This window comes from Amblyomma mixtum, chromosome 6 (assembly GCF_055824585.1).
Source record: "Amblyomma mixtum isolate Tamu chromosome 6, ASM5582458v1, whole genome shotgun sequence".
NCBI lineage: Eukaryota > Metazoa > Arthropoda > Arachnida > Ixodida > Ixodidae > Amblyomma > Amblyomma mixtum.
In genome coordinates this window covers 109,485,493-109,547,245 of record NC_143017.1, presented here as the reverse complement: position 1 = coordinate 109,547,245, position 61,753 = coordinate 109,485,493, and the positions used below count along the sequence as shown (strand labels likewise).

Genomic DNA, 61,753 nt, shown 5'->3' with positions numbered 1-61,753 from the left:
GCTGCGAGAAATGAATGCATATGTAGCTACCTCGTGTTCTTCCAGTCTGCACTTTACGTCAGCCGATGCGTTACTAACAACAAAATAAACTCCTCGATAGTAACCACAAGTGGCGACACTGGCTGGAACACGTTGATGCGTGTTTCTGCTGACCCTGTAACTAAACGTCGATTGAAGAAGGCCTCGCAAAACTCATGTATGTCAACTAGTGTTTACGGCACCTCCAGAATAAAACCTCGCCCACAAGACATTTACGGCGGTCTAGCGATTGTGACGTACAAGTGCCAAGTGATTTAAGGTCCCAGAACTGCATGCGGGCTGTGAGAACTGTGCTAAAGGCTATGAATTAATTTAGGCGACCTAGGCAATCCCTTTCTCGTCAAGTGCCCTTTAAAAGCTGACCACATAACATGAGAACCTCACGAGGGGCTTATACTGTCAGCGTCAATTGAAACACGAACAAGCCAATTGAAACGCGAACAGCACAAATCGCAGATATTATACTAAGGAGGCAAAATACATGAGCAGTTGATTTTCCCATCGAAGCCGAAAAGACCGCTGTTCTAAAACGTTAATAGCCCACGCCTGTATTTCACCTCCAGGCTCTAATATGCTTGATTTTTTGTGCTCGCGTTTCAGGTGTTTTGTTCGCATTTCATTTGACGCTAATAGTACATTAAAGGATTCAATTAGCCTTTAGGTGCTCGCACACAAAGGATCAATTAGAAAGCAATATCAGTGCCGTCTGCAGCGTAGAGAAGGCGGCTGTGCCTGTCCAAGCTGGGCACCGGCAGTCAAAGTTATCCGTGGTGTTATCTGCCTCGACCGTTTGGCGCTCCCCTTGTGCAACCCAAGCTTGGAGACGAAGGCGTGTACAGGAAACTCGCTGGCCATTTGCGCTGTAGGCCCACTCCTTCCCGCATATGTGGTCGTCATTAGGCAGGTTGACATTCGTGCCGCAGTTAATGTCATTGAAAAATTTTTCACGTCATGAAACGGGTACTTGACGCTTGGAACCATTATTAAAAGGGGTCTCAAGAATTGTTTGGGTAAGAGGGGTAGAACGGGAAGACTAGGCATCGCGATCCCGAGCGCTACTTTCAATTGCTTCATTTGAAAAAACTGGGTTCTGACAATACGGGACAACACCAGCATTAAACAGTCTGCGCTGAATTTATCGTGAAAAAGTAAAATGTGGGCGCACAAGAGGTGCTGTAAGCTTTGTAGACGCTCGACCATTGCCTCCAGAAGCTGAGCGTGACTTGAGCGCCGTCGTAGCATCGCCATGGCATCGCAAGGCAAGTGTTGATTTATTCTGATTTTTGTTCTGACATTGCACTGAGCTCCTTCATTTGCGGACCTTGGGAACCGCATCACTCTCTTCGTGCACAATGGACGAGGGGATGTTCCCGGCCTCAGCCAAAATTGGCACTGCATGGCCAGTGTCTGTTCGCAGGGAGTATCAGTTAAGAAGCAACTGTCTCACGTGCTACAAAATGACATTACACTCCATTTTTCACTTTGATAAAAAGTGGAGGGAGATTGCGGCACGCTGTACACTGCAAACAAAAATATACCCAAAAGGGAGTATAAATGGTGGCGGCCACCCTTTTTACTCCATTTGTGAAAACATTTACTCGATGAGTAGGGAGTAAAAAGGTGTACTGTCCTCCATTTTACTCCCGTGAGGAAATAATGGAGTAAAAATGAGGATTTACCTGCTTTTACTCCAGTCTAGAAAGGAGTTAATTGTGTCAAATACTCCACCAGTGCCGAAATGGAGTAAAAAACACCATTTCGTGCAATCCGCCCGCAACCTATACGTCTCGTCTGCTTCTGGTCAGTTGTCTGATAATGGCGGTGAGTAAATACCGTCGTCGCTGGATCTCTGCTCACTTCTGCTCCTTCACGGGCGCCTGCCGCGGTACAAGATATTGGCTTCTCGCCGTTTTCCGCTACAGTACGCTACATAATTTAATTGCTCCTATGAATCCTCCAGTGCTCTAACCATACCTGACTTTCCTTTGTTTGTGTCGCCACCCCGTTACAGCCCCCGATTAGGCCTAATTCTCACAGGCTTTTTTCAGTGTAGTTCTCGCAATGTGTTGCAGCAGATTATGTGTTGCATGAACATGGAACTGTGACAGAACGTAGTGTGAACGCTGAGCTCTTGACTGAGCTGATGAGGCTACATTTTTCCTCAGTCATATGCAAAAGCAAAGCTCTAATGAAGTTAATAAACACGGCCACTCCAAACTACCATCAGGGGTGTTTTCAACTTTTCTGCTGTGGTTTTTAGTCAAATATAGCGTGGTGCATGACCGTGAAAACTACATAGCGACTCCTCAGTTTTGAACTGCTGATTATAATGTTACATCCCTTTATCTACAAACATGGCCAACCAAACGAGCTCGTACAGCTAAAGGAGACGACAAGCAGACGACTCTCGCCGCCTACGCCGCCGCTGGGCTTGCAGACGGCGAATAGAATGCGCGACGCGGAGTTACGTGAGGGCAGCGCAGTTTCCCAAGTTGGGTTGCCGCCGGCCCGCAGAGCTACTGCCCGCTTCCGCCGCTGTCACTGCTGTAAGAATGAGCCTGAATGAGGATAAACATGACGCCATTTTTGGGCTCCATTTCTGCGGGTAGTAAAAAATTTACTCCTTTGTACTCCAAAATAACTCCCTTATATAAGGGAGTAAATAAAAAACACCATACATATGGAGTAAAAAAACTCCTTTTTGGTGTGCGTTAGAGGACAAGCCATTTACTCCCTTTTGGGTAAAACGGAGAGTTGAGCTAGTTGGTACATATTTCTTGGAAAAAACAGCGCTAAGACGAAGGACAACGAAATAGAGTACAACAGGACCGGCGCTGGGTGTTTTCTTGCTAACAGTGTAGGACGCACCCGTATGAAAGTGACAGCTGCGCGTCGCCATGAACCTAAGCTATACGCACTACGATACAGAGGAGGCCTTACCTAGTAGGACTGCGTCGTGTACGTCAACGAAGTTCAACCGCCGATCTGCCACACACGAGATGTCATCGAAAGTGCAAACTATCTTTCCTTTGTAGATGCGCTTATTGTCTTCATAGACCGACCTTGTAGACACGAAGTGTCCCGGCAATGTGCGGTGTCTCGCCGACTCTGCACCAGCGCATGTGGCCGTTCATAGCGGGGTCGTTGCTGCCGTCGTTTGACTAGACCTGAGGGCATCGTGTCCAGCTTGACGGGAACGTTGAATGCTGCACCATATCAGCCGGCGCAACACATGGACAGTTGGCATTGGCGTATTTCCCGGGCCAAACGCTGCGTGGCCACAAAATCGAGTGCCGTGTACTGAGACGCAGCGCTCCCGCTAGCGGGTGTCCATGTGGTTCCCTCTCTAAGCCGTCACTTAGCCCACGGACTTCAAAGAGCAGCGTGCAACCAATGGCGTCACGTGATTGCGACGAAGTTTTCTGACCTCTCCAGATGCCTCAATCGTTGACGGATCATCTATTGCACCTAAAGGCCTCATGGGCACCTCATAAGAGCGGTGAAACACAGGAGATAGCTCACGAACATCACCCAACGTCACATAGTTTCATCGGGCATATATAATAAATGTGGTAAGGAACAGAAAATTGGCGGAGAGACTTCAGACTGCTTACGTGTCGGAATACGGAATCCTTACTTTCCCAGGGTGCATAGTTCCTCTGCTCGCTGACTGTTCATTGCTCGAGCACACGCACAACCAGCCGCAATGAAATCTTGCCACGAAATGGTGCGCCGCAGGCAATGCGGTCGACTGTCTGCGCCGTTTCCGGTGACGCGTTGTATGACGCCACCCGGGACGCTGTACGAAGAACGGTTGCAACAAAATTTTGATACAAATGTCTAGGAAGGCACACAATTGAAGGTGCATATGTCGTTGGTTCGAATCGCTGTCGCAAGCTAGCCTCCAACTTGACTGGTTCGAGTAAGTTATATGTAACGTGGAATCGTACGACACCACCCGGAACGCTGTACGACAAATCGTTGCGTCACTATTTCGGTACGAATGTCGGCAAAACTTGGACCACATGATGTTCGGCCAGTGGCGAGTATATATTGATGAACGACATGTATACGACTGTCTGAAGTGCTGGGGCTCGGCTTGCTGTATGCATCATATAGGGTTGCTTGATGACGCCACCCTATTTTTCTTGTCATCGCTTGGATTTTCTGTACCACCTGCGAGTATACACACGCGCGCACGCCTCCGGCTTTTCTCCTGATGGGACTGGTAATATTTTCGCATTAGCAACTAAAATGGTTCAAGAAGGTCGTTGTCCGTGGGCAGTACAGCCCTCACGACAGAACGGATAAATCACAAATCTTGTGTTTAGAAACACTTCAATGGGCTAGGGACGCGGAGCCAACATTTTTAGGATTAGCTATGGTAATAACTGTGTCGGGGAGTTCGTTCTGCAATCGGATAGCTGCAAGAAAGGGTGAGGAAGTAAACGAAGGTGCACGAGCGAGTGAAAGAAAAGCTTTGCAACAGTTATAGGTTCTTGCAAGAAAATGTTTGGATTGGACAAAAAAAAACGCGCTTTTGTTCAGGCACACTGCAAAATATTTTGTGAAAATAAATAACACTTTAAAGCGACTCGAACAAGTTTTAGAATAAGGATACTAAATTAAAGAGGCATATTGCAATTTAGACCTAACTATGGTTTTGTAGGCAATGAATTTAGTGTTGGCACCGACGGAGAAAACCCAAGGTACGGCAAGCCGACGTTCATCGATATGGAAGTCCCAAGATAGGGTGGAAGTTGGGTGCACCCCCAAACACTTATACTGAGACCCTGTTTTCAGCATTCGCCAGCAGCGAGAGCATAGTTGAATACAACATGTACTTTGCGAATCGAAAATATCATGTGCTAACTTTCAGAAGCATTAATATCCATCAATCATTGCCAACAAAATAAAGATAACATCTTGAGACATTTCTTTAATACCCCCGCAATCTGTGCAGGCTTCACATTCTTATATAAGACACAATCGTCCACAAAAAAGACAGTTAAGAACAGTTCCGAACGGAAGTCACTATGTTTCACTTCGGCCCTCTTTGGGGTGTGCTCCCGATTACTTCTAACACGCCTGACTACCTAGCTTGCTTACTAGCTTTGTGGCTGTCTATGTGGACCAGCCGACATGCTGCATCGTCAACGAGATCCTTCTCGGCGCCTTCGATACTAGCAAGCATGTGGCACATTCTGGCACATCTCTCACGCCACATCTCGCCGCGAACAGTGTAGGTGAGCGTCTTCTATCACCACTGCGTGCCGAAGCGTTTGGGGTGTCCGTTACGCGGCGCTACGAGTTCCGCTGCAGCATCAGCAAGACTTCAAGGCATTTCACCATAACCACTGTACTATCGTGCTGGCGGGGGCCTTACTCAATTTCTCTGAGCCAAATCATAGCAGAATCCCAAAGACATGGCTGCTTTCACATTGGCTGAGAACCAGACCGTTGTAGAATCTTGAAGGTGTCGGTGCTTTCACATTAGCTGATGTTAAAGTATTCGTAAATCCTGCACGCGTCGGCGTTTTACATCGGCTGAGCGCCAAACCATTGTAAATCAAGCAGGCTTTGAAGCTTTCGCATTATCTGAGAGTTAAACCATTGTAGAATCCTACAAGCATGGGAACTTATTTGGCTGAGGACAACACCATTGCAGAATACTGAAGGCATGGTTACAATGACACTGGCTGAAAGCCAGAGCTTTGAATAAAGTTTGTAGGCATGAGGGCTTTGTCCTTGGCTTTGAGCGAAGCCATTTTAGAATATTGCAGTTTTCGGTAATTTATCATCGGGTGAGAGCCAGACATTTTACAATCCTGCAGGCGTCGGTTCTTTCAATTGACTGAGAGTCAAACCATAATAGAATTCCACAGACATGGATGCTTTCACTCTGCATAGAGCCAAACCACCCTAAAATGCCGCAGGCATTGGGGCTTTCACATTGCCTGTTCGCATGAATGAGCGTATTTTGAGCATGGGTTAAAGCTCAGGAATTGTTATAGAGATTCAAGAGTAACGTCTCTTTTGGTTTGTGAGGCTTCACGCACGAGTTTAGTGTGCATGCGGGAATCTCTCAACGTGCAGATCTTACATAACAAAAAAATGCCATATAACATCCACCTGACCGCAGCCATCAGGTTACTAAGAAAAGCTAAAACGCTTTCTAACATTCTCTTAGCTTAGAAAAAAATTCTCACTGCTCCGGGGCTGAACGCGGAACCACAGCTACATTAAGGCACAGTGAAACGCGACACCAGCGCGAAGAGCCAATGGACGAGGGAAGAGTAAACGCCAATGATGTTCGACTTCAATTAAATTTTATTCCAAGATCAAAATTCTTAAACACTCTAGGTGGCTTCAGAGAGAGAAAACTTTACTGATTCTTTGTTCTTATCGCAGCTTGAGGTCCTGCGGCTTAAGGCACACCCCGCACAGGAAGCTAACCAAGCCTTCTGGGTACGTTTAGTATGCAAAAAGGTTTTGATCGTAGAATAAAACTTAGTTGAGCTCCAGCGCCCGCGTGTTTACTCTTCCTTCGTCCCATGGGTATTCGCCCTAGTGCGATTTTTCACTATATCCAAAGTGACCAACTAGTCAGCTGAGTTCTCTGTTTATATTTAAAAAATCTCCTCAAATGACTAGCATTTGGCAGGGAGTATAATTTTCTGTTTTTATGTGGACTGAAATTGCCGTTGACCTCGGTACTACGGTCTTCATTCAGGTGCTCATTGGATGCTTGAAGTCGTCAAGTTTTCAGTCATTGATATTTTTTCTGTATTTTCAGCACATTGTTATTTTGTGTATTATTATATCGCTTGGAGGTCTGCCTTCTGCGCGCTGATCCTATCGAGTAGATCAAGCATTCACGCGGCACTGACACTCGAGGCGCAGCGGCTGTTTTTCTCCGGAAGCGGATGTGCCACGTGACCTGGCAAATCGATCAATGGCGGCGGAGAGGCGCGCTTGCCGTGGTTCGCCGCGGCTCAGGAATTCAGGTAAGTGCGAAAATCGAAGGTACACCGAGACTCATCCTTCACACGGAAATGCAATCGAAAAACATGTGCTGACCGCCGCCTGGCGGTCGTTTCGTGTAAGCTGACACAGTAGGGTATTTCTGCTAACTTTACAGGATGTCGTAGGCGGCAGCGATGTTCGATTTTCATACGAAGCGGGCAGCTGCTTGAATGCGAAACTGTGTGCAAGCCAGTGGCATTTCTCTTACAACGAAAGGTTAGCTCTCCCATCTTTGGGTCCACAAGGAGTGTCGATTCCGGCTCAGCGTGACGTCAAGCGCGTTCATTTCCGGGTCAGATGCGTCGTCTGCTTAGTTTTTCGTTGGATCCGAAACAGTCCCTGTCAGCGCTCTGATATATAGTCGTGCCGCAGAAGTGAGAACGTGTATGTGAATATGACGTGTAGTTTAGACAATCCGGAAGCTGTGCGCAAGCATGAAGGCACCTTGTACACCATTATTTTCTCACATGAAGACTTTTTACCACCTGAATAAAGTGAATCTGTCTCAAAAACCTCCACGACGATGACAGATCTCTTAGCTTAGACATTCGGTTTGGACTGAAAGAAAGCAGCCGTCATTACCTTTAGTTTTTTTTTTCTTTCCTACGCTTAACTACCTCCGTGCCAAAGAAAACCGTCGTTTACAGAGGCACAGCTTGTTGATATTGCAGTTTTGCAGACAACGGAACAAATGTGAGGAACGAGAATAACACAGGCACCGAGTTCTAACGGCTGCTAATTATAAAAATGGAAGATAATGTAAGAAGAATTCCAAGCAAAAATTGCAGCGTTCACTAAAGAAAAGAACACTTCATTAGCAACTTGCCAGCATGTCCGTGGCTAGCTTCCAGAAGGAGATAAAGCATGTGTGCACAGATGCGGTCTTGTCTGCAGAAATGACCCTGCATTTCAAGTAACAGTTCCGGTTTCAAAAAGTTGTTCGTTCCGCTTGTCGGCCAAATCATTTCGAACAGGCGATGCTCTGAACACCCTGTTTGGGCCTGCCGCAGCATCTCTTGAAAGCGCCTTGGCTCATCCGGTTGGTTCACATTCTAAGAGTTGCGCCCATTGTATAAGCTAAGCATCATGAACCTTAAAGTCAGTAAGGTGCTCATTAAACCCATAATGGTGCGGTTAAGTAAACCATGGTCAATGCTTTCAAACGTAACTAGCACGATAGTAATTTATTTTAGTTTTACCTAAACATACCTGCAAACCCGAGTCCGAAACATGTAAACACGTCTCAATCATGTCAGTCATAAAGCCATCTCGTATCAGATTCTGTTTGTTGTTGTTTTTTATCGCACTTTGCGCTCAATTCGGACTGCGCCTTGCAGTTGATCGAATCGTTGCTCCCAGCCCGGAAGTCCCCATTCCCGTCATGCACTCGGTCTCAGCCGACGTTGTCCGAGCCGAGTACGGTGGTGTTCCTCCCTTCGCTCCCACCTCGGCGCCCCCTCTCCCCCGGGCTCGGCGCGCACCCGGCCGGGCGGCCATCGCAGTGCTGCGGCCATCGACGAGATGGGTGCGCGCGGAGGTTGCGCGCGGCTCTCCCTGGCCTTCGCCCTGCTTGGGTGGCAAGGTGAGCGGCCCGCCGAAATGTGTGTGTGCATCGGATTAATCAGGCCTGATAGTTTGAATCCGGACGTGCCCGGTATCTTCATTGCGGGCGGGTCACTGACGGAGCCAGTCGGTCTCCGTTATAGATTTTTTTTTGTTATTTTTGGCGTTCATTCGGACGCGCGCATTATGCTTGGCCCTTTTGCTTTTCCGAACGTAGTCCTATATCTGATAGTCAGCCGCGGATGGAGTCGCACTTGTCGCCAGTATTTGTTAACACTCTTTAGACTTCGTATTCTTCCTGCAGCTAAGCTTTCCTAGAATCCCCTCGTATATATACCCGCTGGAATGCCTTAATGAGTGTGGGAGCCAGATGATGCCCTGATTGCGCACTGCGCATTGGGAGCGATTGGCGGCTCGTTAGTAGAGAGAAGCGCTTGGAATGAATCTTTGGTCTCTGTGAGCGGCGACTCCGATTTAAGGCTCACGCACCGTAGCTGTCACATCACCGTCACAATATGAACCAGTTACCTGTTTAGGTTTTTCGCAGAGTATGACAAGACACTGCCGTGTTTTCTCCAACGTTGTCTCTCCTGGGCTGTCTCTGTCAAAGCAGACTGCTTAACCATTTATTTTCTATGAGCACTTTTCATCTTCACTAAGATCGCAACAGCAGCTGGGTAGCTTGACGTTGGCACATGATAAATTTTCCGGCTGTGAATTTCGCAAATGTATCAAAAGTTTTCAGCACGTTCACGGCTGAAAATAAAGCGCCTATACTTCCCAAATTACTCTTGCTCTTGCGCACGGAAGGCACACAAAAAACACCTGCGCAAATAATTGTATCAGTTAAGCTCTCCTGTTTTAAAAATCATTGAACAAAAGAGCAGAGAGCAACAAAAGGATAATTCTGGGCATCTGATTATTGCATCTCAAGGATGGCCTTCAGTGATCATTCATCTGGGCCACACCATGCGATCGGAATCAGCCAGCAGATCTGTCCATTCCTCCTGAATGCATATCTAGATGTTGCCTCATGTCTTCCTGTTGCAAGGAATTATGTTTGATTATCTCTGCTCACTGCGGCTTCGAGGTTTAGTTTAGTATGGACTGCAATCTCGTGAAACGACTGGTTTTGACAGATGAATGAATATACGGATGTGAATGAGTAGCATGAGAAGGTTTTCATAATTACTACAACTTTTAATTCACCAATTTGTTCAGTTACGACTCGTCACAATTTTTTCGCTGTTTGGAAGAAAAAGAAATCTCACCCCTTATGCAATGTCCCCTTACGGGGTGAGCTTCGGGGTAACAAATTCTATGTCGCTGTTTATGTCTGCTTTATGGGTGGTGAGACCTCTCAAGCCACTACATCGTGGCTTTTTCCTCGCCTTTCTTACTGCAGTTTGTTGCAGAGCGTTTTCTCACTTGTTTCTCGCACTCACTGAAGTTGCATGATTGTACAGGTGTGCTATTAATAAATCAAACTTGAATTAAATTGAAATACTTGTCACTACCACTTGCCGAAGACTTTATGTGGTACGTAAACGTGCGCATTAAAGGAGAGCATCACCACAGCTTTTCGTGTCCAGTATTCTACTGTGAGATTTGAAGGCATTGCGCATCACGCAAACAATTTACGCGAATCGTTTAAAACCGTTAGCATACCGCGCTTAAGAAACGCTGTAAGCAATAAATTAATGCTTTCAACTGGGAGACTGGACGTGGCCCGTTTTTCGTCAGGTGTTGTCAGTTATCAATGCCAATTTCATCCAAATATCCCTGTCCCGTGCCCGTTTTATTGGCGAAAGCAGAGACTGAGTTATGTGCGTGGCTCTCTTTCTCGATGACAAGTACGAATTGTACTGACCGGCGACTCTTCCACAAAAAAGAAGTAAGACAAAAAGATTGTATTTAATTCTTTTAACTCTGATTTAGGATTTAAAAAACAGGTGCGGGTTTTTAGCTTTGAGTGACTGACAGTGACTCTTCTGTGTTTCTTAGACTCATTCGTATTGGCTTGGATAGTTTCACATATACCTTATGGCAGTTGTGCGGCATGCGTTAGCACAGCGTTAGAAGTGGATATGTGAATTCATGCCCTCTGCATGTCTGACGCGGGGTGTCCCGAAAGTCCACTTTGTCCGACGCTGTATGCAGTCGTGTCCCAGAGTATGCGGTCTCGTAAGCTTTGAGGGTTGGATATGAAACTCGGCAACTACCTCTTTACTATAGGGGCATAAGTTTGTCAGTGGTGACTTTAGCTGAAGATCACCAGATCCACATCGCTCTATTTTTTTATTGAAGAGGTCACCGGGTGTTATTGTACCAGTAGGTTCTGTATTAATATTTCCCTACTTGTGAACGCAGAAGCGGCCCTGGCAGGTCTTCTCAAAGACGTCCTATATACTAAGGATGTCTTGAATATCAATAATGTTTCGACGCCGACTCCCTATCCCCCATTTGGGCAAGCCTGCGCGTGTAGTGAAAAGTAGGTCAGCTAAGCTCCTGCCTAACAAGAACAATTTAGCGAAAATCATCGACCGCATGTTCGACTCGGCGAGCACTGTGTTCATCCGTTAGGAAGCGTTCAATAAGCGGCGGCTCCGTCGATTGTCAAGGCACAGCTAAGGGAGCAGCGAGTCCGAGTGCTTCCTCCTTACGCTAGTGACAGTACCGAACTCTAGGCGCTCTATATCTTTAGCAAAAAATGTCCGGCATTTGCTTTGGCATTGGCATGCGAAACCTCGATTGGCAGGAGGCAAAGTGGAAACCGGAAGAGAGCGCGATCGGCGACCGATGGGGAGGTGGGCACCTTAGTCGTCATTCAGGGTCCGGGGGTAGGGAGACTGGAGATGGGGTACGGCATGTTACACACTAATTGGTGGACTGGATGATCCAACCCGCTCGCGCGGTCTGAACCCATCAGTACCAGCGGCTGGTCCATCCAGGGACGCATACTTTGTGACATGAATCGCATTTATCGTCTGTGATTTTTTCCCCTGATTGTTCAGTAAACGCACAAGCCATTGCAAAGTGAAAACGTAAGTTTTACTGCTTAGCACATCGTAATGCTTTATGATCGCATAAACGCATACTGAGGATCCCTGTACAGCATGCCCCAGCACTTCAAATTCAAATACGAGGTCGATACAGGTTGCACGATTAGTCGTCCGCAGCAGTGGCCTAATGATCTGAGCATCCGCCTCGTATGCGAGTGGTGCGGGTTTCGATCCCCAGGACCGCCAGATACTCACCGGTGATGCAATGGGTACAAGCTTTTCCCTAGCCTGGTGCTCAATGTCACTGGGATGAAATGCATCTACGATAGGTTTCTGGCCACTCTTGCTAAGACAAAAATACCGTGTGCAATGCCGCTCTTTGGCCAAAGTGCCCCTTGGGCCATTAAAATTTATCATCATCATCACGATTAGTCGTCACAGTTGTGCTCCAATCAGTTTTAAGATTCAGTCCAAGTCGCTGCATAGACGCTATACCAACAGTTATTATGAAGTGCCATCATACCACGCCGATGATCTCGCGTCTACCATTGCTCCGAGGTCGTGTGAACTCCTTATCGCAGCTCCTTATCCGTGGGGGCGCGCTAGGCGAGTTCTTCGTTCACGGTCCGTCTTTGGCGGCTCTCGGGTGCGGGCGCGTGCTGAGCCCAGCGTGTTGGTTCACTGCAGCGATCTCGGTGGCGTGGGCGGGCGGCCAGCAGTACTTCCGCGTGCGGCCCCGCGACGCCCAGGCGGTCGAGGGACAGACGGCCGAGCTGCAGTGCCACGTCGGCAACCTGGCCGGACCTGTACAGTGGAGCAAGGACGGATTCCTGCTCGGTGAGACACGCACTACTGCCATCTGCTGTAGGCCACGTGCTTCCGCTGACGAGTCAATAAAGTGCATGTCGCAGTAACTTTCAGGTGAACGCTAAGTGGCCGCCGACATTCGACTGTGGTACAATCATCCTCTTGTCTGGCAGAATCAAGAGTTGGACGAAATTCCATCTGGCGTACTGACCAAGTCAAAGAAGATGGAATTGAGGCTTCGGAGCCCAGGAGGGATTTATGGTGGATGGGTCGCTCTTGGAGGGGGCGGGGTGTGGGAGTGGTCGCATTTTGAACGATGTATATTTTGGACTTAATGAAGTTGATTACGATTTTCCTATTTAAAATTTCTTAATTGGGATTGGGGGGGGGGAGACAGACCCCCCTCCTTGTTCACAATTTCATCTTCTTTGACTTGGTCACTGCACTGAATTTATTCTTTTCCGCAATGTTTGGCAGGTAAGCCCGTGCAGTATTCGAGCGACCCTTTCTTGGTGCTCAGTGGTTCAGCTCTCAGAATAAAAAGAAAATAACTGGAAGTATAAGCAGTCATGTGCTTCTATTACTTTATTGAGGCATATCGAATATTTTCCAGCTTGATGGCCAGTTTTCCGAGCTTCTAATTCCAAATCTGCGCTCGGCAAACCTTGCAGCTCTGGCAGGGCCCAGTATCTAGCAATCGCACTCCTCATAGATCCCGAAAGGAGACGAGTGGTGTACGGTCTAGAGAACGGCACAGCTGTGCGCAGACCACCGCTGAAGGCCTTCTTTTTTTTTTTTGCTGAAGGCCACTGCTGGCGATGGCCTTTTCTGTTCCTCGCAGAATATCACGCCCTATTGCATGCCTAATACATGAGTTGCGTTTAAACGTCACCTTCATGCTCAAGTACTTGCATTTAATTGGACAAGCGTACCCCCCGGACTGTTCCACATGTGGTGTGCTAGAGATTGTAGAGCATGTTTTAGTGGCGTTCCCAGCATATGCACGAGAAAGACTCATGCTGGCATCTATTTTGCAGTCTTTAGACACCAGGCTCCTCTCGGAGGACTTGATCCTCGGCGTTTGTCCAGATGGTTCGAAGGCTCAACGGGCAGCGCGGGTGCTTTCACGCTTTTTAAGCGATACGGGCCTTGACACGCATTTGTAATGTTGGCAAGTGTGCCTTGTCTTTTTTTCATCTGCCTCCTCCCATCATCATCATCTCCCATCGTGACCCTCTTTCTTCTCCTCTTCCCGTTCCCTAGTGCCGAGGAGCTGGCCAGATGTTCATTTTTCAGGTCAACCTCTCTGGCTTTCCTGTCAGTAAACCCCCTCTATCTCTCTCTTGCAGCTCTGCTTGCAAACCATGCGTATGCTTTATTTAAAAGTCAGACTTGGTCAGCTCTTAGCGAACGCTCTCCAGTACAAACAGCTCATCACTCTAATACCTGGAAGAAGTATTTACAAGTAATCCATAACACACAGCAAAAGAACGTACGTTCTTTTGCTGTCTGTTATGGATTACTTCTCGTAAGAAGAAAGGTGAGTGGCGTCAAGATACCTTGAGGCAACGTAAAGAGATTTAAAACTGTGAGGTGTCATGGAATAGCAGACAGTATGTGTTGTTGCTGGGATTCGTTTTCTCTTTCTCTACAATGCATCAGTGTTAATCTGTGATGGTGAAGCCTGTGTTCTTGCCAACCGCACTTTCAGACTGGATGTCTGCAACATTTATGCCGTGTTTATTTCTTGTATTAGTAGCCTCGCTAAGGTGCTGGTTTTTGGTGCCCTGCTCAGTTCTGACGGTAGCTTTGTTCGACTCTCTTGTTGCAGGTTTCGACCCGTCCATACCCGGTTTTCCGCGGTACACCATGATCGTAGACAATCAACGCGGCGTCTATAACCTGCGCATCACCAACGTTCAGATGGAAGACGAGGCGGAATACCAGTGCCAGGTGACAGCGCGATGCTTTTACCTCTCTCACAGCGATTCGGAACTGTGTCGAAAGATACTCTTCCACTCCTCCCAATGCCACAACACAGGCCGCTCGACGCAGGCAGACACAGTGTGGCCACCAGCTTCCCTTGACGTTTATAACATGATGTGACTGTATTTTATGATAGCATATACCACTTAGCATGGTGCTTCTGACTCCTTTGCGTACAAAGCTTTTTGTCAGCTCTGGGTAGTGCTCTTTCTGAGGGACAGAAATTATAGAGGACCGTGTACTGTGCGATGTCGGTGCACGTTAAACAACCCCAGGTGGTCGAAATTTCCGGAGCCCTTCACTACGGCGTCCCTCATAGCCTGAGTCGCTTTGGGACGTTAAACACCATAAACTAAAGCAACCAAACCAGAAATGCAACCACACGCTTTCCTTCGGTGTCACGTTTGTAACAAATGTAAATACTTGTGTACGAATAATCTTTTCTGTCGCTTTCCGCATTAACCTTTGGTGCTTAGGTTTTCTTATTGCTTTCCTTCGAACTTACTCTCTTTTTTTTGCTACATTAAGCGCATACTAAATTGGAACAATATGGCAAGGAGGAAGTGAGCGACGCTGTTGAACTCTCGGTCATAAACTACACGAGGAATTTTTTCTCAGCAAAAAGAAAAAAAAAGAGTTAGAGAAAAACGCCTGGTTGCTGGAAAAGTCGCAAATTAGGTCCTAGATTTCCTGACCGTTTACACTCCTGCATAAAGCGGGCATTGTGACGCCATTTCTGTAACGCAAAATACGTACACTGGGTTCTCGGTGAATCAGAGAGATGACACCCCTTCGCCCTCCGGTCAGAGGCCCACTATAATTGAATTACATAATACAGATGGCGCAACGGTACCGTACATCTGCCTCCGTGCAGTGCGGAAATCAACGTTAGCGCCGTCCTCTGCAGATATGGCAACCCCACCGTTTGGAAAGAAAAGGAATGACCTTGTGGATATATGAGTGGGGTCGCGACAGTGTGTGGCCTAGGCTTGAGCCTGTGGAGTTGCTGAGCACGGCGGTTTCATGCCACTCGAGTGGGTGGCATGAGAAGCGAGGGAAACTTCGCATTCTCATATGTCGACAGCACTAGATCGCCCTGCTGATTTCTCCCTATCGACGATGCATGCCCGTCGGTAAGCTGTTGCACGTAATGGCGTTGAACCAGTCGTGGTCACAAAAAATGCACGTGGCCAGGCACATTTCAGGCAATTGGCCTGGAGCGTCGGCACACGTCTCGCTATTACGTAATTTTTCGCCTTAAGGCAAGCTGTGTTCTCGGCAAAAATGGCGATTTTTTTTTGTCATGGGAGGCTAATCTCTCAATCTCGCAAGACTTGGTATTGCGCTTTAACTTCATTTTTAAGGCTCTTTTTTCTTTGTCGCTCAAGAGACTGCTTAAGAGCACCGAACAGCACAACGGAAATTCCCCGATCTTCTATCAGGCACTCACCCATACTACAGTTTTGCCATGTTTGCGTGTTTTGTTGTCATGTAAGAACTATTTTTTGAAGCACGAGAACCTAAAAAGGGTTTTCGATATGAGGAAAACTTGGTCTCTGTAGCCAAGAGCCATTTTCTTAAAACTAGAACACCACCGTTCTTTGCGTTTCTCCAGCACGTCTCACTTGATTGTTTGTAATTAGCGGCTGTCATGCACGGTGGTTTCTGAATACATGTAGACAGTGGGCTGAGCACAACTGCTTTCAAATTAGGCTAGAGGCAGTTATGTCCGTGCAGTTGCTTCTAAAGCATAATATACCGCTTTTAATCTTGTTAGATTATTCTTCATGCTTGCTTTGTCATGTACGCTTGTAAATCAGTGTAGCAATAGCATGTTGGGCGGGCTGTGCACAACCTTTGTCGAAGATTTAGAAAGTTTAGCTTCTAAGCCGCGTAGAGGGGCTCAGGTGACATCAGTGGAAGGAAGTCCTAACCTTCGGAGGGTGAGGACCACACTTCCTCATATCTCCGCGACTTGGAATGCTGGGGATGGATAACGGGTCACACGGCGTGGCCCACAATCAAACCCCACTGGACTCTGAACTTTTGACAAAGAATGTATTCCTCGTTGTGTCCACTGTCAGCATTTTACTTCCTTATCACGATCTAGAATCTGCACCAACCAGCCCGACTTTCTTTTACTGAACTGCTAGGAGCGGCAGGGAAAAAACTGCTTTATTTTTTCTTTTATTCTTTTTAAATATATACTGTGGGCTCTCTCTTCCCTCAGGTGGGACCAGCCCCAAAGAATCACGCCATATGGACTGCAGCCCGCCTGACAGTGCTTGGTGAGTCGGCCTACATATGCCGACGTATTCTCTTTTTCAAACCGAAACGCAAACTGCCCAGTCGGCTCTGCATTGCTCTACTGCGAGGAGTGTCAGAACCACACGGGATGCAGTCGAAGGAAATGGCAAGCGCAGGGCGCCCTTTGTCTGTCTATCTTTTGTCTTTGTCCACTGCGTCGTCTGATCCTGATACCCTTCTGTCAATAACTACGAGGGACAATTTAAACTCAAAGATGTCTATTCACACGTGTACGGTCGCCATCAACGGTGTTTTGGCGTGCAGAAGATCTCGAGAGCCATAAAAGCAAGTCGGAAGGATTTGATAATCGACTTGTGCAGGCCTATTTGCAGTACCTTGTCTCAGCGACGAATGTGGCACAGGGCGTTAAATTCACTCCTTATGTTACGTAAAGATGTTCTCTCAGTTTAGTGATTTGCGCCCGACGCTAGAGTGAAAAATCACTGGAAACACACACACAGAATGAAAATTTTATTTATTAATTACTAGAAGGAATGTGCAGGGAGAAGTTAGTGCACAGCCGAGCCCATACTCTTGATGTGGTTCAGTGGTGGAATCAATGAATGATAGAGTAGCACCTGATGCACGGCAGCTGCACTGAAGAACCCGCCATCGCAACACTTCGTTCTGTTCTCTGATACGTTGAGGTGTACACGCTCACTTCTGAGCTTCTCTTGCCCTTTCCACTCTAAGCTTCCTCTTAATCTCATAGATGCTCATAAAACTAGCAACGCGAAAGCGAGTTCTCTTGTATTGGCTACACCGGGAAGTGTTATCAACTCGATGGCAGCTCTACGGTCGGATCATATATCTTTCCAGCAGTGAAGTTCCGCCCACATACATGACTTACACACACTTCGCTTCCACGACAAGTAAATAGTCCATCGTTAAAGGTTCTCTTGTCGCCTCAAAAAAGTACTAATCACAAGATAAAATCGACGTCAATGTCATTGTGCAATGGAGTGAAAGACTGAAACATTGATTTCGTTTGCAGCTGCGATTAGTTAGCGGAGTAGTACAGTGCGCAGCTGTCTAAGATTTATCGTTGGCGAAATCAATGCCTTTGTGCAATGGAGTGAAAGTTTGAAACATTTGTTTTGTTTACGGCTGAGATTATTTAGCGGAGTAACAAAGTGCGCAACGGTCTAAAATTTATCTTGGCCGAAATCGATGCCTTCGTGTAATGGAGTGAAAGACTGAAGCATTGGTTTCTTTTACAGCTTTGATTAGTTAGCGGAGTAATACAGCGCGCAGCGTTCTAAGATTTATCGTTGCCGTTGGCTGTTTTTTTTTTTTTAACTTCTATCCTACTATAGTTTTAATAAGACAGTGTTAGGCCTTCGTTCATCCTTGGCCGCTTGCATATCGTGTAGCTTGGGCGTGCTTAGCAGGCAGGCTAGTAATTAATTTACTGCATAGTAATTTAATTATTTTTCGCTTTAATTTGTAATGTAATGAATCACTTCACGGCAGTAATCTCCCAGGAGAAGTAATTACTTTCGAGATTATTTTTCGTAAAGCAAGTCACAACTCTTAGTGTCGGTTAGGCTTTGGTCTCTCGTATTTCCGGTACGGCACCTCAGAATCAGGAATGGTGCGTGGCAAGCCTGCGCCAGTTAGGAGAAGACCACGCGTCCGAGACCGCCGGTGTCTTATGTCGTCGGGGCGCTTCTGTGTGTATATGAGAGATAGGCTGGATATAGAGGGCGGAGAGCATCCCACAGGCAACAAGATTTAAGGATGGGCTTGTGGCGCTTTAGGCGCAGATGCGGCACGTCAGAGTTCAAAACGAGCTCGGATAGGCGGTAATGCGCATGCCCGGAAAATTCCCGATCGTTGGTTGCCGCAGTCTATTCGTGGGACCGCAAAAGCAATAAATAACGAAACTGGCTTCGACCGATGGCGACAGTTTCGGGCAGCAAGGCGGAGGGTTCGCTGCTCGTTTCTGTCTGAAGCACAGTGAAAATGACGAGCGCTTTGCCATGATTCTTTTCGTTTTGTTTGTATTGTCTTATGATTGCAATGACCCGTGCTTTAGGAAGGAAATAAGAGGAATAGAAAAATAGGTGGATGAGACGAAATTTGGCTGAAAGACCAAAGAATGTGTGCGTATCGTTTAGTGAGATACGTTTTCTTTCGTTTTGTTTATTTTGTTCTTTTTCGCATAAAAAGGACAGAGTAATCTAAAAGTAATTGCATTACTTTTGGAAAGTAACTGTAATGTAATGTCTGTTCTTTTGGTGAACAGCGATCAGTTATGTAATTTATTTACATTCGTGTGGTTTTCAGAAGAGCAATTCGTAATGCAATTCAATTAGTTTTCAAAACTAATTTTGCCATGAATGGTGCTTAGGCACTAATATGTGGCCGGTGATTACTATCTCTTTATCCTAACACTATAGTGATCATCGGAAACAGCAAGAACTTGTACACAGCCTGAAAGCTATGCGTGGCCACGTGCACATTACATCTATTTCGAGTGCACTTCATCGATATTTGAGGTCCGCTTAGGCAGCTCACGCGTTCGATATATTTTGCTGTCAATGCGCAGTGCCAACGAAAGAAATCGAGCTCCGACACCGCGGAAACGGCAGCGTGGTGGAAGTTCGGGAAGCCGAGAGCCTGGTCATCGCCTGCTGGGTGCGGAACACCAAGCCAGCGGCAGACATCAGGTGGCTGCGGAACGACCTCCCGCTTGCTCAAGGTGAGCCATTCCTGCCAGGGAAGAGCAGCGCACCCTTATAAGAATGGTCTATAGACAGTCTATAGACTTCTTATAGACTCTATTGCCTTCCTATAAATATTTCTTTTTGTCTATTCATAGTCTATTGACATTCTATAGACAAGTCTACTAAAAGTGTATGGCCATAAATCTATAGATTGTCTACGACACTCTATGGCATTTGTATTGCCTATTGACTATTCTCTAGGATTTGTCTATAGAGAGTCTATAGACTTTGTAGACAGAAGTATATGGACACTCTATAGACTGTCTAAGGAAATCTTTGTAGGGGCGCATGTTGCAAAACTTTAAGGCTTGAACGCCACGAGGCTGGTTTCCCGAGCAATATTTAACTTTTGGTCACTTTATGCGACTATTGAACACAACAGTTTGGTTATGCTGCGTTTGGCTAGTTTACTTGCGTGCAGTGTTTGACAAGTGCCGAAGAAACACCGGTGTTGTCGCGAGTCTATCCAGCTGCCTATTTATCTCAGGTTTTTCTTGTTTTGTTTTTATGCTAGAAACTAAGTGCCTTCTAATTTTATCATCCTGAGAGATCACTGGGTAATTCCGTGCTTCCAGACTTCATGGTGCCATTGCCTCGCCTTGCTGTCACGCTTGGCAGAGTCGGCTCTACTCAAATCGCAATTAATGTTGAAATGTGCCGGGATTTGTCTCCTGCAGAGAAAGCTCTGACCAAGAAGAATGCCTCCGGGGAGAAGCTGTTCTCGGTGTACAGCTCTGTCACGCTGTACCCGAAGCTGGACGACAATCGCGCCGTCTACACCTGCGAGGCTACGCACCCGGCCCTCGAGAGCCCGCTGCAAGCGTCGGTCACCGTTAGCGTACTGTGTAAGTCGCGTAGAAAGCAATTATTTTTTCATTTCTAGTCTCCATCTCAAAACTGGCTTCTTAATTTTTCGCATTCCTTCCCGCGAAAAGTTTTCATTTAATGTGGAATTCCTGAAATTTATCAGAGCAACGTCCTATTGGCAAAGGCAGAACGTCAGTACGTAGCCCGGAGCATTTCAATATAAATGCACAATTTATCAAACAACAATAATGAGATTTAAACTCTAGAGAACGGTGCGATATTCCAACGGCAATTGATTTTGGCCCCTACGTAAGTTTTCTTTGTGTGCTGTCCCGCCGCGGTGGCTCAGTGGTTACGGCGCTCGGCTGCTGACCCGAAAGACGCGGGTTCGATCCCGGCCACGGCGGCCGAATTTCGATGAAGGCTAAATTCTAGAGGCCCGTGTACTTTGCGATGTCAGTGCACGTTAAAGAACCCCAGGTGGTCGATATTTCCGTAGCCCTTCACTACGGCGTTCCTCATAGCCTGAGTTGCTTTGGGACGTTCAACTCGAATAAATCAATCTTTGTGTGATAGATACACATCTCTAACTCTACACGTACTCAAGTGAGAGTTTTTGTCCTGTAATGGAAAAATCTTTATTAAAACGTGAGTACTCCTTGACCTGTACAAAGCATAGCCGTTGTCTTCTTATACTTGCCAGTATTTCACCACAGGAGCAAAATCATGCAGCCGTACTGCAGATGGTTGGCATACCATAAAACTTCTGCTGCTTTCAAAACATATTCGATTTCGGCGGTGAACGGAAAAAAGAATCCCATTCGCTCTTAATAGTTTCCATCATCTGTGGCAGGCTCGGCTTCAATGCTTTTCCTTCAGGCAAAAGATTATTTATGACAGAGATGCCGTGACACCTTAGAAGAAGTTTCTTTGCTTTGAAACGGACGCGTAAAGGCATGGTATCTGTACTAGCTTTTCGAGATTCGGGCGCTCTGTTTTCGTAGTGGCTGCCATCAAGGAACCATCACATTGGTCCTTTATTGGACGCAAGCGATGTTTTTAACGCGATAGCGTTGACACTCCTGTTCGGCAGAAAATCCGGCAACGACGGGAGCGGAAACTCTTGAGAAGCAACCTAAGTGGGCCACCTACGTCACGTGATGTGACGTCATCACAACCCGCCCATCGAATTGTGGGCAACCTGCCCAGCCTGGCAGCTGCCAGTTAAATTAAAGATTGCTGGAGAGAGATTGCTCGGGAAGATCAACCTCGTTCTTACAAGCCCCACCAGAGGCTGTGTTTGAAACAGGCACCTGCCGGAGGAGTGGTGCATCACTTAACTGCTGCATCATAGCGACAGGATAGGTACGAGGACTCCCAGTGACCTACCGATGTAGAAAATGCCCATTTCCGCACTTATGGGCATTAACTCATCAACGCTACCGCATCATACCCTTAAGGTGGAGCTTAAGTACCCCGTCCAGTTTTTAAGCATGAAATGCTTTTAGCTCCCGTTGTCGGCATTGTGGTGACGTCACGCCGAGACCGAGAGCCATCATCCGGGCAATGAATTCCACTCATCCGGGCTCTGAAACGAGAACATCCGGGCACCGTACGAGACTTAACGAGATTCAACGAGACTCTCTAAGCCCTCCTACGGGACCGGCATACAAGCGCCGGTTGCTCTCCAAACGAGTCACAAAAAATAACTGCTGCCAGTGTCTTCTCAATGTTTATCAAGATATAAGTCGAGCTGTGCGTTTGATAATGCACGGAATTATAATTTCCGATTTCTAATAACGCGTGGAAAAAGCACATACATGCCACAATACACTTCGTTGCCATACGTGATCTGTTAGGAGCTTTGAGAGAAGGCCGCTTAGAGAAAGAGGGCGAGAAGGGCTTTCGGCGGAAAACTTTCGCTCCCTCCCCAAGGATGGCGCTGCGGTCCCACACTCACGCATGTAAAAGACCGGCCGCTTGGCCTTCAAGCCCTTTCCCCCTCTGGCAGGCAGATGTATACACGCTCGCGGAGTATTCGAACGAGCTGCATATACATTCTTGTCAGGCCTGCGTCTCGTCGTGTCCGCGCACGCTTCTGCATCGTCCTGGATTTCAATGCCGCCACCGTCACAGCTGCTTAAGCCGAGCAATGGAGCCTGTGTTAGGCCCGTAAACATTTCATGCTTACTCTACTCTCGGTTACGGGAGAGGCGCAATTTTTTAGTGCGGAAGCACTACTTCACGAGAGTCTAACCAGCTCACCAATTTTGTGTGAAGCTTGACCTTGATGGTGACCTTGGCCCGTGCAGAAATAATATATATATATATATATATATATATATATATATATATATATATATATATAAAGGAAACATATTTATTCAACTCGACGTTTCGATCGGAAGACCGATCTCGGTCTTCCCATCGAAACGTCGAGAAGATCGGTCTTCCGATCGAAACGTCGAGTTGAATAAATATATTTCCTTTAACGAAGCGTATACTTCGCTATATATTCTTATAAGCAGTCTAGTACTTCACGCTTTCGCAACCTATATATATATATATATATATATATATTGCCGCGACTGGGCGTCGAACCTGAAGCGACGCAAACAGATGAGCTTCGCTGGGCCACTGCACGAGAGCACTACGTTATCACCGTAGCCGATCACGCCTCGTGTTTTAACAGCAGCGCCCTCTCGCGCTGTGCACTGCACATCATCGTTTTTATCAATTTCCATCTGCGGCGCGAACAGATCGGATGAGCTTTAACCTCGATCGGAGCTTAACCTACGTCTAATACTGTCTCCAGACGTGCCCACGACCCAGCAAAGCAAAACAATGAGTCAACCAGGCTAAGCAGACGCTTTTGCAAGTCTACTTGGTTTGACTACGTTAAAACCTTACCACTTTTTTATCGCACACTGAGAGTCGAAGTGCTATATACAAACACGCCGTGTAACGCAAACTCTTGATGCGCACGGTGCTTACGTCATTACGTCTGATACGTGGTGTTTATTTTTCCTTGCGCGCTTTGCAAAATGAGTATTATGACGCTGTTAAGTAAACTTCTTCACGGGCTGGTTGGCAAGCTATTCTTTAAACGGCACGGATAAAGGCAACTACAGAGAAACCTGGGGCTAAAAAGTTAACTGAAACGAATGCAAGGTTCCAAAGGTGTTTTTTTTTTAACTTAGTTACTAGGTTCTTGACTTTATTCGCGCCATTTACTTTTCAAGACCATTTTTACCTTATCCTCTTGAACATAGAGGTGATGAAGAAATTGCTTCCTTGAGACTGTACGTTTTCCCTCATTTTGCATTGAATGCTTCCACTCCGACCTTACTTTTAGAAGGGCTGTTTTTAGTAAGAGGAAATGAGTACTGCTAGTTCCGCAGATCTACTCGAGGGCAAATCGGAACGTCCCTGCTCGGCTTGCCGCAGCTCGGTTGTCGCAGTAAGCGTTCGTTAACAGTTGTGTTCAGGCGTTCATGCGACATCCACTTTGCGCAGACCCTCCGGGCGCGCCCGAGATCGAGGGCTACCATGAGGGCGACATCGTGCAAGTGGGCGACACCCTGACGCTGGCGTGCATCTCTCGCGGCGGCAATCCGCCCGCTGCGCTCACCTGGAGCCGCGACGGCCGGCCGCTCAGGGCGCGCTACAAGTCGGCCACGCGCGAGGCCACCAGCGCCTACACGTTCACGGTGACGGCGGCCGACAACAACGCCGCGTACCGATGCGAGGCCAGCAACCTGGTCACCCTGCAGCCCTCGCAGGCGTCGGTAACGCTCAGCGTGCTCTGTGAGTCCTCGGCCTGTGCTTTTTTTGTGCCATGCTGCTAGCTATACAGCGACAGCTGTTAATGCCACGTTTCTCCTTAATGAGATGTAGGCGTTGTTGGCGTAACACGCCAACTGCAACACGTCACGATGATGACCCTGAATGAAGTGATGTCACACGTGACGTTATGAATACGCGCCACACAGATTGCCCAGAATAATCACCGGTTAGTCCTAACACACTGGCACCTCTTGTGACGTCACAAGACATCCACTAGAGCTTACGAGGCACTTATGGAAGTATAACGGCATAAAAGTGACACAAATGTGTTACAACCGTACCGAGAGGAGGAGGAGAGAGACTTTAATGAACCGTACCGAGAGTTACTAAACACTCCCAATTGGCATCGGCATTTCGCACTACGTCCCTTGAGAATTGGAAATGCCGCAAAGGAACACGTCCGGTCAATTTTTTCGCGAACAGGGCAAGAAAAGCTAACCCTTTGACATTTATAGTAGCGATGTATCCTGCGTGCCCAGTTGTAGATTTCTTCCTCCAAGGGCTGTGAATAAAAACAGTCGGTCCGTATTCGCAGTGTCCTCGGTTGCTCGAGGTCTTCAGAGTTCACAAGGGTAAATTGAAAAGGAAATTGGCGTTCCTTTGATAAGATGGTAGAACTTTGCTTTTAAAAAATCGGCAGGTTAAGCTTAGCTGTTTGACGCAGTGTTCAGTGAGAGCTGCTAAACCGTTCGCTATGCTGCCCATGTCACCCTCGGTTGCATGGTTCTTTCGTCACGAACGCTTGGTTCATTTGACTCACATTGGTACTTTCTCCTCTCTCACTTCGAACAGTGAGAAGCCTGAAGCATGTTACTGACTTCAGTGAGGCACCAGCATGTAGAGGCTCACATAAACAGTTCTCGCTGTAATAGGCCATAAAGAGACTGAAATGCACAAAAGGAGAACAGATTTGCAATTGGTCTTTAACGGCAGTTGCGACTGGCCACAACTGACAAAACTTCGCAGCTGGACGCATGAAATGCAAGCCACCAGGAAGCATTCGATGAGATCTTTGCGGTGGTACGCGCCGATTTCTCATAAAGTTTGTAGTTTCCGTTTAGGTTATGGTGGCAGGTTTTCCTGAGCAGAAGGAAGATGTTAAATGCGCCCTGCGTGAAAACGCAGTCCCGCCCTCGCGCGTCTTCATGACGGCGCCCAAGGAGGCCAAGGCCGGGGACCTGGTGACCGTCTCATGCACCACGGCGCCCAGCAACCCGGCAGCCGAGGTGTCCTGGAGGCTCGACGGCCGGACCGTGCAGCCGGCCTCCGATCAGTCCACGGTGCAGAACAAAAATGGCTGGATCACGTCTTCAAACCTGACCATCACGTTGACAAGGCAGGTATGCCTGCAGCTCTGTCGGGCCATGCTTGGGGCCTGCTTACTCCCCTCTGGGGCGAAGTTTCTCTCGATGTCTTTCATTCGATAATGATTACTTGTGAATCAGTACTGAAGCCTATGAGTTCCAACCTCTGTTTCTTGTTTGCACCTGAGTGGACATGCGACGCAAAAGCCTTCAAATCTAATCAATCCTCATTCAAATAACTTGTTTTTTGGAGGCGAGCACAGTCATTTAATTATCTGAATCGACGTTGTTCGAGATATCGAGCAGAAGCACTTGCTATTGGGCTAGTTGGTTCATAATAAATTTTAATGGCGCAAGGGAACGAACACGGGAATACAGGAAGATAGAAATAGGCGCTCTTTGTATCTTTCTGTCCTCCTGTGTTCGTTCTCTTGCGCCATTCAAATTAATTATGAAAATATCGAGCGTCAGAAATGCGATTTTATAAGCTCCTTGAGTTGGCTATCCCGCATTTTAAATTTAGAAAATGGCGCCGTGTGCATTTTTAATGCACCAAATAGAAGCGCAGTTTGTGCGCTTTATGATGCAGAAGAGGGAGACATGATTGCACTGACAACACCCCGCACAATGACGCCGTTTTGTAAATGTGCAATGCAGGAAAGGCAAGTCAAAGAGCTTACAAAAGCGTGTTTTTTTTTTCTTCACGCTCGATACTTCGAAATTAAAAATTTCAGCTTGCCTTCGACGTTGACAGCCTTAAGCTGGGCCCTAAATCCAGAAATTTTAAAGTTGATTACTTAACTTTTGTTGATTAATCGTCTTTTAGTTTACCTCTATCACGTACATTATGTCTGCCTTGTTCTATAATCCAACTAACAGACCGCACCGGCGTATCCCTCGTTTTTTTTTTTCAGAACAAAAATCTGTAATTGTTAAAAAATAGCCCAGTATGGTATGGTATGGTATGGTATGGTATGGTATGGTATGGTATGGTATGGTATGGTATGGTATGGTATGGTATGGTATGGTATGGTATGGTATGGTATGGTATGGTATGGTATGGTATGGTATGGTATGGTATGGTATGGTATGGTATGGTAAGGCAGATCCTTCTTAGTCTTCGGGCCCTGTGGGCTGAATTTCGTGGCGGATGACGTTCTGCATCAGCGCAAATGCTTTTTCAAAATTTCCCGTTTGGTGGCCCTAATCGTGAAGATTTCTACGTGAAGATTCTACGGGATTTCTACGTTGTGTGTATTGTCTTCGTCTTTTAGCGTCAGTACGTTTTTTGCTTAAACATGTCATGCTACAACCAACTAGCTCAAATCAAAGTATTGCTACGGGCAACGTTGCGTGTGTGACGTACCTCTCCTAGCTACCGTCTGTTGACATTCGCCCTTGTTTGCTAAAAGAAAATTTTTGCAACTTGGCTTTACTCATTTCGAAGAAACGTGTTGCAGTTGTCACTTACAGTCGTTTCTTTAGCCACTCAACGCGCAACGAGTGGTTTCATAACAGTATCTTTAACTTTATTGTATGCTACCGTGACGTCATGTTTTGAAAACATAGTTTTTTGCTTTTTGATTATTTTTTAATTGTGTTGGTAATTATTTTCAATTTTTTTTTTAATCGCAAGTAAGAGAAGAAGGCTCAAGTAATACAATGGGATATTAAAGGCCAAATGTTCAAAACTCCTCCGGAGCACCTCGGCTATGACAGTGTAGTGGAGGGCTGTGGATTAGTCTAGACAACCTGGGATTCCTTAACGTTCGCGGTCATTCCACAGCACGTCGGCAGCTTTGCACATTTGTCTGTTCTTACTTCGTCCCGTCCCTGCGCTGTAACGTGCCTACTTTTTTTGCCATGCACTAACCAGCCCAAATTTTCCCTTCAGCAATCCTTAGCTGTCTCTGTGCTCACCAGTTCACGGCGAAGAACATGGCGGCGCTCTTCGAAACCAGAGATCGCAATGAATCCGCTTTTTCTCTCTCGCTGGGCATTGTAAAACAAATACGAATAGTGCCTCTTGCTCTCGCTCTCTCCTATTTCTTTCACAGTAGCCATGTTTTCGCGGTGGATTGATTTCTTTTAAGAAATGCATGCAGGTTTATTCTCTGCACGACTCCCAATCCTTTGAAGCCATAGTATTAGCTCTAACCAGTACACAAACACAGGGAGGTAAACAAGTAATGCTGAAAAGGAGAAGTAAGAAATTATTCGTTTTTGTATTGTACGCTGTTCTTACCGCGCACGTACCCTTATTGCACTGCCTCTCCTTCGCAGGACCCCGACGTCAAGTCTTTCACCTGCATTGCAGAGAACCAGAAGCTGCAAGCAACAGTCGTCCAAACGGTGACAGTCAAAGTCATATGTAAGACACCGTTCCACCTCAAGTAAACTCCACACCTATCCGCACCTACCTCGAGAGCCGCTAAGGCCCATAGATTGCTCGCTCCGACCTGAATTTCGATACTTCCTCAAGCTGATGATTTTCACTATTACCTTCACCTCATCTTCGCTGATGGTTGCATCCTGATGCTGCGTACGTGCACACGTGGGCGGGAATAAAACGCTCATGGTAAAAAAGTTGCATTTCATTTTAGTTCAGGCTGTACTTTCTCTCGATCTTTTCTGTTTTTAATTCGAGGGACTTGACTTCAGTTAATGCCCACGCCTGCCCACGCCTGCCCACGCCGCCTTATGTAATGCCCACGGGCCCTTAAGGCTTCAATAAATGAAATAAATAAAAATGTGTTTCCAACGAACGAGGAAGGACAAAGTTTCATCTCCTTTAACCAGAGCTAGCGCCCGACTTCTGAGTCAACCACGCAGGGCAGCTCTCAGACGCCACGTAATGGTGACATCTGCAAGTTTTTTCTACGGGTTAGCTGGCCAGTACTTCTTCGTGATGTTGCTCCGTGCGTAGAAGCTGATCCTTTCGAATGAGAAGAACCTGCACACTGACGCATGTACCAGTTATGACTTTCTTTGGACTCGTCAGAGCTAGCTCAACGTATCCAACACCGAGATTCTTTGCGCCGGGGTTTTTTTAGGGCTCTGGCTTTGCTGCGAAAGAATTACCCGTGCGTATCGCTAAATTTGGGATCAGTTACTTCGGTGCAATGCATACCAACGAGCAGGATGATTAGAGGCACTTCTGTTATGCTAACAAACGCCAAGTGGGTATTTTGCTGTGCCTGCTATTGTCCTTACGAAAGGTTTTTAAAGCATTATGTTCCTTGCGCTCGTCCTAAACAACGAGTGTCAGTGAATACGTGTCACTCAGTCACCAAATGCCATGTCTGCTGCAGTGTGTTCAAAGCCCCTAAATGAACTTGCGACCTAGCACTAAACAGAACTCGCAATAGAAGCAGCAAATATTCTTCCACATTTAATAGAGACGTCGGCAAACAGGCCGCCCCACCTGGCGGGCATTTACAATGAATGTGCAAAAATATTTAAAGAAGATTACGATTCTCCCTAATTAAAAATTTAAGTGCAGCTCTGTCGTGGTGTCAGGCTCTGTAGGTTCATTGTTTTGCTTTGCTGGGTCGTCGGCACGTCTGGTGACGATATTTGTTCGATAGTAGCATCAGTTGAAGAAGACGGCGTTGTGCAATGCACAGCGCACGAGAATGTACATATTAGTTCGATGACAATATTAGTAGAAGAAGACGTCGATATGCAATGCGCAGCGCGATAGTGTGTTGTAATTTAACACGGCAATAGCCTAGTGCTCTCGTGCAGTGGCCAGCGAAGCTGATCTGTTCGCAGCACCGTGGGTTCGAATCCCAGTCACGGCAATGTTTATCTTTATTCATTTATGGTTTGGCTCCGTTACACTGAGCCGTTACACGGCTCAATTCACGAACGGGCACTTAAGAGCGGTGCTGTGAAAAATTTCGGCCTGCAGTTGATTTACTCTGCGTCAAAATTGCCAACCGCGCAAATGCGGTCTAGGTAAGGGCTGTTCAGGGCTGTTAAGGGCTGCATAAGGAAGTTCCGCACACAAGGCGAATTATCTGGGTGCGAGCACAAATGGTGAAACCAGTCGTCTGACTAATAGGAAAAAAAAAAACTAAATGTCACTCATTAGGTCGTGCGTTTTGTTCCATCATTCCATAGACGCCTACATTATGCACTAATTACTGTTTTGTTGCCTGCTCTTCGTTTGTTTGTCCTGCGGCTTGAAAGTGTACACTCTTGGCCTTGTTTCTTCGTGATTACTTTTCCACTTCTGAAGAAGTGAAGCGCAGTCCAGCCTCAGACATGTGCCCGTTGTGTTGCAGATCCGCCCCGCGCGCCTGTGATAATCGGCTACGACGAAGGCACCCCTATTGTGGCCAACTCGATACAGCGCATCAAGTGCGTCTCAATCGGGGGAAACCCGCTGCCATCGGTCAAGTGGTACAAGGGCACCAAGGAGGTAACAACGCCGCCACTCCCCCGCGAACGCGTCTGGAAAAGTGTTCGCCACTCGGCCATCAGATTAGAGCGAAGTTCCGACCTCTCGAGCTTGCTGCTCTGAAGCCTGCTTTCGCGGTTAGGCTTGAGCATAAGCCACTATATATGGCGAACCAGATGACGGTCCACTTTGATTTATGAGTGGGCGCTGGAAGCGTCTTCCTTGCTATCCTCCATGTTCACCTTCGACCCTGTTTGAAGCAGACACTGTTTTGACCAGGTTTTTTTTTTTTTTGCCTTTCTGCGATGAATATTACTCTTTCTTGAGCCCGCCCTGATGATTTCGCAATGCAGCGTGTTAGCAAGCGCCCAGAAACCAACTCATTGCCTTTCAGTTTGAAAGTTCGAAAAAAAAAAGAAAGCAAATGCAAAGCTAGTAGGGGCGCATTGCTCAGCACGATTCAAAGAGCCTGCGTAGATCTTTTATCGTCTCCCGGGCCCAAGCTGTGGTTTACTGTCCCGCCGTTCTTTTCTTCTTTCAGTACTCATCGCTGTCTACGGTCACAGGAAGTGGAGTGTCAAGCGTGTTGGAAATCATGGCCCAGCCCGACGACAACCAGGCAACGTTTCATTGCAAGGCCTCCAATTCGGCCACCACGGAGCCCCTCACAACGTCCGTGAAGACAACAGTATTGTGTAAGGAACTCTTCGACATGTTTAAAAATGCACGTGGGACCTGGAAAGTAGCCATGGCAGAGGCGGTCGCCAGAGAAAAGCAAAACAGAAACGGAACGTCAACTAGATCGCGGAAAAAAGTAAGGTGTGGTGGTTTGCAATATCTGAACACAAGGGCGAACCAGCTGCTTCCAAGATGTGATGTCCAATGGGACCACCAGGACCGTTGCTGAACACCGGAGATACTTTCTGTTAGCAATCCCGGGTAACATTTAGTGGATATTGCGATTGAGTGCTGTCGCTTCGTCGTCGTAGAGACAGTTAGATATTCTGCGATTTTTTTTTTCTTTTCTGCATTCTGCTAGCCCCAAGAGCTAGCCCATATGCGGTGCTAGAGTGTGAGTAATAATAGCGCATTGCATTTCTTTTTTTTTTTTTCAGTTCCTCCTAAAGTTGTCTCGATCACGGTGGTTCCTCAAACTCCAAAAGAAGGCGACACGGTAAGAAACACCCGTTTGTTTTATTTTGCAGATATGTTCATTGTGTATCTGCAGATGTCACGGAAATGAGCTATAGGCAACTCCGTCCTAAGTCGCCAGGTGATCATAAGCAAAAGAGCTGCTAAAAAGAGCAAAGAAGAAAAAAAGAAAGTTGTATACTTAGTCTACCGTGGTAGCGTTCAACATTAAAGTAATGTTGTAAAGCTGTTATTCAAGTTGGAGTAACTTTACACGTGACACTCAAATAATATTTTAATGCTGAAAATCGACATTATGCATTTTATCAGAAGCATTTGTTTTGCATTCAGAGTACGCGTAGTGCTTGTGCTCTGTTCGAAGTGTGTTGTTATAGTGTTAAAAATTAACAAATAGTCTTATATTCTGCATAGCCAACATTTCCTTGATGTTAGAACTAAGCATTTTTCTCATTTTTTCGGCTTTAAAGTTTAAATCTTAACTATAATACATCACGGCAAACAAATTTCAAGCATTGTATCCGCGAACTTATCTCAGTGTTCTCAAAGTAAAGATCTTCTTCAACTACCATTATTTTGCAACAAATCTGTTTAGGTTGTGCCTGCCACAGATTGAATGCACAGAGTCATTATTTTCTTCCAAAACTCGGTCTATTACGCTTTAAATGGCGAATCGCCGCATGTGTCCACTGACAACTCCCCAGTGGCACGTGGTATGCAACGAGAGTGTTGTCCAAGTGGTCCGGAGGGTGGGCGGTTTCGAAAAGTGCACCCCGCATTCTGCCGTCTGCTTTGTCGTCTGAATGTTGTCAGATCGCGTCACTCGGTCTCTGTGAATTACATTTCATGCTGCCCTTCTTTTAAAAAAATGATCAACAAAAAACATCTCGGGCTTTGTACTTCGGAAAGGCGACTTAGTAATACAGCGAGTGCGCGAACAGGTCACCTGACCGGGCAGCGCGTTGTTCGCGCAGGTGGTCCTGACGTGCGAGTCCGGCAGCTCGAACCCGGAGAGCAGCATCCGCTGGGAGCGCGACGGTCGCTCCCTCTCCGGCCAGCACCAGAGCCGCGTGGCGGCGCAGCACGGCGGCAAGGCGACGCGCAGCCGGCTGCGCCTCAACGTGACGGCGGCAGACGACGGCGCCACGTTCACCTGCCTCGCCTCCAACCAGGTGCAGCCGGCCGCCAGCGGGAGCCTGGCGCTGCGCGTGCGACGTAAGGGCCCTTCGCCGCAACAATAAAAGGGTGCCGGCCAGCCTGCTTCTCTCTGCTGCCGCCGGACAGATCGCGGCTGCAGTGGGTGCCCAGGCTGGGACACGAGGAGACCGCTTGCCGACGAACACAGCACCGTGCTCCCTCGCGTCCATGCGTGGCGACGCTGCAGTCGCGTTATTCCGGCCTGCGTGCAACACCAGTGCGGAAAACCCTAGCGCCGCCCTCGATCCGAGCTTCATTACGACAAATTAACCCTCTAGGCTCAAGAGCACTTTCTTGTGTCCTACACCTGGCTGAAGCTCGCGTACCTTGTGAAGGGCCTGTTGTACTGACTAGCACGAGCCGGGAACTTTTTCCTTAGTTTTCTGGCTTAGTCCCAGAATAGTTTTTGCACCATTTGAGCAAACATCGGCTTCCAGAAGTCTCCTCTGAAAAACATCATTCTCTAGCGCTCTCAGTGGCGGTTATCTGCAAAAAGAAAAAAAGATTTCATTAGTGTACACCGTTTTACCTCCTCGTTTCAATGCTGATATCCAGAGAGAGCTTCGGCTGCGATTTTAGTGTCTTAATTCCTAGGAATTGAAGAAGAGGGGCATTGACGCCGGTTATAGTGGCATGACAACGGGCTTTTATTACTGCGGTGTCCTTTGCTCGGCACTGATAGAAAATAGGCTGCTTTTCCTGCGTGTGTAGAGATTCAGGCACAATGTGTAGGCATGCCTCCAGTATGTATGCCACCTTCAGCTGCAAGAAGGCAACACGTGAATTGGTCTACGAGCATGACACCATTTGCAAGAAACTGTATCGGCAGTAACAGCTTCAGACGAGAACAGGAGCTAACGAACTCGGCGTGCTTCGTGTTGTAGTAGTCTTCTTTCCTACAATAGTTGGCAGTGGATTGTTTACTTGCGTTGCAGGTTTAAGGAACTCGCATTTACTGCGGCGTACAGGATGACATTTGAAACCGCGTCGGGACTCGTGTAAACAAAAGCTATTCCCAGTGTTTGATCCTCGCTTCTAGGAAAATTCTATAGCATACATACTGAAACAAGGTGTTTTTGACGGAAATGTTGCAGCTTTGAAGTGAAGTGTATGGGAGAAACTTGTAAGTTAAGCGACACACTAGACACGAGGCCTTGGAGACGGCCTTTCATTTTGTTAACATCTATCTACATAGCGAAGGAATGCCACCATTAAAACCAGTACGAACAAACAAGCGGAACAAAGACACTTTTAGAACAGGGCTTCCAGAAGGAGATGAAAACTTTAGTCGAAATAAAATGACAATGAAGTGTAATCAACACATATGTCCATATTCATCAACAGAGCCTCATGATATTAAAACGCAGTATTCTGACTGCGCTGGCAAATCATTCCTGTCGATCAAGTCTGAACACCAAATAAACCTTAAATACTTTGGCAAGTTGCGACAGAGCACTACCACTGCGATAGTTCTGCACTTAACACTGTTGAATGTTTAGCATCTTGGACGATACACGACGGTGTCGGGCTGTTTTAATGGTGGCCGGGTGCCGAAGCAGTTGGCATGTGTGGGCGCCGATCTCGACAATGCACTTTGCCTGCCCATCTTTCGCTTCACTCGTGCTCAAATTGGCGATACCCGATGGCGTTTGCAGGCGAGGTCTAAGAGCTGGCCTGTGCTTTTGGTTTTCCCAGACAAGCCACTGTTCCTGCACCCGCCCGCCCCAAAACACGAGGTCAAGCAAGGCGACAGCGTCGTGCTGAACTTGTCCGCGAAGGCTTACCCTTCGAAGATAAGCTACTCGTGGACCAAGGAGGGCGCTCCGCTGCCAGAGGAATCGTGGCGGGAGACGCGTAGGGTTTTCCACCGCGCCTCGGCACTCGTCATCGGGCGCGCGCTGAAGGAGGACAGCGGACGCTACGAGTGCGAGGCCAGGAACAGCGTGGGAGCCGTCAGAGCGGTGCTTCTTCTCAAAGTGCGCTGTGAGTACTTCACGAGTGTAGAACATCTTACGTGTTGCTGGTGCGGCAAACCGCACTTAAAATCTCGCCGCAGAACAGAGGTGGACTGAAAGTTAAGACGCACAGAACGCTAACTTCCAATAACGCTTGTTGGTGTTTAAAACTGCGGTCGAAACCCTTGCTGAAAGTTGTCAGAAAGGTTGGTAGAAGTTACCATCGTGTGAGCGTGCTCTTGAACCTTCCGTTCGCGTCTGTTTTGCGGGTCGATTATAAGTTCTGTATACTACAAAGTAGACTCTCTGTCTTTTCTAGTCGGGCTGAACAGTTTTCAGCACGCTGCAAAAAAAAAAAGCAGCAAATTAGTCAGGGATTGACGGTTAACAAGTAACATGCACATCGTTTCCACGTAGAAACGAAGTCTCCGTGACCCTAGTTTCGGAGAAGTGTTACCACAAAAACCTAGTGGCTGCGATTGCGCTTCCATTTATTTGCAAATCAGTGCGACGCTCGTGCGCTCTGCACAAGTGTGACGCCGACTGTACGCTTGCGCTGATGCCCGATGATTGCCGGCGGGAGTTGATGAATACCTTTCGACGAGAGGCGACTGAGCGAGTGGGCTTACCTTCATCTCATAAATGATGCGAGAAAATTGGTAGTGGAAGTGAATAAACACAGTAGAGGCGCTGCTTGTCTTGGAAAGCCATTCACCAACCCCGCCGTCAAATCTCCTTAGCTGTCTGCACGAGCTGTCTTTGTCGAAGCCAAGGGCACCATAACAGCTGTTGGCTGCGCGATTCTCGGCAGATTTCTCCTGGTAGGCGGGCTCCACCCACCAAGGGTGGACAACAGGAGAAGCATACACTCAGGGTCGCCTGATGCGCATCGATTCTGCTCTCGTATGTGTGGTATGCGCACTTTGTTGAAAATGTTAATTGGTAAGGATTCCATTGAATGAATCTGTTACGGCAGCCCTGTTTACGAGCCCTCGGGGAACGCGCAGTTTGTCTCCTTCACTGGTTGATCACAATGTCGGAGCAGAGCTCGTGTTGGATTCCGCGTGTGCTGCCTTGTCTTTCACGTGCTATCGCTTGTGCAATGATAAGTACGAGCACTCCCGGCAGGAAGTTTCTCTATCCACTCAAATCTTAACCTACTTTCGGAGGCGTTGCCGGAGCTCCGAGTCCCCTATAGCGCCACCCCCGAAAGACACGGGTTCGATCCCGGCCGCGGCGGTTGAATTTCTTTGGAGGAGAAATTCTAGAGGCCCGTGTGCTGTGCGATGTCAGTGCACGTTAACGAACCCTAGGTGGTCGAAATTTCCGAAGCCCTCCACTACGGCGTCTCTCATAGCCTTAGTCGCTTTGGGACGTTAAACCACATAAACCAAACCAAACCTATAGCACCGCCATTGGGAATATCGTTATAAACTTGTTTCACGTCTCAGCAGTCATATCACATTACCCTTTCCCAAACAGCAACAAGAGCCCCAATATACCCTGCATTTTTTGTGACGGTACCTACAGTTTCAAGCATGCCAGAGAGCTACACCCTGCAAGTATCTGTAACGTGCACCGCTATCATCAAGAGCGAAGTAATGTTAGCAAAGGTGGTGGATGTTTGGTTTGTACTCTTATTCATCTCTTTTGCCAGTTGCCTTATATAACTAGCGAGTGCACTTCTCGTTATTTTTATGTTTATAAAATTCGGCGCAATTTTCTCGATGTTTATTTGAGAAGGCAGTTTTCGTTTTTTTTTTTGGTAAATGGTTTGGTTTAATTAGGGTTTAACGTCCCGAAGCAACTCAGGCTATGAGGGACACCGTTGTGAAGGGCTCCGAAAATTTCGACCACCTGGGGTTCTTTAACGTGCACTGACATCGCACAGCACACGGGCCTCTAGAATTTCGCCTTCATCGAAATTCGGCCACCGCGGCCGGGACCGAACTCGCGTCTTTCGGGTCAGCAGCCGAGCGCCGTAACCACTGAGCCACCGCGGCGAGGCTATTTTGGTAAATGTTATTTCCTGCGGGCGAATTTTAAAAATAAGGTATTTCTGTTCGGCCAAAAGTTACTGAGGTTGAACTTGCCGTTTTTGACAGCCTGAGAAATCAATTTGCAAGCAATTAGCAGAAAAATGTTCGTTAATCACTGATAAAGCACTTAATTTGAGCTTGCAGACAGAGATACTATCGACAGTAAAGAAAGCAATGCAAATTCAATGAGGGAACTGTTAGATAAAAACTGAAACGGCAGTTGATTTCTGAAAGGTTGATTGCCAAACTTACCGCTGATAGTTGTGCTAGGTTGTGCGAGATGCCGGGGCATCACTTAGTCATCGTGTTGACTACAGCTATGGAACTGCAGCTTAACTATCGTGATAGCTATAATTTTTTCGTTACGCTTACGCACGCTGTCCAGTGTCTTTACATGCAGCGAAGAAAACCTTATTCACCAACTAACTTCCCTAGGCGGGTGATGACAGTGAACAGCGCTGCGCCAGCAGATGATGATGGCGAACAGTGTAAGCCTCCCAGTCTGCAGAGGCGTCTAAGGAAGAGGAGCATTAATTCAAAACACACAATTGATCTAGTTATTCCAAAGGCACGAAGTCTCACCACTCCCCTGGCGTCCGCTGCCTCGGATTAGGGACGTTGGCAATAAAAGTTTTTCATCACCACCTGGCTTCCACACTTCGTTTCCTTCTCTGACCGAGTGTAACTTCTAGTATTTAGCTACCTAGTTGCGGTGTGTGCATCAAGGGCTCAGACCTTTTTTGGTTAAAACCGATTTTTCAGAATTTATTTCGGCGTACATTTATCGTCTTTTTTTTTCGGTTTAAGCCGAAAAGTGCAGTCCCTATATATGCTGTAGGGGCTCTGACACAAAAATAGAAACAAAAATAGCGAACCCCCCGCCCCCCTCCCCTTCTGAATCATGAATAAAAAGATTACGGTCAAACATATATAACGGACAAAGAAAGTGCTTCCACAGCTCTTAACGGGGCCATTCCCGCTGTATAAATAAGTACTACTTGCGCAATCATGCAATTTCTTCGCTTAATCGCTTGCTCAAACACGAGTCAGCAAACCTACCGACCTTTCATGGTAAGTATGGCTCTTCGCTTTTGGTTTCACTCTAGGAATTCAGAGGTTATAACATCCGACCGTGCGCAAAACTTGGAGCTCATGTTTGAAGACCTGCTTCAGGCAATATCGAGCAGGGTTCCCGAAAATTATTTAATTATTTTTAAGTTATTGGGTTCAACGAGGGATATTTGAGATCTCTATTCTACCTTTGTAATGTGTTATTAATATGAATAAGAAAACTTACATCGTTATACACGTGAATGACCTGAGTTTGCATTTTTTCCTTCACAATTTTGAACCTCACAGAGCGCTTTAAGGCAGTTTTTATGACATTGTGACTTGCCTTTTCGTAAAAAGTACAACGTACGTCGGAGAATCGTGTGCGCAGGAAGGAGTATTTCAAATATTAACGGCAAAAAAAAAAAATGCAGAACCGTACGCTGAAGTTAACTAGGCTTGGATGGACTTAAGGCCTGTCTTTAACTGCTAACAGTCCGCCGCTGTCCCGTCGACATCTCCGTCTAGTCCTACGCCCCCTTCCCTGGCGTTCGCTTTCGAAACACCTAATTAGCGCAGGCACCGCACTAGACGTGAAGATGAAATCGCTTACACGAGTGCTAAGTTGAATTTTATTTTTACTGCGTGTTACACGTATGCACTAACAATCAGGATGAATGACACACCTTCGTCCTTCCATCCCCACACTCAAGAAGATCAACTTCTGTCCTAGTGAAAGATGTATAGATTTGAATAGGTAAGCAAACAGGATTATGGCACGTTTGGCTTTGTAGGATTAACGTCCCAAAAGGACTCCGGCTATGATGGACGCCGTTGTGGAGGGCTCTGTGCAAATTTGACCCCCTGGGCCTGTTTAATATGCACTGAGATCGCACAGTAAACGAAAGTCTCGGGTTCAGTACCGCCAACGGCGATTGCATTTTGATGGAGACAAAATACTAGAGGCCCGTGTGCTGTGAGATTTCAGTGAATGTTAAGAACCCCAGGCAGTCGAAATTACCCGGGGCCCTCCACTACGGCGTCCCTCATAACTTGAGTCGCTTTGGAACATTAATCCTATAAAGCCAAACCAAATGTGCCTTAACCTTATTTGCTGACTTAATCAAGCCTATACACATTTTTCAACGGGGATATCACAAAACTCCCTCGTGTACACGGGTTTCTGTGAGGATCCAAGATGCTGCACTTTCGCATTGTCGCGCTCCAAGCGAGCTTGTCTGAAGCCGAGTGGACGCTTGTTGCAGACCCCGCCAGCATCACCAAGATCACCGAGCAGGTGCTTGCCGGCGCCGGCGAGAACGCGTCGTTCGCGTGCGCCGCCGACGCGGACCCGCTGACCGACGACGTGGTCGGCTGGCGGCGGCCGGGCTTCGACCTGCGGCGGCGCACGCGGCTGCTCCTGGAGCGCGGCCGAGCGTTCCTCACGGTGCTCAACGTGACGCGGGGCGACGAGGGCCTCTTCGAGTGCGTCGCCCACAACGGACTCGGCAGCCAGGTCTCCCGCGCCGCGCGGCTCGTCGTCAAGTGTGAGCGCACGTGGTTTTCTTTTTTTTTTTGTCTTTTTCTTCATATTCTATGCAGACAGGGACAGCGGACTTCTAAATGCTTATCTCTCTTACTTCGGATGTACCCTGATACAGGTGTGGTGTGGCCTCGATTCAGTGTTATGTTATCACAATGGACGTCGAAAAAAAGAGATAGTCAAGGAGTGGCTGAGGCTCAGGAACTATTGAGGCAATCGATAGGAGGTACAACCAAGCGAAGAGGTGCAATAAAGACAACCAGTTTTTTGTCAATCGCCTAATAGGATAATTTCGCTCAGATTTGCTCAGCCTCAGACTCTCTTGTGCTAGCTCCAGCTTGGCAACGCCGGTGTTTTTTTTTTTTTCTACATTTTGAGTTGATAATCGCATCCCATTCATTAGCGTCCCCTCCTTCCGGTATAAAAGACCATTCTTCAAAATACTGAGTAGAAGTGTTTCAAAGCCGGAGAAACCAAGATACCGCAACTGGCTTTTGGACAAACTGTGACGTCACGGATACTGTCTTAAAATTTATCGTGAGTGCGTTGACTGGCTAAACAAACAGGTTTAGGTTGTTAGCTACTGGTGATTAACTTTGCAACCCTGCTGCCGGTAATTGCTCCACCGAAGCGGCACCTAGATATTAATTAAAATGGGATATTTTCGGCATAGACCTGTGGCATGGCAGATCTACACCGGAATGCGCCCAATCCCCTCAAATGTCGACTCCTATTGTGACCCTCTAGAGGTTACATTCTCTAAAAAATTTTAGACGAAGGTGGGAAACCTGATGTCTGTATAAGTAATGTCCGTGCGGATAAACGAGGTCTTGCAGCGCGTGCAGCGACTGCCCTCTTGAGGGAAGCGATTAAAACACGCCTTTCCGCATTGAAATCTGGGCAGCACATGAAGTACTGTTTTACATCACCGCACACGCCACATAATAAACAAGACGATGCCAGGTCCGTCTTCTGCATCCAAGCTGGGGCGTGAGCCGGACATTGTTTGAACGCATCGCATCACCTACAACATGTATACCTTGCTCAGAGCTTATCGCCACGGCGTGAAAATACATGCAACAAGTTATGTAGAAGATTCATGATAGTTCAACAGCCCAAACAAACAGGACAGAGTAGTCTGTGCTGTTTGTTTGCGCTGTTGAACTATCATCAATTGTTACGAACTCGCCAAAACTACCGTTCTTCTTCAGTTGATGTAGAAAATTAAATGACATTTCGAGTCCATCTTGGAAATCTCAAGCAATAGGAAAAATCACGCCTATGGGAAGGAATTGTAAACAGGCGTGAGATACATGGTCACTCTGCGAGTTTTTGTCCAAGCAAGTCTCGATGTGCCCCAAATCATAATTGTAAGGCACGTCATTGCGTTAAAAGGACACTGAAGACAAGTCGTGTCAATTTTCGTTCTTAGTATAAATAAATTCAGGGCCCTTTCTAGTTATGTTGATGTGTTGATGATGTTGAGAAATACGTATCTCTTGCTGATAAAATAGGATTTAAATAATTTCCCACCGCTTTATTCGAACTTGTAAAGTCGAGACCGAAAAGAACTCCGTGATCCCTTTTGGAAGGTAATGGCGGTGTAGCCTAGTCTCAGTGATCGAATAAAAAGCTGTATTGGCGCACTACAATTTGTGTGTGGGAACGGCCAGTGTTGAAGACACCTGTATTTTTTTTTTAATTTCGAAGCCTCTAAAAGGTCGCTTTTCACTGAAATCAGCCTCTGCTTTTACAGAGCGAATAATACAAGCTCACTTCAAACAGTCCTCGGAGTACCATTAAAGGCTCGCTTCGGGAAAATTGGTTGTCAGAAAGGAACAGCAGCTTCGACAAACATTCAGCTATCACATCCAGTGATTGTTCAAGGAGCCATGTTGCTGTTCCTCTGACAAAAATTTCTGTAAACAGTATATGACTGTCCATAAACTTCTGTCAATAAAGTCTATAGACTTTCTACAGACAAGTCCTATCGACTAGTCTCTAGATAAGACAAATCATATAGGCAGTCTATTGACAACCTATAGGTTTATGGCCGTACACTTCAGTAGAATTTTTCCGCCACGGTGGCTCAGTGGTTAAAGCGCTCCGCTGCTGGCCCGAAAGACGTGGGTTCAATCCCGGCCACGGCGGCTTAATTTCGATGGAGGCGGAATTCTAGAGGCCCGTGTACTGTGCGATGTCAGTGCACGTTAAAGAACCCCAGGTGGTCGAATTTTCCGGAGACTTCCACTACGGCGTCCGTCATAGCCTAATACCCGTGCCACACGCGCACAAGAAATGGCAGTAAATGCTTAAGGCCTTAAGTTTGTTAATGACATTATTTTTGGAGTTGGTGCTACACGTCCACATTTAATGCCATTATCGAAAGTGGCGATGACGATAACGCTTGCAAGGTGGTCAAAAGTTTCATCTGAATATAAACATTCCTAATGAGTATAATATATCGGGAATGTTGTTCAAATGTAATGTGAAAACGACTTTCCAGAAAATACGGCTGTTCCTGCTTTACAAGTCGAAAAAGTAGCCATAAACTCACATGTCAGCACATAAGTCGAGAGTACCTGTCAATAAGGCTGGTTAAAATGGCTCTCTTTGCAACGAAAATGCGATATAGATGCCTCATCTGACTGAAAGTTAAGAATCAACCATTTCCTACTGGCTAGGAAGTTGTTACTAACAAAGCTGCACGCTTTTCTGCGTGTGGAATGGGAACGAGAGTACACATTGCACGGGCGAATGAGTTGTGGCGAACTCAGTAGGTCGCGAATGGCAGTAAGGCTAATGCCATTAAATTTATGCGTGTGGCACCACACGAATGCCATTAAACTTAAGGCAGTAAGCACTTAATGGCATTAAATCTGTCCGTGTGGCACGGGTATAAGTCGCTTTGGGACGTTAAACCCCAATAAATCAACATTTAGCAGAATTTTGTCTGCAGACGGTCTATACACTACGAATAGAAAGAATTAAATATCTACAGGAGGCAATCGAGCCTATAAGAAGTCCATAGCAAGTCTAGAGACCATTTTTGTATGGGTCGTGGTCAGTCTGCCTGATTGCGGTATACGCTTCCTCCCATGGGCGCAGTCAAGGCGGCCATGCTGCAGGCCCGCGAGACCACGCTGGCCGCAGAGCTGGGTCGGCCGCTGGCGCTGTCGTGCTCCGCGCACGGGGCGCCGGGGCCCGCGTTCCTCTGGACGTTCGGCAAGGCCCCGCTGGACGGCAGCGACATGCGACGCCTGGTGCGCAGCGAGCAGGAGGACGTCGTACGCTGGAGGTCCACGCTGGTCGTCGATCGGGTGGACTCCGGCGACTACGGCCGCTACACGTGCACGGCGCGCAACGAGCTCGGCTCCGACTGGTCCCGGTTCACGGTGCGCCCGAGAGGTATGTGCTCCTCTTCGTCCGCGCGCGCCATCACTTGTCAAAATCACCACTCCTCCGGGTTGGCTGCTAACCCGTGCAGCCTTTGCCACTCGGTAACTCCGAAGAGTTGAAGCGAAAGTTGTGCCATCTTTGCAGAGACTTGAAGCGGTAGAGGTCAAAGCCAGGCGGCGTACGTGGGTACATTCGAAGGTGTTAGAAGTGTTCCTAAAGTTGTTTCTTTTTCACACTGATAAAAACTATTGGCTGGTTGGCCTGGAACCATAGGTAGCGCAGTATTGTCATTATCATTAATGATGCTAAGACTGCTACAGATGCGAACCGCGCTTCATTTTTCTACTCATGAATGAGTCTGTTCATTGAAAGAGACGCAAGGTTGTTCCGTTGCCCTTGAATATTTCGGCAAAAACGCGTCACGTTCACTTTCAGTTTTTGTTTCTCCTTCCGGATTCTCACACAGAGCAGGCATACACGCGCAATTTTCTCGCATGATGCCAACAATAAAAGCTGCTGAGTTCCTTCCTACCCAACTAATTATCCTGCAAGACAACAAACTGGCATTGAAATCACGCGCCGCCATGGTGGCTCAACGGTTATGGCTCTCGGCTGCTGACCCGAAAGACGCGGGTTCGATCCCGGCCGCGGCGGTCGAATATCGATGGAGGCGAGACTCTAGATGCCCGTGTACTGTGCGATGTCAGTGAACGTTGAAGAACCCCAGATGGTCGAAATTTCCGGAGCCCTTCACTACGGCGTTCCTCATAGCCTGAGTCACTTCGGGAAGTTAAACCGCAATAAACTATAAGCTAAACTAAACTGAAATAGCGTATACCTCTGTATTTCGTCCTTCCCCTATGCAGTAACAGGCTAGCTAGACACGTATTACTATGGTCAACCACGCCTCGCATGGAAAATTTCTTTCTACACCGGCGGCTGCTGAGGTCACATGACCATCCTCACTGGGACCATCCTCGCTACGCAGGCAAGCCCGACCCCCCGACCTCCGTGCGTGCACTGAACGTGAGCCACTCCAGCGTGCTGCTCGTCTGGTCACCGGGCTTCGACGGGGGCCTCGAGCAGCAGTTCCGCGTCCGGTCGCGGCGCCTGGGTGGCGGCCCCGGCAGCGTCCGCTACGAGCACGCCGCCTCGGCGCCGGGCGTCTCCGAGATGCTCGTGCTGGGGCTCGAGCCCGGCGCCGAGTACGCGTTCAGCGTGCAGGCGCGTAACGCGCTCGGCGAGAGCGTCTACAGCCACGAGTCGCCGGTCGTCGCCACGAGGGGTGAGCCGACGAGCATTACACTTGCGTGGCCACTCCCCATTTTTCACAGTGTTTGCTAGATCGCTGTGAAAAACAAGTTCTAGCTCTAGAAATATAAAAATATTTGATTTTGAACGATATGTTGCTAATATTATTTTTTCGAGTGGATTGAGCAAAAAAATTGGCCGGTGATTTAGCAGTGCTAAGCACAAAGTATTGTGCGGAAGCGGTCTTTCGCAGGTGGACACCAGCGCCAGCGTTTCTTTTTTTGTGTGTGCTGTAGTTTTTTTTTTTTTTCTTAAATACCGCACGCAAGCATGCAAATCGAACAAAGTATTGTTTGTGCACTCCGTGTTTTGCTCATTCTTGTAATACCAACAATAATTTACAACGCGTACCGTTGAGAAGTAAATACATTTCTGTTTCTAAGGAGCTGAAACTTGTTCTTCTGTCATAAGCGGCAGGACCATAGCGATCGCCAAACATTGTGATAAATGAACAGTGATAGAGAAAGCGTGGGACCTCAGCCTTAACATGCATATATATTTAACATTAACGTTCATAGAACATTAACCATCATCTGGTAGCCTCTAATGCTATACATCCAGATATCAAAATGGAAGTGGTGAGGCTGTCAAAAGCTTTGGATTTTAAGGGTAGGCAAGGAAGAATTAGCATAACAGAAGTAAGTGGCGAACGAAAAAAGATTGGCACAATGACGTCTACGGAGTGACGAAAATCGCACTGTGCGGCAGGCGCAGCGCCCTACTTCGCGAACACCCCTTGGCACTTTTGTTATCGGCATGCTCGTAAACGCAGCGCCAAGCGTTGCTATCTGGCGCTCCGGTGTCGCGTCACTGTGCTAATCTTTTTTCGTTGCGACTTTACAGACAAGCAGCAAAGAACCGAATGCTAGGAGTTAAAATTTAAGCAGGGACTTCAGTCTACTAAGCAAGGCTAGGCTTCAATCTGCGCCCAGATTCAAATGTAACGCCAATAAGATCTATCTATCCGTCACCGATGCGCAGGCGTTGTCCGTAAGGTAGCAAGCATAACGTGGTCGCAAGCGTTTTCAACGCAGTGAAGAGGTGTTGCAGGGCGAGCTGCAGGTAACTTGGCACGCTGGGAGAACAGAAAGCATTTACCATGCATCACGTCGACTTGCATCGGCGTGGCGCAGTAATCGCCGCCGGCCTCAGCAGGAACGTGTTATGCATTTCAGTTTTTTGCGCCGACCATGGTGTACGATGCAGTGGCGATAACGCAGAGCGCGTGCGCAGCATCCGGCTGGCCCGACAGCGGTGCCGTGATGGACGCGCTGGGAGGCCGGCAAGCGACGGTGGCGCAGTTTCTGTTGGTCACCGTGGCAGCCGGGGCCACGCTGCTGCTTAACGGACTGCTGGCTGCCTGCCTGGTGCGCCGGCGACGGAGGAGAAGACGGCGGCTCGCCGGTACGTGCATCGACAACGCGGCGCTTTTACAGCGATAGGCCCGTTTCCAGTGGATGCGGCGTGGTTGGCGTAAGACGAAGGATAGTGAGGAGGAAATGGGAGGGGGAAAGCTAAGCACGTGCACCACGCCACGCTGATTGGTTGACATGCAGGGACACCACGAAAGATAGGATAATAGAGTGAATGGAAAAAATAGGATAGTGACGCAACACCGCTCTACCAGAGAAGGTGGAAAATGAAAGTTAAACGTATTATAGTCAGTATCTGAAACGCTCAAACATCTGTCGCTGAATCTCGGTTAACAAATCGGCAACCGTCCTGTCCGTTTTTTTCATCAACACCAAGATTGAAGAGAAGGTAAGCAATAAGCTGACCAGGCGTTTGTTCCGTTGAGCTCCATGCATATGTTTTTACTGTGCATGGGTCTTACAACCAAGGCCGCAATATCAATAAATGAATAAATAGCAGGGACGGACGATATGAAGAGCATGACGCACGTAGAGCAAACCACCGAGTACAGCCGGATATTCTATCACATTTTCCTCAATTATCGTAAAAATACTCTTGTGACTTTCTAGGGCTGGTAACCATGAATTTGTGGCTCCAAACTGCCGTAAAAAGGCCAAGTGTGCATTTAGCACAATGCTGCTTAGTTAAAATGTTCAGTTGCCACACACAGACCGCTCTGGTACCTCTCTGCGGTCAGCACTTGCGGTTAGAAATCATTGCGCACTTTGATGTGCTACTCCGGACTGTAGGCGTCACAGCAACTTTGCATCGCAGTGGGATACTCTGGGTAATCGCAAATAAAGGTCAGGGTTGCACGTTGGACGAATTGTGAACCCATGATGCAAGAAATATTTCAGCTTAAGGGGCTCAATTAAGGCTTGTCTAAGCCCACGGCAGGAGGGAAACTTTCATAGACCCGCCATATGTAATGCATGATATTCGCTTACGCATATGATGTACCGGGCACTGTTTGATTTCTGACAATCGAAAGGGCCATAGAGCAACGATGTACTGTCAAGACCTTTTTTTCGTTAAGTAGAGCAACTACCGTACGGATGTCCGTTATTTTCTCTCCGCAGCATCCGAGAAGAGTTCTGTCGGTCCTTCAGCGGACATGCAGTTCTGCAATTCGGCCAGCCATGAGTCCACATTCGACGGACACTCGATGGCGACAAGCGATGTCTATCTTGGTCACACCGTCACTGTAAGTGAAGATGTCATGAACGGATTTGAATCGAATTGCTCGAGTGAAAACATTAACATGTTGTTTCTAATAAAAAAAGTCGTCACTAACAAGAAACCCGGTTTTAGAAGAGCGAATGGCCTTCTCCTATAAATGTTACAATAACAACGAACACGTCTATTAACTAACTGCATAGCAGTGAGATGACCTTTGCTATGGCCCCCCTTCAACATTTCTTATTCACCTGGTGACTTGGGTGCTTGCAGAGAGTGGTCTTCCTGCCGATGCCTCATGGTTTCACAAAAAAAAAAATCGCTAAGCGGCACCTGCGGCTTATGCCTACGCCTCTTATCATTAGTAAAAGAACTGTCATAGCTGCTTTCACTGAATGTCGAATTCGAGCTGTCCTCCACCCTCAGTAACAGCAGGTGTAAGCGGTGCGACCCGCTCTAAGTTCTCTTGCGAGCAGTAGCACTAGTTACTACTCATAATGGCTAAGAAGATTCTCTTTAAATTTTGTTAGAGCATCACTTGCGTTATACAGCCGTCAAAATGGCAGATTCCCGTGCTGCTCTTAAATAATGCACCACTGGTAACAGTGCACGGTATAAAAGTGTCAAAAAATAACTTTTTCTGAACCTGTGAGGCAACTTGAAAGATTTTTCTTTTAGTCTCAAGAATCAAGCTGTTAAAACGAGAGATGCGTAAAGACGCGCGGATCAGTAAGGAGGCAAGCTCCCATCCATACACTTTGCAGTAAATATGCGCAGATTATATATGGAAACTAAAAGTTTGTTTGCAGAAAATATTTCTCTCCATTACAGCTCCTCAGTAACTCAAGCAATCTTCGTTTCAAACAATGTTTTTTTTTAGCTTTCAGTGCGTCTTTACTTAACTGCGCTCCGGTTTACGACTATCAGGACTGCACAGTACCATGCTTTCCAAAACTCAACCCTTCTCGAAGCGAATGCCTCTGTAAGACGCTAGAATAAATGGAAAATGGATCTGGTTCCTGCAGGTTGGCTTTGTACGAGGCCTCTCAGTGGGAGAGGAACTCGGCCAAGGTTCGACCCTGGTAGCTGGCGATGCTTTCAGTATTCGCGCATGCGATAGGCACCGATTTCACACCACTCAGTGCGACGCCATCTTGCTTAAGCCTATTAGAATGTAACGTATTCGTTGAACATCGTCCGTCAATGTCACCACCTTCCGGTGTGACATCTAAATCAGCAATGCCGCATCCTTCGTGCTTTATACGGATGATATGAGTCTTGGCTTCCAGCAAGCATATGAGCGAAGTTCGAACGGACTCTCAATCTGAACTGATCGAAATTTGAGATTGGTCTAATCTTGCTGGACTCAAGATTAATATAGCTAAACCTAAAGCCGTACAATACAAGTCCAGATACAAACGGGCAGACATAAACCAGCTTCTTTTGCTTGGTACTGGGATGATAGAAATAGTTGATAAACATAATCGCTATCAAAATACTTACCAGCAGCAGCAAGTGCAATATCATGATTGCGGCAGTGCCCACCAGTAAAAGCCTAACTGCAATTTACCACGCTCTTTTTGCGCCTCATCTTTTATGTCGCCGTACAGTTTTCGTGACTTATGTGCATGAAGAACATTTTGCTGGAATAGGCAGATAATACATATTAGACAAATATTGATTTATTTCCAGTCTTGTTAGCCCTTCCCTGCGGTTACAGGGAATATACTTTGTGATAGCACTTTGCCTTACAGAGTTTGCCTATTCGTGCTCCTGCAGGAAATACGACCAGCCGAAGAAGAGCCTGCAGGTGACGACTCCCAACAGTGCTGCACCGGCGCCATCTGTGCTCCGGGAGCAGTACCGCACTCTGATGAGGCGTTCGACACCAGCGACTCGCCGCTCCCACGCAAGTCCAACCACGTGCAGTGCGCGCAGGACTCCATAGTGTGCGCCACAGCCAGCCATCAACAGGCGTCCGTCAGCTGCGTTCTGGGAAAGCTGGGAAGCCACATGGTGTGACCATAAGCGTGCCGAAAACTGACTGAGATGCACGCATAATGCCGCGAGTCGGTCCTTTGGCCGCTCCGAAAGCACTCTGCAAGGCTGTGACTGCAAACCACGAGTGAATTGACTCTTTCCTTCACGCATCACTTCCCGGAGTGAATGGTTGTGGTCCTATTTTGTACACTGGATCAGCAACCTGCCACCCTGTGCTGAATTATACGGTTGCAGAGACTTCTATTCTGTGCCCCTGTATTACGCCATATGTCCATAATTCAAACAACCTTGCGAGAGACTCGGGTGTGCGTTTTGCCAAGGGTGAATATGCCACGCGGTTACTGGGTGATCATAATCGTGGGAAACGTGAAGTTATTCCTCGTCACCAGCTGGCGTGGTGTGAGCTCTATCCGATCGCTTCGGATTAGAGTCGGATGAATGCAACAGGAGTCTAGGTGGTAAGTGCTGCTTCAACGTTCGTTAGTAGCAGATCGCATGCTTAGGGATGCGCGCGGCAGTGGAGAGAGGAAAAAAGTGATAGGGCTGTTACAATTATATAACGGGTGATTCAGCGGCAGCTGTTTGTGGCGATGAATATACTACCGCTCATTCGTTATTTTTTTTTACTTTTCTGGCATAGTGCACGCATAGCATTATTATGTCGTCACTCGTGACACCGCTGTTCGAACCACTGAGCTTGATGCGGCCGTGGCGCGTTACAGCGAGGTCATGAGTGACTTCATTGCGTGCGGACGAATCAGTGCGGCAACTTGCGGGAGATGTCATGCGTGACGCCATTACATGCTGACCAATCAGTGCGGCCCATTGTTACGCGCCACTGTCGTTGAAAAAAAAATTACATCCGCCTACCCTTAGGATACGACAAGTTATCAGCGCCAGGTTGTTCACAAAATGGTTGAAACAAGTATGTCATCACGCCATGCCGCACACCACCATAGCCGCAGTAGGATATGTGAATTATTGGACGGACTCGGGGCTGAGAACAAGGGCACTCTGCATCGCAGACTGGTTCAGGGGCTTCCGGTTCGAATTTGGTTGCCCAAGTTAGCCTTCGCCGGAGTATGGAGACCAAGCATAGGGTGGCCCTGCCCCCGAACCGGCAGTATTGTACATATGTATATAGTTGTGGAAACGACGGCGACTAGACTTGGGGCAATCTTATTGTTTTGTTTTGTTGTTTTTTTTTGCACTGTCTTCTTATTCTGGTTCATTCTAATGCTGGGGGAATGGGGTGCAGAAAGGACGACAACTCCAATACGTAGCTTGGAGAACTAGGGGAATGTACGGCTCTAATAGGCCGGTACCTGCCATAAGGGTGGGGCAGAAGAGGTGATACTGGGGTGGCAAGTGCTGGCCAAGGGTACCAGCCCTCGATTAAGTACAGCACGAAGAAAATGCGAGACGACGCGGAACGACTTACACGATGCGCCGAGCGTCACTCCCCTTCGCCTGATGTCCTCTATACGCTGTACTTTGTCATTTCAGACATGTTTTACTAGCTATACTCGTACACAAATCTACAACTCATCTCTGTTAAGCTGTTAACGAGAGCCCCGCCCATGCCTCTGGATATGAGTTTAGGACGAACGGTAAGCTTTATAGTAGTTATGAGACAAAGCCCACCGATAATAGCGATAAAAAAGTAAAGCACAGAACTGACTGTTGCCATGGGGCGGGCTATTCGCTGCAGCAGCGATGGAGTGTCTCGGTTTTCTGTCCCGTTTGTACGACCCCCGGACATAGTTGAGCGGCGCGTTTCTCGCTTGAAGAATCCATTGGCGAATGGAAGCTTCGAAATGACCAGCACGCTAAAAGTCATCCGCTTTTGTTCAGGCAAACGGACGGTCTACAGTAAAGACATTCCTGCGAGATTAGTACCACTGTACAACCTCCTCGTCAGGATCTTCTCTCGAAAAAACATTATTCACAAAGTTTGGTGCGTACATTTCGGGTAGCTAATTTTCATACGAACCACTTTTCCAGAACACTCAGGAAACTGCTTACTGCGGGGCTATTATGACAGGCCTCTAGCTGACTGTCATATAACTGGTGTTAATACCATGAGAGAGGAGACTGGTAATATTTTTCCTCTAGTGATCACAAAGAGGTCATCCGGTTTTGCTGTCCACACGCTGTATATAACATAGCAGAACCCCGTTACTGATTCAATCACGAAATCCTCAATCGAAGGTTTTCTTTCAGTGTTCTGGCAGGCTCCGTCGTTTACAGCATGGTATGGGGAAGGTAAATTGAACAGACTGCCATGGGACACTGTTTGCATCCTCTGGCATGCAGAAACATTTTTATGAAGTTTAAGAGATTTTGTATTGAATGAAATATTCCACCGCGTTTGTGAAAAAATAAACATTTTTCTATGCTATTGTTTGTTTTCTTTTTCTGGTGACCAAAGGAAAACACATCGTATAAAACTACTTTACACGACCGGGACCGAGAGCTTATCACCAGTAGACACCTCTCAAGCATTCTTGGACAAAATTTTGAATTTTAGAACATTGTAAGCTGCTGTTATGAAAGTATTGAAGGTAACGGTCCATTCTTCTGATGCGTAGCAAAATATTTCTTTTAAAAGTTTTTCTATCGCTCGCATCTAATAGTTAACACAGTCATAAAAAACCAATAGGGAACGTTTATGACGACAACAAGAAGGTTAATAGTAAAAACAGGTAAGCCTGATCACGGGATATCTGCGGATATATTTATTGGAGCAGTAAAATTTTGCAATATATGAAAACTTTACTTTCATAAATACTTTCTCGTTAAAAATGTTTTTGTCCAGAATTGTGGGGTACGAATATGCATGTTTGAACTACGTGAGATACGATTTTAATGTTATCTCGAATTTAATGATGATTTAATTTGGAAATATTCACTGAGAATAATTGGCGAATGGCTTAGCAGGATTTGCTTTGTTTGTATTAGGTTAGGTTAAGCTGGGTAAGGTGACAGGAGCTGGCGCAGGACTGGGTTAACTGGAGGGATACGGGAGAAAAGCCTATGTCTTGCAGCGGACGAAGTTAGGCTGGTCATTACGAGTGAGTTAAGTTGGGCTGCAGTACTCGCTTTCGGGGCATAAATGTGGAGGCTAACTAATAGGCTAGGCTAGAGATTAAGCGGAAGAGAGCACAGCGAACTGTCAAAAGAAAATGATAGGCGTTAGGTTAAGAGACAGGGAGAGTGCAGAGTGGGCCAGGGAGAAAACGCGAGTTAATGATATACTAGGTGATATCAAGAAGAAGAAATGGAACTGAGTCGACTCAGCGTATCGGACGACGTAAATGCATTGCGCGAGCACCTCTCCTTCTGGGCTACGTAGTGACACAAGGCATAACACGCGACGATGAAAGTTCGGTGTAATGAGCAGAACAAGATTAGCGTCCAAGCGCGCGGGTCAAATGAAATAACCGCAGTGGAAGAAGACAATTGATGCGGACAGGTGCACGGCGACAGAGTGCGGGTCCCAGTAGCGCAACACCGAAGTGTCGCGTGCTCCATATACCTGGACTAAGTGGTCGCCATGAGTGCTCCCTGTGCGGGGGCCACTCCACCCGGAAGGAGGGCGTCGAAACGGGGGCGACTCGTCACCACCAGCGCCTGCTGATCCCGATTAGTGTTCGCGGGCGCCCGCGTCTCGGGCGATAATTGGGTTTGCGCCGCTGACTCCGCGCAAAATATGAAGCAGCTGCAGTGCGGGCCCGCGCGCGCACTATATAAAGACGTCGTGTGAGAGCGATCCGGCGCAGAGCTTTGTTCTCTGCTTCGCTCCACTGCGATGAGGAACCGCGGCGGTGTTAAAGGTGAGCCTCCTTGCTCGTGTCGTCGCGACTGTGCAATGGACCGCTAGCCGCGGTTGCCCAATAACGAGGGAGTAGTACGGAGCTTTTTGAAAGCCCGTTCAAACCGCGACGTGATGAGGGGTGACCGCTCAACACATTCTTAATCTGTCATACCTTGGCATGCCAGGAAAGCAGCCAACGCGCCCTTCAAATATTTAAGAAACTAGGGTTTGACCTCTGGCCTGTAGTTGTACAGTGGGCGTCCTTCATTTTTGTAGGCCAGAAGAGGACAACCTGGGCTCGCTCCCCCTCCTCATGTGTTGGGTAGTCGACCGGGAATTATATGGTTAACCTCCCGATATTTCCGTTCTTGTGTCTTCCCCTCTCTCTATCTCTTCAATATTGGCTATGAAATAGGCATGTTTGTATGTTTTGAGCTTTGATATGATAAAAATGGCTATTTCAAAAGTGCTTACTCTCCAGAAACTGTCCTAAATGGAAAAATTAATATTTCACTAGCAGACCATAAAAAATTCTACCGTGCAAGCGCTTTCATACACGTCCTTCTTTTCTTCTTATGCCTCAAGGTAGCTTAACTGAGCGGCAGGCACCAGCGTACCTAGGAGCGTGCCTCTCGAGAGCTCCTGGCTAATGTGTGGAGCAGTATGCACTAACAAGAGGGTACAATAAGTACGCTCTGTCCGATACGAAGATTCTCGAGGCGTTTTGAAGGTAGATCTTTCTGTACAGCATTCATTGCAGTTGAAAAAAAAAAAAATAAACGCTACAAGTATTTCACACCCCATCTTCCGCTCCATCTTCCGCTCCATCTTCCGCGTGCTTGCAGTCATTCTGCTCGGTGAGTTAGCGCGGTCAAGACGTCCTAACAGATGTGTGTGACATGCGCAAAAATCGACGAGCGCAAAGCCTTTGCCATATCTTTCGACTCGCTTTTGATAAAGGAGTGCGGCACTAAATTTTAGGCTGTTTGGACCACACTGTGGAAATCATGATCGATCTAATCTGTTTCCCTGGCTTGATCTTTCGCTCCAAACTGCTGCACAAGTTGTACCTTTGTTCGCGAGGCATGGATCTCGAGAATGGATCTCGTCAAGCAAAGTGTTAGCGCTCGCACACGTCTTTGATCACTCGAGTCTTAATCTGTAAGCATAAGCAGTGGCTACACTAGTGATTAATCACTCTTTATGCGTGGTGACAGCTGACTTTATACGCTTTGTACATTCACAACATCGTTTCTCTGCATCTTCTTGCTGCAGAATTGTTTCTCCCAGAACTAACAAAGGATCTTATACATCAATATGCACATTGGTGATGCCGTCAACTGCGGGGGTAAAACATGAGAGTATACGCTGCCTTAATCTCTTCCCGACTGCTAAGAATAAACAATCCAAGAGCAACTATAATTGAGTTATTTAGTTTATGGAGTGCTTCCTAGATGAGCTGTCTTTTTTCTAACCTTCACGTTATGACGAGTTTGTCCCGTTGCGTGCGAGGGTCTTCCTGTATTAACGTTGTTATTCATTGAGATAAACAGCAATTGGCAAAATCTTCTATCGAATTCTTGCTTGAAAATCTTGTACCTTCGTAGCAGCATTCCAAGGACCTCCCGTTTATCAGTCCCATGAAGTGTCTCCACGTGAGCTTTGTTTTCTGTCCTTCAGGTTCGAATGCCTTCCTGCGAGGCGCGCTGAGTTGAGCTGCTGTGGCAGATTGAGCTGCCACTGCAGCAATTGTAAAGTACTGCTTCGAATACGGCTTCCAAGCAATCAGCGCGGCAGGAAGGCTTGCGTATTACTTCAACAATATGTCTTCCCTTATGAAGATCTGATCTTTCGGTTGTGAAGGCCGCAAAGTACATGTTACCCATTAAAGCAGCCGCAGCGAAATCTCGATACCCGAATGTTTTATGCATTTCGTCTCCACCAAAATGCAGCCTTTTCGGATTTTAAATTAAGCTAGCGACCTCGTGGTCAGCGGTAGGACTCTAGCTGCTGATCCACCATAGCTGATTTGCCAGTCTCCTCACGAACTACAGAGTAGCCTAAAAAAAAAAAACGTTCCATTTTGACCGGGGCTCGTACGGTTCTGAGGTCCAACTTAGTTTCCCTGTATTTAGACACACCAAAGCTCGGAACGCGGGAGTTGAAAAAACCGAACTCATGTTGTACTCTCTCCTCGTTCCGTTTTCGTAGTGCTGCTCAAGTAGCCTCCGCGTAGTGATAAAATCGGTGTCAAGCTAAATATTAAGAACAGGGCATGGCGAAACGGAGATTATTAGGCCGTATTCTTTGCTTGACTTTAGCGACGCGGACTACTCCTCTAAACATGTCTTGCAGACCACGCAAGTTCAACGAAAAAATAAAGGAACACCTCTGAGTTAAAAGGTGCAAGTAATAAACATTGCACGTTCGCGAAAAGTTGTGTTTCCTCTAGGCCAAGTGTTTTCGCCCTGGCGTTGACGAGCCTGAGTCATGCATTCAGGTTGGATCTCCCTTGTTCCTTCCGCAGAGTGGGTCGGCCTAGAGGGCCTCCTGGCTCTCTGCTGCTGCCTAGCTCTCCTCAGTGTGACGCAGGCACAGTTCTTCTCGAAGACGACGAATACAATACCGAGGATGGGTAGAAGGGCTGTCGACTATCCGCAGGTAAGCGAACCTAGTACCTCCGGGTGCCGCAGCAGGAAGATTTCCCACGATTTTCCGAATTCATCCCTGCCTGGATGTCAGTAGTCGATCACTTAAGCATAATTCACTAAAGTCACAGCCTCGTGACAATATCTAGTAGCATGCCACTCTCTTTCTTCCCTTTCTTCACTCGCGAAAACTTATTTCTAGAACTGTGTATTTGCAATTATTTTTCCCGATGCCGCGGTTCCGATTCATAAGCCGGTCTTTGGCATGTGTAGTGAGTGGCCATGTCAACATGATACAATGTTTGATGCTCCCGCCTACTGTCTGTCCGTGCCGTGCGCCACACGCAGACGGAAGAAGCTAGGCTGGGCCGTGTGCTGGGTCTGCTGCGAGAACCAGCGCGCCAGCCGGCTGAACTGGGCTTCCTGATCGGCGGGGAGGGCTTTCAGTACGCCACCAGGGATAGGCCGGCCAACGGTAGGTGTGCACTTTCAATTTCTTTGGTTCGCCACACAGCCATCCCTGTCGCACCGCGTGGTTGCAGGTGTACGTCAGGTCCGTTTACAATAATGGCACTTAGCGCCTGGGAGTACTGCTTTGCTGGGTGTGAGGAAACGGAGCGAAATGTGCTGCGTCTATTTTGTGTTACATGAACCACCGAAAATATAAACGGGCAGTGTGTTGAAAAAGACAGCGTCCATCCTAACAACGAATTGCAGCTTAACAACGATAGTTCATGAGCAAGGTTCAAGGCTACAGATAAGAACGAGCTATGCGGACCGATGCTCGTTCTGTTTTACAAAAATGGAAACGAGCCAGAAATAAGCAAGTAAAATGGCGGGAAGAGATGCCCGAAATACATATCCTCCTTAACACTCCGAAGAAGTAATGAAGTGTCTTCGAGTGTGCCAAGATGAAAATGATGAACATAAACTGCTTCGTCTATAATAGTATAAAGAAAAAAAAATACCCATTGCTTTCATGTGCTAAGTATACTGCCAAGTATTCTTAAGTCTGCATCCATTACAGCATACCTCAGCGTTAATAAATGAACGCCTTTAATACTTGTTTTTGACCATAAACGTGAAGATATCAATCAGGTGCACGGAAAACATGCAACAAACGTCTGAAATACCTTAGCAATATCTCATTGTGGCGCAGAAAAATGGCCTTCATCTAAGCATGGGATGGATGGAGGTTAAGATGGTTTGGTTTAAGTGGGTTTAACGTCCCAAAGCGACTAAGGCTATGAGGGACACCGTTGTGAAGGGCTCCGGAAATTTCGACCACCGGAGGTTCATTAACGTGCACTGACATCGCACAGTGCACGGGCCTCCAGAATTCCGCCTCCACCGAAATTCGACGGCCGCGGCCGGGATCGAACCCGCGTCTTCCGGGGCAATAGCCCAGCCCCATAATCACTGTGCCAGCGCGGCACCCGATGGATGTTACGAGTGCCCCTGTGAAATGGTGTGATGGAGGGTGCTTTATGCTGGGTGCAATTTTTTACATGGTTTTTTTAACTGTTAATTCAAGCTTAAGTGTGCTATGTAATAAGGGAGTAATTACTCATTGACATCCACCCAAGCGCAGCCATACGGCTACAAAGGAAAGCTATATAGCTTTCTCAGAAACAAAGTGTGTTATGTAGAAAATTCCGTTTTTAAGTATAAATTCAATTGACATGTGTGCTTTACCGAATTTAAATCCTTAACTTGTATCTTTACTCAATGGCGGCGAATAAAAAGTCACTGCCCTGTTCTAAGCCATCAATCATCCAAACGTTCCTCACTAGCTTCTACCACAGGTCCCCTCCCAATAACTTCGCTTAGCTTTGAACGCTGTGATCTCCGGTATATTGACTGTGTCTGCGCCGACATCGGGAAGGATACTGCCAAATTCTAGCAAAGTACGCAGAATTGCTTCTTCGTATTTACCACACACTACGTGTGTTATAACCTGGGTTTATGTTTATTTTTGTAGCTGCGGGCTCTAAGATACAAAAGTACTTGATGCAGGGCTTGTTGGTTCATGCTACAAATATTTTCACGGCGCAAAAAGGCACACCACAGGAAAAGATAGAAAGAAATGGACAGAAAGAGCGCCAACCACCAACCGCCGTGAAAATATTTGCGCCATGAAAATATTTGTTCTAAGATACCCTGACCTCGGGAAAACATCCGGATCCGTGCTACGCAGCGCTTCACGGTGTCTCTTCCTCCTCTTCGTGTCAGGTTGCAGAGACAGCCGGTGCCGAATGCGCGGAGCATCGTTCCTGCCAGCCCTGCAGGCGATCGACGAAGCGTAGCGTCCACATACGAGCTGGAAGCTTGCTCCATGATTGAACTCCGTGTCGAAGAAACGATTTTTTTTCCCCAACAGGAGAATAAACCACCTCATACGAGTTCCACCGTTGAATGTGTCAGCTTATCAAATTTTATGTCTACTGCTCAAAAACTCTCTAACGGCAATGGGAGTAGCAGCGGTTGCAAAATAGGCCCCCTCGCCGTTGCATTTAGTTAGTTGCAACAGCGCACGTAAGTGCCGCACGCACGCGCAGTGCGCTGTCACCCACTTGCGAGACGTGAACTGCGGATGTGCAGTGGGAGGTGCCTGGCCCCTTGTTCCTCCAGGTGCGCAGGCTTTGCAGCAACACAATGGTACCCATGCACGGGAAAATGCCGGTGTGTGGTGAAGCCTCTGAATTTAGTCACGTGATGTGGGAAATGGTGGGAAATGAGCAAGGCTTTGAATGTGGGTGACCTTTTCCAAACTCGAGAAATAAAATAAATATTGTCGCGAATGAGCCACTGCACGAGAGCACTCTGCCATCGCCGCAGCCGAACAATACTCGTGCTGTTGTTATGGCCTCTGAAGCAGTGGCGTATACCCAAGGTGGCGGATTGGCCAGAGTTTAAACACACTCTCACGCTGTGCATTGCACGTCGTCGTCTTCATCAATTTCCATCAGTGCGCAAGTCACGAAAGGAAAGGAAAGCCGCTTTCAGTCGTGCTTTCGGGTGCGTGGCGTTAATGTCAACCTACAAGAAACTGCTTTCGCACAATATTTCGCACTAATAGAAGAAAAAATAGCATGCCGCCGGTGAGTGACGCAATTACACGGACCACCTGCACTTCTCCCGTGCGGTGTTCTGCCAACTGAACCATGGCAGCGGTTGCCCCCCTTTTACTTCCATAGGTATTCATATCAAGTAGCGCGCAGCATTATGGGTACTCTGGCATATATATATATATATATATATATATATATATATATATATATATATATATATATATATATAATCTTTAAGAAGCACCTCATATGTCCTGTTCTTGTCTTCTCTGCACTGATTGCAAGAATTTCAGGCGAAGACTCATCTTTCGCTAAAAAGCAGGCAAGGGTAAAGGTAGGTCAGCCTTCGTCCAAGGTTTAGAACGCAACGAATTTGCTTCTAAGACGTGTAGAGGGGCTCTTGTAGCATCCAGGCAAGTCCTAACTTTCGGAGGGGTAAGTAACAGTGTTGTTTCTAGCTTCAAGAGATTTGGAACATTCGTGATGTCTAACGAACCATATATGACGTGGCCCAGAAGCGAAACTCCTGGGGCTCCAAACTTTTGACAAAGGGCATACATGAGGATCTCGTTATGACATACATTTGAAGGAAGCCAACAGTCACCGAAACAAAGGAAAGCAAAGGGAAGCGTTTTTTTTTTTCAATTTTTGGTGCTGATCAATTCGAAATTATCTGGAAGATAACTGATTCGAATATAGAAACAAAATCACAAGGACACTTGATTACCCCAAGTAATGGGAATGCGTTAGCATTAGACGCTGTTGATGGCTTTACCAGAAGTGGCGTCACTTCCTGTATGTTGACGTGACTTCAGTCTAGCCAATGGAAGTTAATCGCTCTGGTGATGTCAGTTCCCCCAATATAATGGGGAATTATATATCCTCTACGATCCCGTTGCTTCTCTCCAGGCATTTCACTTCGGTAGTTATTTTTAATGCTATTAAAAACAACCACATGCCGCCAGTGCGACCTAAACTCGCCACCTCCGTGTGTAGCGACAGTGCTGTACCAACTGAGATACGCGGCTGTCCGACCTTCGACAGTCGGGGGTATTTATGTTGCGCGTAACCTAACCCAACCGTGAAAGTGTTCACCTCTGCCGCTCTCGTCCACAGCGACGGACGTAGAACGTCCTGTAATATGGCGCTGGCGAAAGCTTTCAAGTTTAGGGTTACACGCAGTATAAATACCCTCGAAAGTAGAAAATTTGGCAGCATCCGCCGTATATCATTTGGTGGAGAACCTTACACGACATGCGAAGGTGTTGGTTGGGATTCCACTGGGGAGGCATATCGTTGTTTTTTTGTTCTACGATCTAATCATTTATATTTTAGGTAAAAATTACTACACTACAATTTCCAATTAAAAAAGCTACAGATTGTTTAAAAACGTTTCCCTACGCTTTCCTCAGTATCGGTGAATAACCTTCCTTCCAATCTTTCGCAAAGATTGCTTCATGGTTTTTCGCAGCGCGGCATCTTCCTCCTGAAGCATCCCCAGACAACGTACAGTTGCTCAGCCACTATCGAACCAGTACGAGGTGCATGGATAAATTGATGAGGTGTATAAGGGTGGAGCTCGCGGCGCTCCTTTCCAGCGGGGTCTCTCACGTTCAACAGAGACAAAGGCGAGTGAATCGGCGCAATGGTAGCTTTTATCCTCCCGCAATGGAAGCGGCGGTGCGGTGACGTCACTGGCTCTTGGTCTTGATGCCAGCGGTCGAACCATCGGCGCTGCCCTTGTCCGGTTTAGTGATGTCGGTCATGACGTGGCTCTCAGAGTTCTCGGCGCGGTGCGCGGCGGTCCTCGTCTCGGTGGTCTCCTCGTCGCCGTCCTTGGTCGTCGTGGCCCCCGCCGAGTGCTGCGCCTTGCCGGCGGGCTCAGACAGCACACCCATGCCGCTGGGCATGTCGCCGTGCACGCCTTGCAGCCGCACGCTGGGCCGCACCATCGCGCTGTAGTGGAACACGCGCCGCGTGAAAAAGCCCTGCGCAGCAGAAAACAAAGTTAACACTTACACGTGTTGAGTATAAATCGTAAGAATCAGCGTTAATGCCTTTCCTTGTAAACCTCTATGTGGACACACACTCGTTTGGTTTCGTCAGAGCAAGGACGCTCGCGCCCCAAGCTATGCTGCGAATCATGTGTGGCGTCCTACTACGGCAAAGTTTCAGGATGATACTAACAGTTATCTTTCACCCCTTCCAACGCCACCTGTAATATTTGACGTATAAATTTTTTTTGTATTCGTGGCGAAAAATCTCAACTAGCAAAGGAATTGCGGAAGACGTAAAAGCCTCCGCAGACCAGACCAATGGATTTTAAAAAAAGGAGCCACAGCACTGCGATGCTTAGACACATCGCCGAACTCGCCGACTATAAAGTGGAGCCTGAGAGTTAAACACACGTAAACCAATCGAATGATCAGGTGTGAATCAGAAAGCTGCTGACTGCCATGAAGATAGTCCGACCCAGATGCTTTCGACGAGATAGCCCTAGCGTAGCCCTTTTTATTCGGCAAAAATGAAACCCCGCTAAATTTTAATACGACCTGACAGCGTACGCCCTGCGCAGTAAGTTGCATTACAGCGCTGTCATCCACGACTTGGTAAAGCGCCGCCAATTTCGCGCGTTTTGCGCTGCCCACGACATGGCTTCCCGTTGGTTGGTCCAGAGTTAAGAGCCAGCGGCATCTGGCGGCATGGTCTTAAAACACATGCCGAAAAAAATTGCGGCGAGCCACATTCCAACTTCGTGCCCATAGCTCAACAATTATTCGGGACCATCAGAACCGCGGATTCATTTCGGATAACTTTTAACATGCGCAATTTTATTAGCGCAGCGAAGGAATAAAAAGATATTCCGTCCGCTGTTTTCCAGCGAATAGAATACAAGAATATTTCATTCGTTATTTCTCAATGTCTGATATTCGCTCACCCCTATAAATAAATGAATTACGACACTTCACCACCGCATGCATGCTGCTCTTGCCGAATGTGGCGTTAAGCCTGGCCCGTATGGAGCGCTACCCCGCATGGATCTTGCCCCAGTATGGCCGTTTATATCGCTCATGATGGTGCAAGTTTGGCGGCACGGCCGCGCAGGTTTCACACGTTGCACGGTTATGAGGGCAAAAAGGCGCTCCATGCTGGCCAGGCTTAGCACAGGCGTGATAAATGTCTCCATTTTTTTTTTAGTTATGCTCGGCGGAGAAGCGCCGTATCCGTGCGCGTACTGTGGTCTTCATCTCCTCCGAGTGACAAAGCCGTTTTTGTCTCGTTGTTCACTCGTCACGATTCTACCAACGCATTCTGGGACGATCGTGACATACGTGGGCAGCTCGGAACACCTGGCGACCCGTTCCCACAGCGCTGGCGCATGGGCCACACGGTTTAGTTCGATGATCCGCATGTGTTTTTATCAGCAAGAATTACGATCTAGTTTTCTCCTTGAATTTTCTCCTTTGCACCACACCATATGCGCCGCCTACCTTCGTGTCACCATTTCTACGCGGCTAAGTTCACAAGAAAGACCCTATCACTGGACCTGCATAGTGAGTATACGAAGAATAAGACGGGAGGTTTCGGGTGTCGCGATCCTCCAAGTGGTTGCATTAAATACAAATAGTTCAACGTCACCAGCAAGAAAGTCTTACCATTGTTACTTCCTCGCCCTTAAAGCGCGGTCTCACCAAACTACGAAGCAACATGCCTTAGCGATTTCTTACCTGAATGAGAAGCGTCAGCCCCAGGCACGACAGGAAGGACATTATCAGGGTGAACTGCAAGGAAACAAGGCTAGCATTAAGATCCACGGCAGCAGGAGCCTGCAGTAATTGAGACGTACCGCACTGCACAGCGCATGGGAGTCACGTCGCGGTGTCAGAGAACCGCCGCGGGAAACGCCGCGGGAAATAAAACTCCGAAGCTCCAAATAAATGTAAATCCGAGAATCGAAGAATCGAACGAGTATGAAGCTTACTGTTTTCTCGTCAGATGTGTACAGCAGCAAAAATATTGTTGCCTTTTTTCATCCAGCTAGACAAACCAGGTAAATAGAGGAATGCTTCCAAACATGGCCACAGCAGTTTGTAATTAGCATTATGCTTCACGGCACGAAGGCGCACGGAGCGACGAAATTATTTGCCTAGCGTGGTAATTCT

The 61,753-nt window shown here is 47.4% G+C and overlaps 3 protein-coding genes across 3 annotated transcripts in view; 2 read left to right on the top strand and 1 right to left on the bottom strand.

The window, feature by feature from the left end:
- The first annotated feature begins 5,042 nt into the window (after positions 1–5,042).
- LOC149340008 (nephrin-like) lies at positions 5,043–50,455 on the top strand. Its single transcript, XM_089548749.1, has 20 exons — positions 5,043–8,647; positions 12,318–12,467; positions 14,269–14,390; positions 16,654–16,711; positions 19,282–19,434; positions 20,137–20,304; positions 23,783–24,073; positions 25,238–25,452; positions 27,700–27,787; positions 29,706–29,842; positions 30,363–30,516; positions 30,937–30,995; positions 31,945–32,185; positions 33,863–34,150; positions 38,477–38,758; positions 41,863–42,162; positions 43,142–43,438; positions 44,698–44,868; positions 45,957–46,081; positions 47,833–50,455. The coding sequence occupies exons 1-20, from the start codon at positions 8,587–8,589 to the stop codon at positions 48,073–48,075; spliced, it is 3,603 nt and encodes a 1,200-aa protein (XP_089404875.1). The 5' UTR covers positions 5,043–8,586; the 3' UTR covers positions 48,076–50,455.
- A 1,355-nt stretch (positions 50,456–51,810) lies between these two features.
- On the top strand, positions 51,811–56,891 carry LOC149340007 (uncharacterized). Its single transcript, XM_089550621.1, has 4 exons — positions 51,811–51,890; positions 54,399–54,532; positions 54,868–54,994; positions 56,752–56,891. The coding sequence occupies exons 1-4, from the start codon at positions 51,866–51,868 to the stop codon at positions 56,823–56,825; spliced, it is 360 nt and encodes a 119-aa protein (XP_089406747.1). The 5' UTR covers positions 51,811–51,865; the 3' UTR covers positions 56,826–56,891.
- Positions 56,892–59,281: 2,390 nt separating this feature from the next.
- LOC149340006 (uncharacterized) overlaps positions 59,282–61,753 on the bottom strand; it is a 10,096-nt gene continuing 7,624 nt past the window's right edge. The window contains exons 5-6 of the mRNA XM_089550620.1: positions 61,319–61,372; positions 59,282–59,578 (exon numbers count right to left, since the gene is read on the bottom strand). Of these exons, the coding sequence (XP_089406746.1) occupies positions 59,282–59,578; positions 61,319–61,372 (351 nt within the window). The remainder of the gene's footprint in view (positions 59,579–61,318; positions 61,373–61,753) is intronic.

Coding starts and splice junctions, on each gene's coding strand:
- LOC149340008 (XM_089548749.1), top strand. CDS start 8,587: ATGGGTGCGCGCGGAGGTTGCGCGCGGCTCTCCCTGGCCTTCGCCCTG. Junction 30,517..30,936: donor CGTGAAGACAACAGTATTGT/GTAAGGAACTCT, acceptor TTTTTTTTTCAG/TTCCTCCTAAAGTTGTCTCG. Junction 46,082..47,832: donor ATCTTGGTCACACCGTCACT/GTAAGTGAAGAT, acceptor GTGCTCCTGCAG/GAAATACGACCAGCCGAAGA.
- LOC149340007 (XM_089550621.1), top strand. CDS start 51,866: ATGAGGAACCGCGGCGGTGTTAAAG. Junction 51,891..54,398: donor GAACCGCGGCGGTGTTAAAG/GTGAGCCTCCTT, acceptor TTCCTTCCGCAG/AGTGGGTCGGCCTAGAGGGC. Junction 54,533..54,867: donor GGGCTGTCGACTATCCGCAG/GTAAGCGAACCT, acceptor CGCCACACGCAG/ACGGAAGAAGCTAGGCTGGG.